The 72,089-nt window shown below is 33.9% G+C and overlaps 3 pseudogenes; all 3 read right to left on the bottom strand.

Moving 5' to 3' along the window:
* Nucleotides 1-13,815: 13,815 nt before the first annotated feature.
* On the bottom strand, nucleotides 13,816-14,594 carry LOC148270378 (agamous-like MADS-box protein AGL62 pseudogene; annotated as a pseudogene).
* A 2,135-nt stretch (nucleotides 14,595-16,729) lies between these two features.
* Nucleotides 16,730-17,355, bottom strand: LOC110818137 (agamous-like MADS-box protein AGL62 pseudogene; annotated as a pseudogene).
* A 36,579-nt stretch (nucleotides 17,356-53,934) lies between these two features.
* On the bottom strand, nucleotides 53,935-54,369 carry LOC110816139 (agamous-like MADS-box protein AGL62 pseudogene; annotated as a pseudogene).
* Between the last annotated feature and the right edge of the window lie 17,720 nt (nucleotides 54,370-72,089).

Genomic DNA, 72,089 nt, shown 5'->3' with positions numbered 1-72,089 from the left:
GTTTTAATTACTTGCTCATTTGGAGTCACAAGATTGAGCATTATCATTATACACCATCCAACATATAGCTTGAGTTAGGTGGATTTTTTGTATAAAATTTTTAACTTTAATTACGTACTCATTTGGAATCATCAGGCTATGCATTATCATTTTACACTATTCAACCTATAGTTTGAGTTAGGCAGATTTTCTATAAAAATTTCTTAAATTAATTACTTACTTATTTGGTGTTACAAGATTGACTTTATCATTTTGCACTATCCAACATATTGCTTGAGTCAGGTGAATTTTTTTTATAAATTTTTTTAACTTTAATTACTTACTCATTTGGAGTCACTAAGTTTGACATTATCATTTTGCACTATCCAATACATAATTTAATTTAGATGAATTTTCTATACAAATTTATTAGCTTTAATAACTTACTTGTTTGGAATCATCAAGTTGGAAATTATCACTTTTCACCATCCAACACAACTTGATTTAGATGAATTTTTTATATAATTTTTTTTTGGTTTTGATGACTTACTCGTTCTGAGTCACCAAGTTGGGCATTTTTATTTTATTTTGTTCAATATATAATTTGATTTAGACGAATTTTCTTTGTAAATATATCGACTTTAAAGACTTATTTGTTTGGAATGCTTTACAATCACCTCATTGAAATATATAGTAAAAAAATCTTAAAAATTGATATAATATTACCTTTAAGTTATACGAATTTACCATTTCCAAATCATCATTGCTTGTAGAATGAAATGAGATGAATATTCTTAGAAATAGTTATTAGCAGCTACATTTTCTTGCTTATCAAATTTGACAAGATAATGAAAATAGTGTCAACATCTATGCACGGATAAATAAAATTTGAAGAACACATCCCAATACACAGTATTATATAATTACCAACCTATTTCCTAATATATATATATATATATATATATCAAATTTGGGAAGATAATGAAAATATTTTTGATGTTTCTCCATACATGAATAATAAGTTAGTCAACAAAAATTACAAACTTGGTAATAAAATTATAGCGAATATTGCGAAACCACCATGAAGTTTAACATGTTATATATAAAAAGAAATTAAAATTATAAAAAAATCCCAAAGTACTGAATATCATACAATTACTAACCTACTAATTATTTTAATAACAATTTTCCTCTTTTCAACCTTAGCCATAAAAGGTTTTGATGAAGCTTCCATATAAAACTATTCCAATTTGGCTCAATTCTTCACTATGGTGAGTTGTCTTTCATAGTATGTTATCTTTCTTGATGCTTTTGATGATTGCTCATCTTCTCTATTGATCTTCTCTACATTGATTCAAAATGATATATACTCTATTTGAATTCATAGGGACTTAAAAGTGTTTCCACGAGAGATATTTTAGTCAGAATTTTAGGATTATCTAACTAAATTTTTATGTTTGCTTTTTCATTAATCTCGTCATTCTTCCCAATAAATTTGCAACAAAATGAGAGGATTTAGATAGTCATGTTTTTAATCGAATATTCTCAATTGGAATTAATATTTTCTTGAAGGAATCTGTCTTCGAGAGCTTTCCAAAGAAATTGGGGTTCCTCCCAATTTTCATCATAAGTAGTAGTTATGCTAATGAAAAAGCACAATATGTTTTATAAAAATTTTTTAAATATAGAACATGGTTGTAATTTTTCAATTAATTTTTTCAATCTGAGATATTATTTTAACAACACTCGATTATTTATAATTTATTAAAATATCATATTTTTAGTATAAACTATAACACGTTGCATAGTAAATTTATTAAGTACGCATAGATATTTTAATATAACGTGCACTTGAATCCGTATTTGCATAATGCATTTTTAATTTACTATTTATTTTTACTTTCATTGCCATGTATTTCTTAAAATTTTTTATTAAATAAGAATAAGTTAATTGTGTTTTACTTTCGAAGTTGATCTATATATATCCACTATATATCTTCTCCACAAGCTATATATTCTATTTTCCATTGGATTATTACAACCATTACGCACCATACATCTGTTTTAACAGTAGATCGGTAAATAATTAATATTTCATGGATGATTTTTCAAGAACCTGCCACCCCATATAACATCTAATAGAACATATTGGATATGTAAATACAAATTCATTTTGATTCTTTGTATCTGTTGTTTCTCTCTCTCTCTCGCTCGCTCGCTCTCTCTTTTGGGGTGAAATCTAAGCCCTAATGTGTTTTAAGCAGTGCACGTCTATATAAGATTTATAATGCATGCATAGCATATAGTACTGTAAAATTAGAGTTAAGATGAAAGCAAATAGATCTTTTATTTATAAAATATATCACTTTACATTCCATTGATAATATAACTTAAATATGAAAGTCAAACTGTATGAGCACTCTGTGACCTTACTAATCAAAACACATTCCCACAAATTTCAAATTTAGAAAAACTCCTACCCGTTTCCACCATTATTCTGAGTCATATTATATCCTGTAGCTGGCATCATGTTCACATTGTTAAGACCGTTGGTATACATCAAGTTTTAATCGTTGATCGCATCTGATGCCCCCACCATCATGTTCTGGTCATTGTTCATCATCATATGATCGGCTGGAACCAAGTTTTGATCATTGTTGATCATCAGATTTGCCGCCGGTAGCATCATGTTTGTAGGGTTACTGCTGATAGGCATGACATTAGAGACCATGTTTGGATTATTGGGAATCATGGAATTGGACAAGGGAATGTTTGGATTATTGTTGTTGAGCATGTCACGAAGTATCTTCATATAAGCTGCAGGATTAACCATGTTAGGATTAATCATGCTGGGACTAATCACGTTTGGATTAACCTTGTTTGAATTAACCCTATTCTTGTTCGGATTAACCATGTTTATGGGACAACCGATAGCATTTAGGGGATAGATTCAAATGGAAGTCCAGTTCCATTGGAAAAGCTTCCAAGAAAAAGTTGATCATCAGAATTAGGATTAATATTGTTCTCTTCAGCATCATTTTCTTTGGCGACTTTTATAACATTCTCGTATAATTCCTCAAGAGCAGCTTGAAATTGCTGAAGCTGTGAAAGGTTCATGTCATCTATGGAACCCATCCACCAGGCTTTACTTGTATTCTCCTTCATCACCTTCTTAAGCTCCACACTTCACTTCTTTTTAGCATCCAGTTGGGCATTAAGCTTTAATTATATATAATCATGTCCAAAAAAAATTCAAGAATTAGTTATAAAAATCAAATAGTATAGATATATGAAGACATTGTAGTGATTATACATCTGTTAGCTGAATGATGTTGTTCTATTGGGCCACTGAATCGATTGATCAACTTTTCCACAGAAGGACTGACAAAAAAGAACACTTTCTTAGCAGGTGAAAAAATAATCACTGCAATTTCGGCGCCACAAAGCGTACTAATTTCACTCGCCTTCTTGAAAATGCCAGCCCGGCGTTTGGCAAAGGTAACTTGGAGGTTCGTCGCCTTCTTGATCTTCACCATCTCAATCATTTGGGGGCCCTTTAACTTCTTAGGAGGCTCCATGGATAAATTTAGCACGAATTAAAAGATTAATTTATGATTTGAATGATTGAATAAGGATGAAGTAGAATGAAGTATATTTATAGACTACTCAATTTGACAGTTACAATTTTTAAGTATTCCTGCATTTAAATTAACTGTCTTAATTACTTACTCCTTTAGGATTTTGTAATAATGGAGAGAATATAATTTAACTAATTTAGAGTAGTCTAAATAAATGCACTCGAAGTTTTTAGAATCTTTCTTAAATAATCTGACATAGAGCTTCTAAGATATTCTTTTTATTTGACTAAAAATAATTGATTGAATTATCTTTTTTAATGAACATTGACTTAAATGAAATCTCTCGCGTCATTCAAATTTTATTATGTGCTTAGTATATAAATAGCAAAATGCTTATAAATTTTAACATATTATTACACATGTAATTTATTATTCCTGATTGCGATGAGTATACTATATTTTCCTTTCAGATAATAGAATTTAAAAGTATTTCGCCATAGTTAAGAGAATGATAAATCTTTAATTTACTAAGTTTTGTATGTTGAATATTATATACGTAAATAACCTATTATAATTCTTTTTGAAAATATAATAGATCCTGACGAGTTAAATAGTTCATAACCTCTTTCACATTATTTATTATTTTGAATATTAAAATTTAAAAATAATATATTTAAGAGAATGATCGATCTTTCAATCTATTGCATTTTGGATAGCTTATAATTTTTTTTAAAAAAATATATACATTATAAATTATATCTATCATATAATTTATTACATTTAACTGTAATGAGAATACTATATTGTCCTTTTGAATATCTATATTGAAACTAATATATATGAGAATGACAGATATAATTTTTCATAATAAATTATTTACATATTTTTTAATAATAACAAAAGCATTCTCATTTTAACATTCGGATATTGAGACTAAACGTCAATTGAATTATTTTACATTATATCAGTGAATTCAGAATTTTTAATACAATCACAAAATCCAAACTCATATTAAAGATTTTTAAAAACTATAATTTGAATTTGATTTAGAATCATAACTCTTTTCCAATTCAGATATATGGTATTTGTATTGTAATTTAAATTAAATACAAGTTAAAATTATACAAACTCTTAAGCATGCTACCAAATTAAATATATACCAAGGATTTATATATTTCCATATAATGGAATAGGGAAGCGAAATGAGTATGCGGAATAATCTTTTACCTTTTTTCTTCAAAGTCACAGATTTACACGTACATATATTTATATATAATGTAATAATTAACTTTCTAAAAATAATAAATTTATTACGTACTTAAAGAGCTTCAATATTTTCATATACTCAGTGTGTTGATACCAAATTCTAAACTCTTTTAAATCTCTCGAGATATAGTTTACAATAAATGCGAGATAACTGACTACTGTATATACATATATATACATATATATACATATATATACATATATATACATATACACACATATATATAAAGAGACGGAACTATCATATAAATGTACTTTATAGGGTGATTATAGAAGATTAAATATTTTTAAAAATTTGCGAAATTGTACTTAACAAGAATGTAAAATAAACAACACTCATGAAAGACACATATACTTATTACCTCGATCCAAGACTAACAACGACAACATTTATAAAGAAAAAAAAAACACACACACGCACACACACAAGAACACCACCTGAAAGTAAGCAAATACAAAACTCAAGCCAATTGAAATCCCAAATTCCCAAAGCATTATTTGAAAGACAAGACAAACAAAAACAAAAGACACGATAGTGAAAATCTTTAAACTAGCCCTTGATTCTTTTCAAGATAATCAACAAACTTAGTCATTAAAATCCTTGGCCGCTTCCTAGAACATTCCCTGCAAGAGGAGGTGGCATTGTTTTCGGATTATCACCGTTAGCCGCCTAATTTGGATTGTCCACAATGAAGTTCTCATCATCCAATGGATCCGCAAACAGCATCTCTAGAGTGAAGCCATCAAATACTGAGTGTAGATTTGAATCATCTGGCACAATACGTATCATATTTAGAGCATCAGATGTTGAACTAATTGGATCATTTGGTGTATGAGGCATAGTACTCGGATTAAAAAACTCATTAGGCCCGATATTTGGATCATTTGATAGATTAATATCCATTGTTACAATTTGGTTCCCGAAGGCATCAGACATTATGTCTGGATTATCTCCTGCATTAAGTGCTGCAATTGGATCATCTGACTCAATCATGACTAAATTATTGAAGAGATCCCTAGGCATGGCCTTCAAGTCATCAACAGGATCTAACGCCATGCATGAATCATTCAACGAGTTATTCATCATCATTATGGTTGGATTGCCAGAGTCTAGGTTACAGAATCTACTCAGGGGAGGAGTTGAATTAGTACTGCTGGGGGCATATTCATGAGTTGGGTTGCTGGGCATACTAGGCATGGGGAGAGTAATCAAGGCCTTCATTGCTGGATCTGAGTAAAACATCCCGTCATCCCTTGGAGAACCCTCAGCTGAACTCGAGTTACCTTGTTCCTTCTTTAGCTTCTTTGCAAGTTCGGAAACATCATTCCACAAGGCCTTCATACCAGCATCCAAAACTTCAAGCTCTTCCAAGCTGAATTGGTCCATTGAATGCGTATACCAAAGCTCTTTCTTCAATCCTTTTCTTCTTTGTTTGAGCTCTTTACCTCGCTTCCTTGCTGCCTCCTCCTTTTCTTGAGCCTATTATCATATATACATATTCATGTATTTGCAATATTAGATAAGCAATTAGGCTAAAGATTTGAAAGTCCAACAAAAAATTCAAAATATATGACGTTACATCATAGATTTAAGTATTATTGACTCATGACAATTTTTAGATTATCATAAATGGATATTATAAAAAAAGATAACAAATAAGTTGCTAACACCTTATTGATCCTACTGATTATTTGTTGAGTATCGTTGTCGTTGTCAGGATCTTAACTGGACGAACATCAATACTAAGAAAACGATCAATCACAATATCGATATTAGGATTGCCATAGCAGAAGGCCCTATTTCCAGGGGAGAAAACAATAAGGCAAACATCTGGTCTACAAAGAGTGCAAAGTTCACTCGCCTTCTTGAAAAGGCTACTTCGATGTTTTGAGAAAGTAACTTGGAGACTGGCTTCATTCTCCATCTTTTTTAACTCGATCTTTTGATGACCTTTACTTTTACTTGATGTCCCCTCATTTGCCATTGCTAAAACTGAAAATAACAAAAGATAACCTCGGCAAATTGAGAAGAAGATAATGGAGATTATGATGAGAAGATGTAAGTATACTATTATTGCAATTGACGATTGTAAACTACGCAAGGTATTTATAAGTTTGGAGGTACCACTTGAGGCTATCCAAGTTGAGTTAGGTGGATTTACTTAACTTTTATGCATTTACATTTCTGGCTAGAATCCTTTTTTCATTAAAATATAAGGTAAGGAATATCTTGACATAATCGAAAACTTAAATTTCTGATACTATCAAGAATTCTTTACCTTTCTTACTAGTACATAGTAAAACATTCATTTATGAATTTTGATTTGCTTACATCTCAAGGAAAAAACTTATTCTTCATTTGTCAATGATCGTATGAGCACGGCGATCTTGGAATATAAAAATAGAAAGTTTAGAGGGATTTTGAGGAAAAATGAGTCTAAGAGACTTTTGATGGATAATACCTAAGTTTAGGGGGAGTTTAAGAGATGAGATAGGAAATTGATTACATTTGCAGTTCATAGTTTTCAAATAAAAAGATTAAAAAAAAAAGTTTTACATCTTTACTTGATTGTTTGATTATATGTTGCATGCCTATCATGTAACTTGTTTCTTATACTTACTGAGCGCGTTAAAATTGTTTATCTCATTAAATTATCATCTTACCATATCAAGAGGATTTGATTGTAGATTAGGAGGATCTTACCCCTGAACTGGATCGAGAAGAAACTGTTTGAGCACCCATGATGGAAATTATATTTTGTAACCAGACGGATATCTATTTTATCTTAACTCTGTTACACGAATCTCGTGTATTGTAAATAATATTGCAATGTGGTCAAAAGATAAATTATGAATATTTTGAATCTATAAATATTTTGTTAAGTAAATTTTTATTGTATATCTAGTGTTTGACGACTATAATCATTTTAAGGGATAGCAGAGACGTCACAATCAGTCACCACTAATTCATAATATAGTTATAAAGCGGCATTTTATTACATTTTAAATGATATTTAAACTTGTAATTTTTAAATATAATACGAATATTTTAATTATTGTAAGATTTTGTTGCTATGAATGATGCTAAATAAAATTATAAAATAAAAGTTGCACTAAATGTATACAAATATTCACAACAATAATTTGTGTGTATCCTATTTGTTATAGGATAATTTTCATAGTTACTCTAATAAATTAAATGCAATTATAAACAAATGTCTTTTGTTTTATTTTATTAAAGAACAAATTTTTATTAGTAATTTATCAACCAATTGTTTTAAACAAAAATTGATAACCTAATAATCATATCAAAGGATTATTAAGTGATCATCCAATTATTGTACACTATCAAAATTTATTGTAACGGCCCAGAACTTGAAAGGAAATAAATTATAAATTTGAATGCGGAAGTGAAATAATAGCGTTAGAGTTTACATTTCTTACACAATAGGACTACAGGAATTACCCTTTTAAAAGAACAACGGAAAATTAAAGAAATAAATTGAAAAGTAAATAATTGAACATCATATTCGCAACCCTCTTGTGGATCGGGATCTGGATCTTAGTTCTCTTAATCTGAAATTGTTAATGAAAGAGTGAGCTACACCAACCTAGTAAGAATATCACGCCACTCACTCGATACAAAAAATGAAGGTTGGTAAAAATCATGAAAACTACTAATGAAGCTCTTAATTTAAGTAAATTCATTTATCATAAATAAATTATTTATTATACACCTACCGTAGTAAAATTTTTAAAAACTGACCTATAGAGGTAATGACACAAACAATCTCATAATCTCACGTACAATTAAGTAAAAATAACAATTTCGCCTTTTATCTGCCTACTGGTATCCATGGGGATTCATAGAGATGTCCCCACTATGCGTGAACCCTTATTCAATATTTTCAATTAACTGGCCGCCCCCATACCTCGTCCGATATGAGCTCCAAAAATATCATCCCTCAATATTTCATCCGATATGAGGGTGAAACGAGTTATCCCCATACCTCATCCGGTATGAGCATCAAAGTACCAATCCTCCATACCTCGTCCGATATGAGGCAATGTTCATGGTAGGATTCCCTATGTACCCGATCCATCCACCATCTCCCAGGATATCCAGTAAGATTACCATTCACTCAATCACTTAATCAAACAATTCCTCGTTTACATTTAATTTTCAGTTTCACAATTTAATTGTAAATCATGCAGAACAAGCAATACATACATCAAGAAAACACAACAAATCATCATGCCAACTTCAGTGTATTATTATGCATTTGACATTGTAAAATCAATCAAACAAGATAAACAGTGAATAATAATCTGGTTCCAGCTCCATTAATGACATGTGATTAATTATCAATATTTTTAAATTGTATAAAATACCACATTATTTATAATTAAACTTCAATTTCATAACCAGGAATAGAGTGAGGGATTCTTACTCAAATTGGTGTCCGAACATTGAACTTTTACATACACCTACTGGCGGTCCCCGGCTTCCCTGAATTTTTTTTCAAAAATTAAAATACGTTCCAAGTACCTAGAAATACCCTAAAAATTCAAAATCGGTATTAGAAACCCTTTTCGGCCAATTTTGAGATTCTGGCACGGCGGTGCTGCCATGCTTCGGTGACGGCACTTTGCCTCAGGTTGGCCATTTTTGGCCAGTTTCGGCTGATTTCGGCTAGTTTTGTGCTCATTTATGCAAGAAAATACGTTAAGGGACTTTGGTTAGCCGAAAAAAGTCAAAAAATAGAAACTTACCGACAGTGAAATTTTTCGGTGCGGTAGCTCCGCCAGCTCGCCTTAGCGGTTAGACATTTTTCTTTGATCAACTTGTGGGAAACAAGATGGTGAATATAATGATGGAAAAATTACACAAAACGGGAATCGAGAATGGCCTCATCAGAGGCAGTTTTTGATATTTTCTGCGACGGCACCGCCAAACTTTACCTGCAGTTTCTGTCTCATCTGATAGTCTATTTGCTCCGATTTAGCCATGGGAGTGTTCGAAATCAAATTTCGAGCAAATGAAAAAATCTTTACCTCTTTTGACTGTTAGAGGTAGCTCCGGCACGGCGGCGGGTGGCGGTCGGCTCCGTTCCCGGTGACTGGTTCTTCTTCTTTGGTGGGGGGTCTGGTGGCTTGGGTTAGAGTTTGGTGTGGGGTGAGGTATTTATATCTGTCTCTTTTAGTTTAGATCATCCATCGATTTGATCTGGACCGTCCGATTGCGTTTAAATAGGAAGTGAATCTAAACCATTCATCGTGATTTCATCTGGACCTTACGATCGCGTTTAAAGAAGGAACAAATCTAGACCGTCCACACGCGCAGAAACAAATCCGGACTGTCCGATCGCAGGCACGTAGATTGCAAGCGTGACCTCCCGCGTGGCACCGCGTCAGAGTGCCTTACCACGCAGTGCACTCCAGTTCGTCGCGGCTGCTGACTGGGCGTCGTATGTGGCAAATTTTTTCTAAATTCTATTTTGACCCCTAGTTTCTAATTTTTCTTTTAAAAATACTCACAGAACCCAAAATTTAACCCATTTTTCTCAAAATTATTTTCAATTCATCCTCTACCTATTTTTCTTCATTTTTACATTAAATAAAAATTTAAAAATTATATTTATACATTAATTTTAAAAATATTAAAATTAATTCCGGATATTACATTTATAATGTAAAATTAACAAAACACCAACATAAATCATATTTTTATGATAAAATAAAATAATTGAATTATATCTAAGTTAATATAAATTATTCAATTAATGGATTAAATATGTTGGTTATTGGCATTATTTTAAGGAACGTGCTATTACAATCATTAATTATAAAAATTATTTTAAATATTTTCACATAATCAACTCAATTTTAGTCTAGAAAATTAATACATAATATTTTCACATAATAAGCATTAATTACATAAAATATAATTGGTGCTAAACAAAAGAATAAATTGTCAAAATTATATATTATTATATGTATTTTTTTTAAATAGAAAAAAATATGTAATAAATTATTTAAACATTAAAAAAGATAAATGCGTGTCGTCCATTTACTGGTGATGATAAGTACGTATCATTAAAATAGGCATTGGATTTTGATGGTTGAACTTTTTTATAGATATAAACTATTGTATGACTAATGTAATAACCAACGGTGGAATCTTTAATTTAGAAAATATTAAAAGTTAAAAGTATAATCACTATTCTTTTATTATATGGTTTCTATTAATTTTTTTATCAAAAGAATTAGGTTAATGTTTTTACCCATTACAGATACTGTAATTAAAAGAAAATAAACATAATAATTTCACTAATTTAATCACTATATTTTTATTAATACACTAATTAATTTAAATATATAATTATTTATTGTTAATTATGCTTATTAAATTATTAATTTACAAAAACAATTAGTTTATAAAAAATAATTATTTATTTAACTCATGAATTAAATATTAAAAAGAAACCATTGAACGAAGTAAGACTCTCAATAAGTTATTCATGCCTATAAATTTCTTAATTTGACTCCAACAATTATGGGGGAGCCCTGCTCAACCTACTAATTTTATTATTAATAATTATTATTTTTTAAGTAAATAAAATTTTTGTAATGACTCGTGAAGTTGAAAGGAAATAAATATGAATTGAATGCGAAAACGAAATAAATAGTTAGGGTTTACACTCCTTACACAATAATTCAGATTACTCAAATAGAGTTACGGGAATGACCCTCTTAAATGAAATAATGAAAAATCAAAAAAATAAACGAAAAATAAACAACTGGACATCCTACTCGCAACATTCATGTGGATCGAGCTCTGGATCTTGGTACTCTTGATCTGAAATTGTTAATGAAAGAGTGAGCTACATTAGCGCAGTAAGAATATCACACCACTTACCCACACAGAAATAAAAGTTAGTAAAAATCATGAAAACAACTAATGGAGTTTTTGGGTGTTACATATACATACACACATATATATAAAGAGACGGAACTATTATATAAATGTACTTTATAGGGTGATTATAGAAGATTAAATATTTTTAAAGATTTGCGGAATTGTACTTAACAAGAATGTAAAATAAACAACACTCATGAAACACACATATACTTATTAACTCGATCCAAGACTAACAAGAACAACATTTATAAAGAAAAAAAAACACACACACACGCACGCACAAGAACACCACCTGAAAGTAAGCAAATATAAAACTCAAGCCAATTAAAATCCCAAATTCCCAAATCATTATTTGAAAGACAAGACAAACAAAAACAAAAGATTCGAAACTGAAACTCTTCAAACTAGCCCTTGATTCATTTCAAGATAATCAACAAACTTAGTCATTAAAATCCTTGGCCGCTTCCTAGAACATTCCCTGCAAGAAGAGGCGGCATTGTTTTCGGATTATCACCGTTAGCCGCCTCATTTGGATTGTCCACAATGAAGTTCTCATCATCCAATGGATCCGCAAACAGCATCTCTAGAGTGAAGCCATCAAATACTGAGTGTAGATTTGAATCATCTGGCACAATACATATCATATTTAGAGCATCGGATGTTGTGTTAATTGGATCATTTGGTGCATGAGGCATAGTACTCGGATTACAAAACTCATTAGGCATGATATTTGGATCATATGACAGATTAATATCCATTGTTGCAATTTGGTTCCCGAAGGCATCAAATATTATGTATGGATTATCTCTTGCATTAAGTGTTGCAATTGGATCATCTGACTCAATCATGACTAAATTATTGAAGAGATCCCTAGGCATGGCCTTCAAGTCATCAACAGGATCTAATAAGTTATATATAAAAGAAATTAAAATTTAAAGAAGAAAATCCCAAAGTACAAAATATCATACAATTACCACCCTACTAATTATTTTAAATACCATTTTCATATTTACAACCTTAGATTTAATAGGTTTTGATGAAGCTTCTCTATAGAACTATTCCGATTTGGCTCAATTCTTCAACATGGTGAGTTGTCTTTCATAGTACATTATCTTTCTTGACGCTTTCGATGATTGCTCATCTTCTCTAATCTTCTCTACATTGATTCAAAATTATTTATACTCTATTTGAATCCATAGGGACTTAAATGTGTTTCCATGAGAGATATTTTAGTCAAAATTTTAGGATTATCTAACTAAATTTTTATATTTGCTTTTTCATTAATCTCGTCATTCTTCCCAATAAATTTACAACAAAATGAAAGGATTTAGGTACTCATGTTTTTAATCGAATATTCTCAATTGGAATTCATATTTTTTTGAAGGAATCTGTCTTCGAGGGTAGGTTTTTTTTTTGGAAAAAACTCAAACCCGAAAGAGATTGGGGTTCCTCACCAGTGTCTGTCATAAGTAGCAGTTATGCTGATGAAAAAGCACAATATATTTTATAAAAATTTTGTAAATATAGAACATTGTTGTAATGTTTTCAATTAATTTTTTCAATATGAGATATTATATTCACAACACTCAATTATTTATAATATACTGAAATATCATATTTTTGATATAAAATATAACACGTTGCATAGTAAATTTATTAAATACGCATATATATTTTAAGATAACGAGCACTTGTATTCGTATTTGCATAATGCATTATATAGGTAGCAGTTAACAGTGTCACAACGGAAGATAAAAAGAAATAGTGTAGTAGAATCTTTGAGAGAGAGAGACATATATATATATAATCAAGCGCAAAGGGATTGAAGGAAGAAAATTTATATTAAGAACTAGATGCAATATCATTGAACGATTACAAAATACTTGAACAAATAATATAAAATAAGATGCCTCTTATTTTCTAGAACAAACCCTTACTCATACTAGAAGCTAAAATCCTAAAACCAAATATAATCTAAAGACTAATCCTGAGGCATTTACTGTGTTGGAAAAATTAAAAATTTGTTTTACATAAATAAAAAAAGTTCACTTAGAAGAATCCTTGGCCAAATCAATGATACTTTGGAGGCACCACGTTTGGATTGTTTAATGGAACAATGTTAGAACTGAATCCAGCAGGCTTTGTATCAAAAGGAAGACCTGTTCCACAGGAAGAACTTCCCAGAAAAAAGGATTGTTAGGATGATGATGATGAGGATGATGATGAGGAAGATGAGGATGAGGATGATGATTATTTGGGGTACGAATCACAATCTTCTCAGCATGCTTAGCCACATTCTTCTTCATCTCATCGAGAGAGGCCTTCAATTGTTGAAGTGTGTTAAGCTCATATCTTCCTTGGGAGCCATCCACCAACATTGATTCTCATTTGTCTTTTTCATATGGTTAAGCTCCTCGCCTCGCTTCTTCCCGATTTCGAGTTGGTTCAGAACCTGTACATGTAGTAGAATTAATATATATTATTTATATTGAAAATGTTTTATTAGAAAGGAAAGAAATTAAAATAACCTGAGTGAGCTGCATGTTGAGCTTATGGACGCTAGCGTTCCGATGAGCCTCAATGAGTTTCATGGTTCCAGAAGTAGCTTGTGGTGGACTACCACTAACAAAACGTTCCAACACAATCTCGACACAAGGATGACCAAAAGAAAAGACCTTTTGACCGAGTGAGAAGACGATAATAGCAATCTCAGCCCCACATAGAGTGCTCAATTCACTTGCCTTCTTGAAAAGTCCGGCTCGGCGTTTGGAGAAAGTGACTTGGAGATTGCTTTCATTATTCATCTTCACCATCTCAACCTTTTTTCGTCCCTTACTCTTTCTCGCCATACTTACAAGTATTGAATATATGCAGAGAGAAATTAAAAGAGAGATTAATGGAGAGGAATAATTGTATTGAAAGAGGGGGAAATGAGTGATATTTATAGGAGATTTAAATCAAGGTTGTGATTAATAATTTTAGGTAGACATCCTGTACATATTTTTCTGTTTTAATAACTTACATCTTTAGGGTTGCTTGAGAATCTTCTCTTTATTGAAATATACAATAGGAAAAATCTAGACAATTAAAGTTAAATTTTAGCTGTACTTTTATACAATTTGCAAAATCATCATTGTTTTAACATTTATAGATACATAGCTAGATGGATATATATGAAAATTTTACATTTTTTATGTTATATATATGTATATATATTCTCGATATTAATTTGGGATTGAGAAGTTAAGAGACCTACTTTTAATTTTATTTATTTGTTTCTTGTTACGAGACACAATGAATCAAATTGCAATGATAAAAATCCTTAGAATATTTATGTTAAAGTAATAAAAAATATAAAAATGTATTATATGATATATTAAAATTTAAAAGCTATGATGAATTCTTTATAAAATTAATTGATCATTAGTACAATGGATAATTTTAATTTATTTATAAGCATTAAGGAAGGATCTAAGTTGCAAATTATAACTATCAATTGGATCACATTTAAAATTCGAAGTTTTAAATAATTAAATTTAATTATGACAATTGATTAACCTTCATAACAATAAAGTTTTAATTCGATTGCATGTGATATTCAATTAAACTTGAAATTCATATAATTCATGTTGAGTACTTTCAAAAGGTGACTTACAATTATTTTATTTGTATAACACTTCAACTTGAGCCTGCTTAAACAAAATCCAATTTCTTTGATCCATTTGATTGAAAATTTCTATTTAATATTGTTTGGTCCTAATATAAAATCTTCCTTGTTTGCATACTTAACATTTAATGAAGATATTATCCCTACTTGGGATATATTCCCAAATATATAGATATGTTTACATACTTAGATAAGCACTCTCAATAGAATATTTCCCCTGAATATTACCTAATTTCATTATTGATATATTTTAAGATTAATTACCCACATCAAACTAATAGAATTTTCATAGCTAGCATTTATGTGTTAATAGAATTTTCTTAGCTGGAGCTTATGCATGTGGCCCATATAGGCTTAGTATTAAATTATTTATAGGACTTTAACCAAATAATTGATTTATTATGACTAAACACTTTTCATTCATCGTCATGATTTATTTATCGCATCAATAAATTGGATGAACATACATGTCACCAAGAGTGTCATCTAATAAATATATCACAACTCTTACAATGTATAAAAATTTGATCATGAAATTTAGTAATTTGTCCATGGATGCATAATTACCATATAGTTAATTCATTTTATTTATTGTATTTCATACTAACTCAAGATATGACTTATACCAACCATTATTTAACTGAAGAGTTGGTATATTTCTTCTTGTACAAGAGATTGTACTTCCTTGTATGTTTTTAATTAAATGTTATTTATATTATTTTAAAATTAATGTGTGTATATTAGTTAATTAACCAACACAGGTATTTATTCAAAAATAGACTCATAATTGTCAATGTAAAAACTAACTCGCATAAATGTGACATAATTGAAGGTATTCCCAGAGATGATCATGTTCTTATCGAAGCACGATTATGTGACTTTATATTTTCTTATATTTAGACGTTACCTTTGTCTTGACTTAATGAGTTAAAAATAAATTACTTAAAATATTTTCTCCTATTACAACTCTTAGAATAGCGGATTGATTTCAACTTGAAAATAAAAATAAATGCATAGATAAAAAAATTATGTTATTATTGCACTCTTTGAAAGTACCACAACACTACAATGAAAAGGAACATGACGAAAACCCAAATGCTAAGGCACCAGATATCTAACATAAATAAAATAAAACAAACTGCAAGCATCGTGTATACAACTCTTTTTAATTTCATCCTTCCGAGACTTTGTCAAGAAATGCACTTAGTAGAATCTTATTTTTCCCTTTCCTTGAATATACATATTGGGATTATCGTTGAACACATTAGGCATCGTGTTTGGGTCGTTTAATACACGAGGCATCATGTTTAATTTGTTCTAAATTATAATCATCTCAGCTTCTTTAGTAACTTTCTTCTCCAATTCCTCAAGAGATGTCTTTAAATGCTCAAGTTCTGAGAAAAGCATTTCCTGTTTTTGACCCATCCACCAACACTTACTCTCACATATTTTTTGTATTTCCTTAAGCTCTGCATTGCGATTTTTCTCGATTTCCAGTTGATTCATGACCTATTTTCATATGTTTTAAATAATAAGTACAATTCAGTATAAGTTTTAATCGAACAAACGGAAGATCAAATAAGTATAATAAGTTTTAAAATCTAAATATGGTCTACTCAAACCTGTGTGAGGATCATATTGAGCTCATGTATCCTGGAGTTGCAGTGAACCTCAATGAGTGTCATGGCTCCTGAAGTATCTCGTGGAGGATTACCATAAATGAAATCTTCAATCACTTTTTCAACACAAGGATGAGCAAAAGAAAAAGCCTTTTTACTAGGGGAAAAAATAATAATTGCAATGTCGACGCCACAAAGAGTGGACCATTCACTAGCTTTCTTAGAAAGACCAGCTCTTCGTTTTGTGAAAATTTCTTGGAGTTTGATTTCGTTACTCATCTTTATCATCTCAATCTTTTGACGACCCTTGCTCTTCTTATCCATCTAAAAGTGAAAGAAAAAGACGACGTGAAGACGAGATAAAAAAGTTGGCTTATAATTTACTAGGAAGTGATAGAAAATGGGTAGTATTTATAAGAGTCATCAGATTGACATTATTATTTTCCACTATGCAACATCAAAGATTATTTAAATAGATTTTCTATATAAAAATTTTAATCTTTAATTACTTACTCATTGGGATTCATCAAATTGAAAATTTTCATTTTGTACTATCCAACAAATAACTTTATTTATAAATTTATTAGCTTGAATTACTTATTCATTTAGAGTCAACAGATTAGACATTATCATTTTGCACTATCGAATATATAACTTGATTTAGATTAATTTTCTGTATAAATTTCTTAGCTTTAATTACTTATTCATTTGGAGCAGATTGCGTATTATCATTTTGCACCATCTAATATATAAACTGATTTATAAAATTTAATTACTTATTTATTAGGAATTATTAGGCTGGACATTATTATTTTGCACTATTCTATATATAACTTGATTGAGAGAGATTTTCTATATAAATTTTTTAGCTTTAATTACTTCCTCATTGGGAGTTACCAGGTTGAGGATCTTCATTTTTCACCATCAAACATATAATCTGATTTAGACGGATTTTCTATATAAATTTTTTACTTTAATTACTTACTCATTTAGAGTCATTAGGTTAGACATTATTATTTTGCACTATCTAATATATAACTTGATTTAAATGGATTTTTTGCATAAATTTCTTTGCTTTAATTACTTGCTCATTTGGAGTCACAAGATTGAGCATTATCATTATACACCATCCAACATATAGCTTGAGTTAGGTGGATTTTTTGTATAAAATTTTTAACTTTAATTACGTACTCATTTAGAATCATCAGGCTGTGCATTATCATTTTACACTATTCAACCTATAGTTTGAGTTAGGCAGATTTTCTATAAAAATTTCTTAGATTAATTACTTACTTATTTGGTGTTACCAGATTGACTTTATCATTTTGCACTATCCAACATATTGCTTGAGTCAGGTGAATTTTTTTTATAAATTTTTTAACTTTAATTACTTACTCATTTGGAGTCACTAAGTTTGACATTATCATTTTGCACTATCAAATACATAATTTAATTTAGATGAATTTTTTATACAAATTTATTAGCTTTAATAACTTACTTTTTTGGAATCATCAAGTTGGAAATTATCACTTTTCACTATCCAACACAACTTGATTTAGATGAATTTTTTATATAATTTTTTTTTTGTTTTGATGACTTACTCGTTCTTAGTCACCAAGTTGGGCATTTTAACTTTATATTGTTCAATATATAATTTGATTTAGACAAATTTTCTTTGTAAATATATCGGCTTTAAAGACTTATTTGTTTGGAATGCTTTACAATCACCTCATTGAAATATATAGTAAAAAAATCTTAAAAATTGATATAATATTACCTTTAAGTTATACGAATTTACCATTTCCAAATCATCATTGCTTGTAGAACGAAATGAGATGAATCTTCTTAGAAGTAGTTATTAGCAGCCACATTTTCTTGCTTATCAAATTTGACAAGATAATAAAAATAGTGTCAACATCTGTGCAAGGATGAATAAAATTTGAATTACACATCCCAATACACAGTATTATATAATTACTAACCTATTTCCTAATATATATATATATATATCAAATTTGGGAAGATAATGAAAATATTTTTCATGTTTCTCCATACATGAATAATAAGTTAGTCAACAAAAAATTACAAACTTGGTAATAAAATTATAGCGAATATTGCGAAACCACCATGAAGTTTAACATGATATATATAAAAAAAAAATTAAAATTATAAGAAAATCCCAAAGTACTGAATATCATACAATTACCAACCTACTAATTATTTTAATAACCATTTTCCTCTTTTTAACCTTAGCCATAAAAGGTTTTGATGAAGCTTCCATATAAAACTATTACAATTTGGCTCAATTCTTCACTATGGTGAGTTGTCTTTCATAGTATGTTATCTTTCTTGACGCTTTTGATGATTGCTCATCTTCTCTATTAATCTTCTCTACGTTGATTCAAAATGATTTATACTCTATTTGAATCCATAGGGACTTAAAAGTGTTTCCACGAGAGATATTTTAGTTAGAATTTTAGGATTATCTAACTAAATTTTTATGTTTGCTTTTTCATTAATCTCGTCATTCTTCCCAATAAATTTGCTAAAAAATGGAAGGATTTAGATAGTCATGTTTTTAATCGAATATTCTCAATTGGAATTAATATTTTGTTGAAGAAATCTGTCTTCGAGAGCTTTTTTTTTTTGGAAAAAAACTCAGACCCCAAAGAGATTAGGGTTCCTCCCAATTTCCATCATAAGTAGTAGTTATGCTAATGGAAAAGCACAATATGTTTTATAAAAATTTTTTAAATATAGAACATGGTTGTAATTTTTCAATTAATTTTTTCAATCTGAGATATTATTTTAACAACACTCGATTATTTATAATATATTGAAATATCATATTTTTAATATAAACTATAACACGTTGCATAGTAAATTTATTAAGTACGCATAGATATTTTAATATAATGTGCACTTGAATCCGTATTTGCATAATGCATTTTTAATTTACTATTTATTTTTACTTTCATTGCCATGTCTTTCTTAAAATTTTTTGTTGAATAAGAATAAGTTAATTGTGTTTTACTTTCGAAGTTGATCTATATATATCCACTATATATCTTCTCCACAAGCTATATATTCTATTTTCCATTGTATTATTACAGCCATTACGCACCATACATCTGTTTTAACAGTAGATCGGTAAATAATTAATATTTCATGGATGATTTTTCAAGAACCTGCCACCCCATATGACATCCTGCCACCCCATATGACATCTAATAGAACATATTGGATATGTATATACAAATTCATTTTGATTCTTGGTATCTATTGTCTCTCTCTCTCTCTCTCTCTCTCTCTCGCTCTCTCTCTCTCTCGCTCTCTCTCTTTTGGGGTGAAATCTAAGCCCTAATATGTATTAAACATTGCACGTCTATATAAGATTTATAATGCATGCGTAGCATATAGTACTGTAAAATTAGAGTTAAGATGAAAGCAAATAGATCTTTTATTTATAAAATATATCACTTTACATTCCATTGATAATATAACTTAAATATGAAAGTCAAACTGTATGAGCACTCTGTGACATTACTAATCAAAACACATTCCCACAAACTTCAAATTTAGAAAAACTCCTACCCGTTTCCACCATTATTCTGAGTCATATTATATCCTGTAGCTGGCATCATGTTCACATTGTTAAGACCATTGGTATACATCACGTTTTAATCCTTGATCGCATCCGATCCCCCCACCATCATGTTCTGGTCATTGTTCATCATCATATGATCGGCTGGAACCATGTTTTGATCATTGTTGATCATCAGATTTGCCACCGGTAGCATCATGTTTGTAGGGTTACTGTTGATAAGCATGACATTAGAGACCATGATTGGATTATTGGGAATCATGGAATTGGACAAGGGAATGTTTGGATTATTGTTGTTGAGCATGTCACGAAGCATCTTCATATAAGCTGCAGGATTAACCATGTTAGGATTAATCATGCTGGGCCTAATCACGTTTGGATTAACCATGTTGGAATTAACCCTATTCATGTTCGGATTAACCATTTTTCTGGGACCAACGATAGCATTTAAGGGGATAGATTCAAATGGAAGTCCAGTCCCATTGGAAGAGCTTCCAAGAAAAAGCTGATCATCAGAATTAGGATTAATATCGTCCTCTTCAGCATCTTTTTCTTTGGTGACTTTTATAACATTCTCGTATAATTCCTCAAGAGCAGCTTGAAATTGCTGAAACTGTGAAAAGTTCATGTCATCTATGGAACCCATCCACCAGGCTTTACTTGCATTCTCCTTCATCACCTTCTTAAGCTCCACACTTCACTTCTTTTTAGCATCCAGTTGGGCATTAAGCTTTAATTATATATAATCATGTCCAAAAAAAATTCAAGAATTAGTTATAAAAATCAAATAGTATAGATATATGAAGACACGGTAGTGATTATACCTTGTTTAGCTGTGAGTTGAGCCCTTGGAGACAAGCATTTCGATGAGCATCCATCATGCATCTGTTAGCTGAAAGAGGTTGTTCTATTAGGCCACTGAATCGATTGATCAACTTTTCCACAGAAGGATTGACAAAAAAAAACACTTTCTTAGCAGGTGAAAAAATAATCACTGCAATTTCAGCGCCACAAAGCGTGCTAATTTCACTCGCCTTCTTGAAAATGCCAGCCCGGCGTTTGGCAAAGGTAACTTAGAGATTCGTCGCCTTCTTGATTCTCACCATCTCAACCATTTGGCGGCCCTTTAACTTCCTAGGAGGCTCCATGGATAAATTTAGCACGAATTAAAAGATTAATTTATGATTTGAGTGGTTGAATAAGGATGAAGTAGAATGAAGTATATTTATAGACTACTCAATTTTACTTACTCCTTTAGGATTTTGTAATAATGGAGAGAATATAATTTAACTAATTTAGAGTAGTCTAAATAAATGCACTCGAAGTTTTTAGAATCTTTCTTAAATAATCTGACATAGAGCTTCTACGTTATTCTTTTTATTTGACTAAAAATAATTGATTGAATTATCTTTTTTTAATGAACATTGACTTAAATGAAATCTCTCGCGTCATTCAAATTTTATTATGTGCTTAGTATATAAATAGCAAAATGCTTATAAATTTTAACATATTATTACACATGTAATTTATTATTCCTAATTGCGATGAGTGTACTATATTTTCCTTTCAGATAATAGAATTTAAAAGTATTTCGCCATAGTTAAGAGAATGATCAATCTTTAATTTACTAAGTTTTGTATGTTGAATATTATATACGTAAATAACCTATTATAATTCTTTTTGAAAATATAATAGATCCTGACGAGTTAAATAGTTTATAACCTCTTTCACATTATTTATTATTTTGAATATTAAAATTTGAAAATAATATATTTAAGAGAATGATCGATCTTTCAATCTATTGCATTTTGGATAGCTTATAATTCTTTTTTTTAAAATATATACATTATAAATTATATCTATCATATAATTTATTACATTTAACTGTGATGAGAATACTATATTATCCTTTTGAATATCTACATTGAAACTAATATATATGAGAATGACAGATATAATATTTCATAATAAATTATTTACATATTTTTTAATAATAACAAAAGCATTCTCATTTTAACATTCGGATATTGAGACTAAACGTCAATTGAATTATTTTACATTATATCAGTGAATCCAAAATTTTTAATACTATCACAAAATCCAAACTCATATTAAAGATTTTTAAAAACTATAATTTGAATTTGATTTAGAATCATAACTCTTTTCCAATTCAGATATGTGGTACTTGTATAGTAATTTAAATTAAATACAAGTTAAAATTGTACAAACTCTTAAGCATGCTACCAAATTAAATATATACCAACAGATTTATATATTTCTATATAATGGAATAGGGAAGCGAAATGAGTATGCGGAATAATCTTTTACCTTTTTTCTTCAAAGTCACAGATATACACATACATATATTTATATATAATGTAATAATTAACTTTCTAAAAATAATAAATTTATTACGTACTTAAAGAGCTTCAATATTTTCATATGCTCGAGTGTGTTGATACCAAATTCTAAACTCTTTTAAATCTCTCGAGATATAGTTTACAATAAATGCGAGATAAGTGACTACTGTATATACATATATATACATACACATACATACACACACATATATTAAGAGACGGAACTATCATATAAATGTACTTTATAGGGTGATTATAGAAGATTAAATGTTTTTAAAGATTTGCGGAATTGTACTTAACAAGAATGTAAAATAAACAACACTCATGAAACACACATATACTTATTAACTCGATCCAAGACTAGCAACGACAACAATTATAAAGAAAAAAAAAACACGCACACACGCACACACAAAAACACCACCTGAAAGTAAGAAAATACAAAACTCAAGCCAATTGAAATCCCAAATTCCCAAATCATTATTTGAAAGACAAGACAAACAAAAACAAAAGGCACGATACTGAAACTCTTCAAACTAGCCCTTGATTCATTTCAAGATAATCAACAAACTTAGTCATTAAATTCCTTGGCCGCTTCCTAGAACATTCCCTGCAAGAGGAGGCGGCATTGTTTTCGGATTATCACCGTTAGCCACCTCATTTGGATTGTCCACAATGAAGTTCTCATCATCCAATGGATCCGCAAACAGCATCTCTAGAGTGAAGCCATCAAATATTGAGTTTAGATTTGAATCATCTGGCACAATACGTATCATATTTAGAGGATCGGATGTTGTGCTAATGGGATCATTTGGTGCATGAGGCATAGTACTCGGATTAAAAAACTCATTAGGCCCGATATTTGGATCATTTGACAGATTAATATCCATTGTTGCAATTTGGTTCCCGAAGGCATCAGACATTATGTCTGGATTATCTCCTGCATTAAGTGCTGCAATTGGATCATCTGACTCAATCATAACTAAATTATTGAAGAGATCCCTAGGCATGGCCATCAAGTCATCAACAGGATCTAACGCCATGCTTGAATCATTCAACGGGTTATCCATCATCATTATGTTGGGATTGCCAGAGTCTAGGTTACAGAAGCTACTTAGGGGAGGAGTTGAATTAGTACTGCTGGGGGCATATTCATGAGTTGGGTTGCTGGGCATACTAGGCATGGGGAGAGTAGTCAAGGTCTTCATTGCTGGATCTGAGTAAAACATCCCGTCATCCCTTGGAGAACCCTCGGCTGAACTCGAGTTACCTTGTTCCTTCTTTAGCTTCTTTGCGAGTTCGGCAACATCATTCCACAAGGCCTTCATACCAACATCCAAAACTTCAAGCTCTTCTAGGTTAAATTTGTCCATTGAACGCGTATACCAAAGCTCTTTCATCAAGCCTTTTCTTCTTTGTTTGAGCTCTTTACCTCGCTTCCTTGCTGCCTCCTCCTTGTCTTGAGCCTGTTATCATATACAAATATTCATGTATTTGCAGCATTAGATAAGCAATTAGGCTAAAGATTTGAAAGTCCAACAAAAAATTCAAAATATATCACGTAATGTCATAGATTTAAGTATTAGTGACTGACTCATGATAATTTTTGGATTATCATAAATGGATATTATAAAAAAAAGATAACAAATAAGTTGCTAACACCTCAGTGATCCTACTGATTGTTTGTTGAGTATCATTGTCGTTGTCAGGATCTCGAGTTGGACGGACATCAATACTAAGAAAACAATCAATCACAATATCGATATTAGGATTGCCATAGCAGAAGGCCCTATTTCCAGGGGAGAAAACAATAAGGCCAACATCTGGTCTACAAAGAGTGCAAAGTTCACTCGCCTTCTTAAAAAGGCTACTTCGATGTTTTGAGAAGGTAACTTGGAGACTGGCTTCATTCTCCATCTTTTTTTACTCGATCTTTTGATGACTTTTGCTTTTACTTGATGTCCCCTCATCTGCCATTGCTAAAACTGAAAATAACAAAAGATAACCTCGGCAAATTGAGAAGAAGATAATGGAGATTATGATGAGAGGATGTAAGTATGCTATTATTGCAATTGACGATTGTAAACTACGCAAGGTATTTATAAGGTTTGGAGGTACCACTTGAGGCTATCCAAGTTGAGTTAGGTGGATTTACTTAACTTTTATGCATTTACCTTTTTGGCTACAATCCTTTTTTCATTGAAATATAAGGTAAGGAATATCTTGACATAATCTAAAACTTAAATTTCTGATACTATCAAGAATTCTTTACCTTTATTACTAGTACATAGTTAAACATTCATTTATGAATTTTGATTTGCTTACATCTCAAGGGAAAAACTTATTCTTCGTCCGTCAATGATCATATGAGCGCGGTGATATTGGAATATAAAAATAGAAAGTTTACACAAGCATTTTGAACCTAAATTCTCTTTAATGTATTTTCCTTATTCATAGTTCATTTAATTATTTTCTACTAAATAAAAAAATTTGTTCTCATCACAGTCGTCAAGATGATCTTATTCAACTATTAGCATATCATTCATTTAGTATAATGCTAGAGATAAGTTAAATTTCTTTAATTATTAGTGAATTTTAATATAATTTTATCGAGATAGTTTATATGTTTATATTTTTTTTATGTTCCAGTCTTCTTACCTAGCTTCTATCACTGGATGCATTTTTGAACAAATTATTACTACTTGATTTAAACTGAGGAAGAAATTCATACTTGGCGCATTAATGATCATGACAAATACAAAAATGAAAAGTATACGTAAGCGTATAAAATCTAATTCTCTAATATTGACTAAAACAAACTAATGTTCAATAGTTATTCTTTTTCATGCATTTCACTTACTAACAATTCTTATAATTGTTTTATGTAAATCAACAAGTTAAGTTTTATCATGGTCAGTAAGGTGATCTTATCCAACAACTACTCACATTAAAGTAGTAGAATTTTCTTAGCTGGAGCTTCTGCATGTGACCCATATAGGCTTAGTATTAAATTATTTATAGGACTTTAACCAATATAATTGATTTATTATGACTAAACACTTTTGACTCATCATCATTGTAACGGCCCCAAAAATTCAAAAGAAAATACATATAATAATCTAAGTGCGGAAGCGAAATAAAAGATTAAGGTTAACATCCCTTACACAATAACTTAAAAGTCCTAAACAATATCACAGAATAAGTTCTCTAAAAGAAATACGAAAAATGAGAAAAATAAAGGAAACTATGAAGCATCTAGCATCTACTCGCCATCCTCTTGTGGATCGGGCTCGGGAACCAGGTCCTCTTGATCTAAAATGGTTAAATAAGGAATAAGCTACACTAACCCAGTAAGGACATCACACTATATCACCGTCACATAAGCAAAGGTTGGTAGAAAACCAAAAACAGCCAATGGAGCACAAATTTTAAACCAATACATTTATTTAAAATAAAACCTCTTACCATTTTTCTTACCCTTGGAGAACCTGTGAAAACAACCTACAAAGATAATAACATCATACAGATCACAATATCATGCATAATCAGTAACATAAAACATATCATGAATCTGTATTCATTAACAATAGTTGATTATCACTGTTTCTCGTTTTCACCAGCCTACTAATATCCATGGGAATCCATAGGGGTTTCCCCGCTACACATGAGCCATTCTTCTTAACAGTCTTAATTCCAGGGCCATCCTCATACCCCGTCCGATATGAGTGCTAAGACATTAAACCTCAATACCCCGTCTGGTATGAGGGTGAAGCAGGCCGTCCCCATATCTCCTCCGGTATGAGCGCCAAATGACCAAGTTTTCATACCCCGTCTGGTATGAGACGACATTCACGGTAGGGTTCCCTATGAACCCGGTCCGTCCACCATCTCCCAGGATATCTAGTGAGGCTGTCACCTTATCTGTTTTCTCTTAGTCTCCGTTACCAAGTTGAACATAATCACATAAACAATAAACATGCACCCGGTAATACAATCATATCTTAAATTCCAAAATCACACAGTGGTCAAGTAAGATAGTAACACATGCATTTAAAACTATAAAATAGATAGACCATATACCATAATGCATTTAAACTGTAAAATAAATCAAGCAAGAATCAACAGAGAATAATGTTCGATTTCGGGCTCCATTAGCAACCTTAATTAATTATGCATATCTATTAATTTACACAAAATACAGTATTATCATTTATTCAAACTTTAATTCCATGATAGGAAATAGGGTGAGGGGTCCTTACTTGATTCGACGTCAAAAACTAGATTGTCACTGCGCCTATGGGTGGTCCCTGGGTTCCCTGAATTTTTTCTCAGAAACTGAAACGCACTTACGGTACCTACACATGTCCCAAATAACCCAAAAAATTAGATCCAGGGCCTAATCGACCAATTTTGGAATTCCAGCACGGCGGCTCTGCCGTGCTCCAGCGACGACGGACGGCGACGATCTGCCTCAGGTTGGCTGTTTTTGGCCATTTTTGACAGAATTCAGCCAAACTTGCATCGGTTCCTATGAGAAAACACACTTAGGGCCCTCGGTGGGCCAAAAAACATAGAAAACTGAAACTCACTAGCGGTGGGGCTCTTCGGTGCAGTGGCTCCTCCGGCTCACGTTGCGGTTGGGTGTTTTGCTTTGGTCAACCTGTAGAGGAGGAAAGGGTGATCACAACAGTCGAAAAATCACATCGAACGGGAATCGGGAAGGGCCTCATTGGAGGCAAAAATCGAAACACCCCGCGGCGGTGCCGTTGAGCTTCGGCGGCATTTTTCGGCCAATTGGCCAGTGCTTTCGCTCCGATTTGGCCATGGGTGGGTATGGAATCAAATTCTCAGCAAAGGATAGAAGTTTTACCTCGTTTGGCAGCCAAAAATTGCTCCGGTGCGGCAGTGGGTGGCGGCAGTCGGCTCTCCAGTGGCTAGGCTGTCTTCTCCGGCGAGGGGCTCTGGCAGCTAGGGTTAGGGTTTGGGTGTGGATGGAGTTATTTATGCCCATCCGCTTTTGATCTGGCCGTCCATCGCTTTTAATCTGGACCATCCGATCGCGATTAAATAAGGAGTAAGTATGGGTGGTTCATCGCGATTCAATCTGCGTCGTCCGTGCGCAATTCAATCTGGGCCGTTTATGCGCGATGCAATCTGGGTCGCCCGTGCGCATTTTTGATTTGGGCTGTCTGTGTGCACGGGAACGGATTTCAGCTGTTCGATCGCGCGCACGCGGATCGCCCATGTGGCTCCCTCCCGCGTCAGCGTCTCTGCCGCTTAGCGCGTCCTAGTTGGTCGGGGCTGCTAATCGGGCAGCTAACATGGTGTAACTTTTTTAAATTGCATTTTAACACTTGGTTTCTGATTTTTCTTTCAAAAATACCCCTAAAACCCAAATTTTCACTCCTTTTCTCCAAAATTATTTTCAATTAAATCCCTAACCAATTTTTTTATCCCTTTTTATTATTATTATTATTATTTTCATTAAATTAAATTAATACATATTTATATTTATGTAGAATTAAATAAAAAATAAAACAAAATAACAATAATAAAAATAGTTGGGTGTTACAACTCTCCCCCCCCTTAAAAGAAATTTGGTCTCTCAAATTTATTTCTTACTCTCGATCGAACAATTAGGGGTACTAGACTCTAAAGTCTGATTCTAGCTCTCATGTAGCCTCCCTTGGTGTGTGGTTCTGCCATACGACCTTTATAAAAGATATTTCTTGGTTGCGAAATAATCTATTCTTTCGATCCGTAATGTCGACTGGTACTTCCTCGTAGAATAAGTCCTCCTGGAGTGGGAGAGGTTCGTGGGCCAAGACATGAGAGAGGTCCGGGTTGTACTTGCGTAGCATGGACACATGAAATACATTGTGGACCTTGGAAAGCTCTGGAGGTAGTGCTAGTCTGTAGGCGGCGGTACCAATCTTGTCTAAGACTTCAAATGGTCCAATAAATCGGGGGTTCAGTTTTTCTCTCCTGCCGAACCTACTAATTTTCTTGAAAGGAGTGACCTTAAAGAACACCCGGTCGCCTTTCTGAAACACTAAATCTCTCCTCTGGGTGTCCGTATAACTCTTCTGCCTGCTCTGAGTCATCTGAATGTTCTTCCTGATCTTAACTATCTTGGATGTAGTCTCCTCTACCGGCTCTGGGCCGAACAATTTTCTATCGCCCACTTCTTCCCAACAAATCAGTGATCTGCATTGGCGCCCATATAACGCCTCATACGGAGCCATGCCAATGCTCACTTAGTAGCTGTTGTTGTAGGCAAACTCTATCAGGGGTAGATGGTCATCCCAATGGCCCCCAAAGTCAAGGACACAAGCTCAGAGCATATTCTTAAGTGTACGGATTGTCCTTTCTGACTGTCCATCAGTCTGAGGGTGGAAGGCAGTACTGAGGGATAGCTTCGTTCTCATGGCTTGCTGAAAGCTACTCCAAAATCGAGAAGTGAACCTGGGGTCCCTGTCGGACACCACTGTCACTAGAACTCCATGCAATCTGACTATTTCTCTGATATACATTCTTGCTAACTTGTCTAGGGGATCGGTCATCCTGATGGTTAAGAAGTGGGAAGACTTGGTAAGCCAGTCAACAACTACCCAAATGGCATCATGTCCTGAGCATGCCTTAGGTTACCCTGTCACGAAGTCCATGGTGATATGTTCCCACTTCCACTATGGGATCGGTAAAGGCTGAAATAACACACCTGGGCTCTGATGCTCTGCCTTGACCTGCTGACATACCAAACATTTAAACACAAAGTCAGCTATGTCTCTTTTCATCCCATTCCACCAAAACTGGGGTCGCATGCTTTGGTACATTTTAGTACTTCCGGGATGCATGAAAAACTTTGAGCTATGGACCTCTGTCATGATATCTCTCTTTAACTCACAGTCACCTGGAACACACACCCTGTCCTGGAATCGGAGTAACCCATCGGCAGAGACTCAAAATTCTGAGCTAACTCCCTGTTCTGCATCGTTCTTGAGGGCTACTAGGGCAGGATCAGCTGATTGAGTTTCCCTTATTCTCTAGATTAACTTAAGCTTGACGGTCATATGGCCCAAACAAGTGACTCTCCTCAAGTCCTGAAGTCGAACCTGTTGTGTGGCCCCAATTTGCACGCATTCTGAGACCATCAAATGGGCTAAGATACCTGCATTTTTTTCTACTGAGTGCATTGGCTACCATATTGCCCTTACTCGAATGGTACAAGATGTTACAATCATAGTTCTTAAGAAGTTCTATCAACCTTCTCTAACTTGGCATTCTTCTTTGTGAGTCGGGTTAGGAGAGCAACTAGACTAGAAAATCCTTCAATGAACCGGTAGTAATAGCTCGCCATTCCCAGAAAGCTACGGATTTCTTTAACTGATGTCAATTTCTCCCAGCCGAGCACCGCTTCAACCTTTTCAGGATTCACCGATACTCCATCCTTTGATATAATGTATCCCAGGAAGGTGGTCTGCTCAAGCCAGAATCCACACTCACTCAACTTTGCATACAACTTCTTTTTTATGAGAACCTGCAAAACCTGAGCTAAATGGTGAACATGTTCTCCATGGGGTGCACCAGTCCTATTTGTGAATAAAAATGATGAGACTGAACGATTGTGTATTGACAACATGACTCTCAACCAAGTCACAGTCAAGAACAGATATCCTGTACAAAGGATGGTAATCAATCTTGCTACCATGCCAATAATGCATGTTATGGTTGTAAAAGCACTCATCACAAGATCCGTGATTGTCCAAACCACTATAGGCAACCTGTACATGCCACCCAGGGCAGGGCATATGCTCTTACAGTGCTAGATGTTGAGGCTAATCTAGAGGTTATCCAAGGTACATATCTCATCTCTAAAACACTTCCACATGTTTTAATTGATCCAGGATCCACACACTTATTCATATCATTTATTTTTGCACCACGTTTGAGTGGTACACCTGTTTAATTGGATAAGACTTTAATGGTTTCTACTGCTAAAAATAATATTTTATTTTCCCATTTTATGTATAAATCTTATATAATTGAAATAGCCGAAAAGAAATTAGCAGTAAACTTAATACTTCTAAAGACGGTCTTTGATATAATTTTAGAAATGAATTGACTAGCAGCCTACCATACAACTTCAGATTGTTACAACAAAAAGGTTGTCTTCCATTTTCTTAATCAAAAGTCATGTACGTCCTAAATTTATCTTTCATAAATAAAAGGTAATTAGTTTCTAAAAATTAAATTACAAATTTAATTATTCTCAACTAATTGTTGGAACTGATTGATAGACAAAAAGCAAAAAGAAATTCCACTACAAGAAATACTAGTGGTATAAGAATTTCTTAATATATTTCCTAAAGAGTTAACATGACTACCACCAGATTGAGAGATAGAGTTCTTTATTAAATTTTTTCTTGGCACTCAACCTATTTCTATTACTCCTTACAGAATGGGAAGAGTAGAATTAGCAAAGTTATAGAAATAACTTGAGGAACTCTTCAAAAAAGATTCTATCTGCCCTGGCATTTCTCCATGGGATGCAACAGTCCTATTTGTGAAGAAGAATGATGGGACTGAACGATTGTGTATTGACTACAAGACTCTCAACTAAGTCACAATTAAGAACATATATCTTATACAAAGGATTAAAGACCTCTTTGATCAATTGCAAGGTGTAAAAGTATTTTCAAAGATTGATTTGAGGTCTAGATATCATTAGATAAAGATCAAGGTAGAAGATATTCCCAAGACTGCTTTCAAAACCAAGTATGGTCACTATGAATTTCGGGTCTTATCCTTTGGCTTAACAAATGCTCCTGCAGTATTTATGAATCTGATGAATCGGGTATTTCGATCTTATTTGGACAAGTTTATCATTATATTCATAAATGATATCATGATCTACTCCAAGACTATTGATGAACATGTTGAACATCTAAGGTGTATTATGGGAACTCTCAGAAGAGAAAAGTTATATGCTAAACTGAGCAAATGTGAATTTTGCCTCGATAAAATCTTCTTCCTTGGTCATAAGGTTTCTAAGATGGGATAATAGTGAACTAAAAGCATCTTACTATTGTTATAGAAATCTGAAACTTCCTAGGATTGGCAGGTTATTACCGCAGATTTATCGAGAGATTTTTCAAGATTGTAGGTCCCCTTACTTTACTAGAAAATATGTAAAATTTGAATGGATAGATGATTGTGAAAATAGTTTTCAAGAAATTAAGAATTGGTTTGTTACTACTCTAGTGCTAGCTCTTCCTAGTAGTTCTGGAGGTTATCTAATGTATACAGATGCTTCATATTTGGACTTAGTTGTATTTTAATCCAGTATGGTAAGGTCATCGCTTATAGGTCATGACAATTGAAGAACTATGAGCAAAGTTATCTAACTCATGATATAAAATTGGCTGCTATTGTATTTGCTCTCAAGATGTGGCACCAGTACTTATATGGAAAGACATTTGAGATCTTTATTGACCACAAGAGTCTTAAGTATCTCTTTAAACAGAAAGAATTAGACATGTGTCAACGTCGATGGATGGATATTTTGAAGGATTTTGATAGTAACATCTCTTACCATCCAAGTAAGGATAGTGGCTGATGCATTACGTCGAAAAAGTATTTGTATGATGGCCAATGTTACATTTTTTTTATTGGAAGGATCTAGAGACAGTTTATGAACTTCAATGGAAAGATTACCATTCAGGTTATTATATGGCCAATTTAAGAATACAACTGGTACTAATTCAGAAAATCAAGAATGGACAGATGACCGACACTACCATTCAAGCCTTGAAAAAGAAAGCAAAATAGAATTTGAAGGCTGACTTCAGGGTTCATGATGATGAACTCCTTATATTCAAGAATAGATGATGGAATCCTTATATTCAAGAATAGATGATGTGTTCCTAATGATCAAAATCTGAAGAAGCAAATCTTAGAGGAAGCTGATTATTCTAAAATGTTAGTCCACCCTGGTAGCATAAAGATGTATAAGAACTTGAGATTACTGGATAGGTGTGAAAAGGACGTCAAAACTTCATTAGTAAATGTCTCACATGTCAAAGAGTTAAGACTAAGCACTAAAAACCTGGTGCTCTAACTTATCCTAATTCCAGAATAAAAATAGGAACACATCACTATAAACTTTATTACAGGGCTACCTAGAACCAGATCAATTCATGATGCAGTTGTGAACAGATTGATTTAGTCGGCTCATTTTCTGCCTAAGAAGACCACAGATTCTCTCAAAAAGCTTGTCGGGTTGTACATTAAAGAGGTAATCACACTCTATGGGATTCTTGTTTCAATAATTTCTAATAGATATACTCAGTTTACTTTTAAATTTTGCACAAGTTTTTGGCACTACACTATCCTTCAGTATAGCCTTTCACCCTTAGATGGATGGACAATTAGAAAAAATCATCTAGACTTTGGAGGATATACTTCAAGCTTATGTTCTTAATTTATGAGGGAATTGGGATGATCACATTCCACTAATCGAGTTTTATCAGTCCAATATTAGTATGGCTCTATATGAAGCTTTTTATGGCAAACCTTACAGATCTCCAGTGTTTTGAGAAGGGGTAGGAGATTGAAAATTTTATAGACTAGAAATAGAGTAATAATCAAATTCCAAAGTTGCCCTAATTAAAAAGAAAAATTCAAACTGCTTAGAATCGACAAAAGAGCTATGCAGATAACTGTAGGAAAGATCTAGAATTTCAAGTTGGTGATCATATATTCCTAATGATATCACCACTGAAATGCATCATGAGATTTCAAATGAAAGGAAAATTGAGTCCCTACTTTATTGGACTGTTTGAGATATTAGCCAATATAGGTACTTTTGTATATTAGATAGCACTTCCATCAGAGCTAGTCAAGGTTTATGATGTATTTAACGTATTTATGCTATGCAGACATCATCCAAACCCATCTCATATACTACACTATGAAACACTTTCAATTGAAGAGAACCTAACTTTGAAGAGGTACCAGTGGCCATTCTTGAATAGTAAGACTAGGTATTCAAGAACAAGACCATTCTCATGTTGAAAGTTCTTTGGCCATACCATTCCTAGAATAAAGCTATTTAAGAACATGAAGATTCTATGTGGGAAATGTACCATCACTTATTTTGAACTATGTGATTGGGGAGACCAAATTCATTTAAGGGGGGAGAATTTATAACACCACGTGGATAAATTAAGTAATTATAAATGGAAATTTTGTGTTAAATATAGTTATGCATAAATTAAAACCCAAGAAAAATTGTAAAAAATTAAAATTTATCCCTAAATATGCAAAAAAAAAAATTAGAGACTAAATTGAATAAAATTAAATTTATTTGGGTTCCTTTATAAATTTATAAATTGATTTAGGCGCTAAAATCTAAAGAAAACTCGAAATCGGGTCATTCCATAATTTTAAAAAAATAGGCCACCTGGGCTGGTGATGTGGCAGCCACCAATCAAAGAAAGTCGTGTGGCATTTGACTTGCATGTGTGGTTAGCCATGTTGGCACCCATGGTAAGCAGATTGGACGATCCTGAGTGTTATAAGATAATCAAACTGTGAAAACTGCAGTGATCAAATCCAACAGTGTGCAAATATGCTGAGAAAATGATTGGGATCCAACAATCCACATACAAGATGCCAATCAAATGGCATGCATGTGTTCTAAGGCGATCTAATGGTCCTACGCACAAATGGTTCAGATCTAAAAGAGAATCGTGATTTAGTGATTGAGGGAATAAGATGGCAAAATTACAATTTTGCCAAGGCCTATCCAATGGACTGTACGCGACCACACGTGCGATGTTTGTGCAGTCTAGATCTATTTAGTGTTGGATTTAAAAACTCATCCAAACCACTCAACCCAGCCCAATTTGGAAAGAAAGAAAAAAACAAAAAGAATAAGAAAAGAAGAAGAAGAGAATGGGAGGTCGAAGTCTGCTATTCCCAGCAAAAAAAAGATGAAAGGAGGGAAAAAGAGAGGCAAAGATCTCTGACGAAGGCCCTACCACCGAGAGAAGGTGATTTGCGACTGATTGGTGCCGAAAATCGTGAAAATCTGTTGAGTTTTCTGGTGACCTGTGAGCACAACACGTGATCAAACTGGCACTTTTGTTAGTAATTTTCTAGAGCTTTATTTATCATTTTAATTAAACAAAATGCTCTAGAGATAGCTTACATGTAATAAAACATGTTTGAAGTTCAAATTAAATCAAAATAAAGCCATGCATGCATGAAAAACTGCATGCAAATTGCAGGTTTATTACTGGCCCGAAAAAGAATTTTTCCCTACAGATTTTTTCTCAAATGATATTTTTGGAGCTTAAATCATTTCATAATGACTTCCAAATTATAAGTATAATTAATAGGTAACCCAAAGCCTACATAATATAAATATTTATTAAATTTCGTTAACCGGATAAGAAGTTATAAGTTTGCAAAGAGGGATTATTGTGTTGGGTTTAAAATTCATCTAAGAACCTATCAAGGCAGTTCAAACCGCTAGAAAAGGTCTTTAAATCATCTGTTTAGATATTTTGATATTTTTTATCATGTTTTTAAACTCTCATTTGTTTGATTGAATTAATTGAATGCATGTATGATACTTATATAATGTATATATGTATAAATTGTCTTAAAATAAAAAAAATTTAAAAAAAATATGAAAAATAGGTTGTTAAAATTAAGAAATTAAGTAGATGAAGAAAAAGAGAAGAAAATAAATTAGAAGTAAAAGAAAATTAGATTCAAGTTACTAAATGGGAAAATAAGTAATTAGATTAGAAATTAATTAGAGTAAGGATAGGATTTTAAAAAAAATACTAATTACACATAATAAGAATTAAAAAATAAAAATATCTAAAATAAAAAATAAAAAATGAATAGAACAAATTAAATAATAATAATAATAATGTAAGTAATACTAATAAAATAAAAAAACAATAATAATAATAATAATAAATACTAGCAAATATATATAATATTAACAAATAATAAAAAATTACATAAAGTAAACGAATATTAACAAAAAAAAATAAACTCAAATAATTAAATAAAATTTTAAAGTAAATTAAGAGGGAATTAGTTAGAAAATGGAAGGGAAGAGTGATAAGTGAAACTTTAATTGTGAAATAAAATAAAATAAAATATTATTTTTAACTTGAATAGAAAGAAAATAAAATAATACGAAGATTGAAAGAAGTAAAAATTTAGAGATAACCCGTTTAAAATTGGTATGGCTGAAATTTAGTAGTGTGGTGAACCCTATCCTTGAGTGAATAGAAACTCTTCCAGAGGTGGTTGGGATCTGTATTCTGTTTTGGGTCACCTGGCAATGGACTACTATAAACAATGTGAATGTCTAATTTGTGTGTGCATCCCCTTGTGATAGTGAAAATTCTGATATCATAACGTTACCAATTGGATAACGGATACATCCGTTCAATATAAAAAAAAAATTTAAAACTTTAATAACTTCAATATGGTTATTGTGATGGGACAAATTGAGAATAGAGAATACCCGCTGAGGGGTTACGAATGTCTTGAGTTGACCGAAAACTTGCAGAACATTTTTGGTGGTGATTCTGAAGGATAAAAGATGGCTTAAGAAAAACTATGGGATAAAATGGATCTAGAGGGATTTTGAGGAAAAATGAGTCTAAGAGAATTTTGATGGATAATACCTAAGTTTAGCGGAAGTTTAAGAGATGAGATAGGAAATTGATTACATTTGCATTTCATAGTTTTCAAATAAAAAGATTAAAAAAAAATTTACATCTTTACTTGATTGTTTGATTGTATGTTGCATGCATATCATGTAACTTGTTTCTTATACTTACTGAGCGCGTTGAAATTGTTTATCTCATTAAATTATCATCTTTTCATATCAAAAGGATCTGATTGTGGATTAGGAGAATCTCACCCCTGAACTGGATCAAGAAGAAACTGTTTGAGCACCCGTGATGGAAATAATATTTTGTAACCAGACGGATATCTATTTTGTCTTGACTCTGTTACACGAATCTCGTGTATTGTAAATAATATTGCAATGTGGTCAAAAGATAAATTATGAATATTTTGAATCTATAAATATTTTGTTAAGTATATTTTCATTGTATATCTAGTGTTTGACGACTATAATCATTTTAAAGGAGAGCAGAGACATCACAATCAGTCACCACTAATTCATAATATAGTTATAAAGCGGCATTTTATTACATTTTTAATGATATTCAAACTCGTAATTTTTAAATATAATACGAATATTTTAATTATTGTAAGATTTTGTTGTTTTGAATGATGCTAAATAAAACTATAAAATAAAAGTTGCACTAAATGTATACAAATATTCACAACAATAATTTGTGTGTATCCTATTTGTTATAGGATAAATTTCATAGTTACTATAATAAATTAAATGCAATTATAAACAAATGTCTTTTGTTTTATTTTATTAAAGAACGAATTTTTATTAGTAATTTATCAACCAATTGTTTTAAACAAAAATTGATAACCTAATAATCATATCAAAGGATTATTAAGTGATCATCCAATTATTGTACACTATCAAAATTTATTGTAACGGCCCAGAACTTGAAAGGAAATAAATTATAAATTTGAATGCGAAAGTGAAATAATAGCGTTAGGGTTTACACTTCTTACACAATAATTCTGAATACGCAATAGGATTACGGGAATTACCCTTCTAAAAGAACAACGAAAAATCAAAGAAATAAATTGAAAAGTAAACAATTGAACATCTTATTCGCAACCCTCTTGTGGATCGGGATCTGGATCTTGGTTCTCTCGATATGAAATTATTAATGAAAGAGTGAGCTACACTAACCCAGTAAGAATATCACACCACTCACTCGATACAAAAAATGAAGGTTGGTAAAAATCATGAAAATCACTAATGAAGCTCTTAATTTAAGTAAATTTATTTATCATAAATAAATTATTTATTATACACCTACCGTAGTGAAATTTCTAAAAACTGACCTATAGAGGCATTGGCACAAACAATCTCATAATCTCACGTACAATTAAGTAAAAATAACAACTTTCGACTTTTATCTGCCTACTGGTATCCATGGGGATTCATAGGGATGTCCTCACTATGCGTGAACCCTTATTCAATATTTTTAATTAACCGGCCATCCCCATACACCGTCCGATATGAGCACCAAAAATATCATCCCTCAATATTTCGTCCGGTATGATGATGAAACGGGTTATCCCCATATCTCGTCCGGTATGAGCGTCAAAGTACCAATCCTCCATACCTCGTCCGATATGAAGCAACGTTTACGGTAGGATTCCCTATGTACCCGATCTGTCCACCATCTCCCAAGATATCCAGTAAGATTACCATTCATTCAATCACTTAATCAAACAATTTCTCGTTTACATTTAATTTTTAGTTTCACAATTTAACTATAAATCACGCAGAACAAGCAATACATGCATCAAGGAAACACAACAAATCATCATGCCAACTTCAGTGTATTATTATGCATTTGACACTGTAAAATCAATCAAACAGGATAAACAGTGAATAATAATCCGGTTCCAGCTCCATTAGTGACACGTGATTAATTATCGATATTTTTTAAATTGTATAAAATACCACATTATTTATAATTAAATTTCAATTTCATAACCAGAAATAGGGTGAGGGATTCTTACTCGAATTGGTGTCCGAATGCTGAACTTTTACATACGCCTATTGGCAGTCCCTGGGTTCCCTAAATTTTTTTAAAAAAAATTAAAATACGTTCCAAGTACCTAGAAATACCCCAAAAATTCAAAATCGGTGTCAGAAACCCTTTTCGGCCAATTTCAAGATTCTAGCACGGCAACACTGTCATGCTCTAGTGACGGCACTTTGCCTCAGGTTAGCCATTTTCGGCTAGTTTTGGCCAATTTTGGCAAGTTTTGTGCTCATTCATGTAAGAAAATACGTTAAGAAACTTTGGTTAGCCGAAAAAAGTCAAAAAACAGAAACTTACCGGCAGCGAAATTTTTCGGTACGCTAGCTCCGCCAGCTCGCCTTAGCGGTTAGGCGTTTTTCTTTGATCAACCTGTGGGAAACAAGATGGTGAATACAATGATGGAAAAATTACAGGAAATGGGAATCAAGAAGGGCCTCATCAGAGGCAATTTTTTATTTTTTCTGCGGCGGCGCCGCCAAACTTTACCTGCGATTTCTGGCTCATCTACTAGTCTATTTGCTCCGATTTGGCCATGGGAGTGTTCAAAATCGAATTTCGAGCGAATAAGAAAATCTTTACCTCTTTTGACTGTCAGAGGTAGCTTCGGCATGGCGGCGGGTGGTGGTTGGCGATTGGCTCCCTTCCTGGCGACTGGTTCTTCTTCTCCGGTGGGGGGTCTGGTGGCTTGGGTTAGAGTTTGGTGTGGGGTGAGGTATTTATATCTGTCTCCTTTTAATTTAGGTCATCCATCAATTTGATCTGGATCGTCCGATTTCGTTTAAATAGGAAGTGAATCTAAACCATTTATCGCGATTTCATCTGGACCATATAATCGCGTTTAAAGAAGGAACAAATCCAGACCGTCCACACGCGCAGGAACAAATCCGGACAGTCCGATCGCGGGCACGCAGATTGCAAGTGTGACCTCCCGTGTGGCACCGCGTCAGAGTGCCTTACCATGCAGCGCACTCTAGTTCATCATGACTACTGACTGGGCGTCGTATGTGGTAAATTTTTTCTAAATTCTATTTTGACCCCTAGTTTCTAATTTTTCTTTTAAAAATACTTACATAACCCAAATTTTCACCTATTTTTCTCAAAATTATTTTCAATTTCATCCTCAACCTATTTTTCTTCATTTTTACATTAAATAAAAATTTAAAAATTATATTTATACATTAATTTTAAAAATATTAAAATTAATTCTGGATATTACGTTTATAATGTAAAATTAACAAAACACTAACATAAATCATATTTTTATGATAAAATAAAATAATTGAATTATATCTAAGTTAATATAAATTATTCAATTAATGGATTAAATATCTTGGTTATTGTCATTATTTTAAGGAACGTGCTATTACAATCATTAATTATAAAAATTATTTTAAATATTTTCACATAATCAACTCAATTTTAGTCCAAAAAATTAGTACATAATATTTTCACATAATAAGCATTAATTACATAAAATATAATTGGCGCTAAACAAAAGAATAAATTGTCAAAATTATATATTATTATAAGTATTTTTTTTAAATAGAAAAAAATATGTAATAAATTATTTAAACATTAAAAAAGATAAATGCGTGTCGTCCATTTATTGGTGATGATAAGTACGTATCATTAAAATAGGCATTGAATTTTGATGGTTGAATTTTTTTATAGATATAAACTATTGTATGACTAATGTAATAACCAACGGTGGAATCTTTAATTTAGGAAATATTAAAAGTTAAAAGTATAATCACTATTCTTTTATTATATGGTTTCTATTAATTTTTTTATCAAAAGAATTAGGTTAATGTTTTTGCCCATTACAGATACTGTAATTAAAAGAAAAATTTTAAATAAACATAATAATTTCACTGATTTAATCACTATATTTTTATTAATACACTAATTAATTTAAATATTATAATTATTTATTGTTAATTATGCTTATTAAATTATTAATTTACAAAAACAATTAGTTTATAAAAAATAATTATTTATTTAACTCATGAATTAAATATTAAAAAGAAACCATTGAATGAAGTAAGACTCTCAATAAGTTATTCATGCCTATAAATTTCTTAATTTGATTCCAACAATTATGGGTGAGCCCTGCTCAACCTACTAATTTTATTATTAATAATTATTATTTTTTAAGTAAATAAAATTTTTGTAACGACCCGTGAACTTGAAAGGAAATAAATAGTTAGGGTTTACACTTCTTACACAATAATTCAGATTACCCAAATAGAGTTACGGGAATGACCCTCTTAAATGAAATAATGAAAAATCAAAGAAATAAACGAAAAATAAACAACTGGACATCCTACTCGCAACATTCTTGTGGATCGGGCTCTGGATCTTGGTACTCTTGATCTGAAATGGTTAATGAAAGAGTGAGCTACATTAGCCCAATAAGAATATCACACTACTTACCCACACAGAAATAAAAGTTTGTAAAAATTATGAAAACAACTAATAGAGCTCTTAATTTAAGTAAATTCGTTTATCATAACTAAAATCATTTACAGCATACTTACCATAATGAGATTTTCGAAACCAAGCTATAGAGTCAGTAACATAAACAATATCATAATCTCATATGCAATCAGTTGGCAACAACAACTTTCTCTTTTATCAACCTACTGGTATCCATTGGGGTCCATAGATCCCAATACGCGTGAATTTTCTTTTTAATATTTTTAATTAATCGGCCATTCCCATACCCCGTCCGGTATGAGTGCTAAAATATCATCCCTCAATGTAATACCCAAATTAATTTAATTGTAATTTAAATTAATTTATAAAAATAATTTTTGAATTTTTTGAATTTTAATTTAATGAAAAAATAAAAGAAAATAGGAGGGAGATGAAATTGAAAACAATTTTGGAAAAAAATGGTGAAATTTTGCGAGTAGGATACCAATTTTATTTATTTTCCATTTATTTCCTTATTTTCTTCGTATTTCCTTCAAAGGGTAATTCTCGTATCACTATTTGGGACTTTAAGTTTTTGTGTAACAAATGTAAACATTAACTATTTATTTTGCTTCTGCACTTAATTCATAATTTATTTTCTTTAGAATTTTCAAGTTCGTTACAGTTGGTATCAGAGTCAGGTTTCTCGAACCCATTTGATATATTAATATCCCTTGTTGCAGTTCGGTTCCCGAAGGCATCAGACATTATGTAACACCCAAATTTTATTTTTTTTATTTATTTTAATTTATATTAGAATTTTAGTTTAATTTTTCAATATTTAATTTATAAGATTTTAATTTAATCTAATTTAATTTAATAAAAATAAAAATAATAATAATGATAAAATAGGGTAAAATTATTTTTGGGATTTAATTGAAATTGATTTTCAGAAAAAGGGGTGAAAATTTGGATTCTATGGGTGTTTTTGAAAAGAAAATCAGAAACCGGGGGTCAAAACGCAATTTAGGAAAGTTGTCCCACGTCAGCAGCCCAGTCAGCAGCCCCGGCCAACCAGAACACGCCGCATGGCAAGGAAGCTGATGCAGGAGGCCACGCGGGACGGAGCCACGTGGGCAATCCGCGTGCACGCAATCGAACGGTCCAGATCTCACGCGTGTGGACGGCCCAGATCTCATTCGCACGGACGGCCCAGATCTCACGCGTGCGGACGGCCCAGATTGAATCAAGCACGGACGGTCCAGATTTATTCCCATTTTAATTGCGATCGGATGGCCCAGATTAAATCGTGAAGGACGGCTGAGATTAAAAGGGAAAGGTTATAAATAACCTCACCCACACCCGACCCCAAACCCTAGCCGCTAGTACCCTCGCCGAAGAAGAAGAACCAGTCATTGGAGGAGCTGGTTGCCGCCACCCGCTGCCGCAACGGAGGGCTTTCCGACCGCCAAACGAGGTAAATTTTCTACCCTTGGCTCGTTTTTCGATGCTAAATCTGCCTATGGCCAAATGGGAGCCAAACCACCGGCCAATCGGATAGAAAATACCGCCGAAGTCCAGCGGCGCCGCCACGGCTTCCCTCAATTTTTACCTGCGATGAGGCCCTTTCCGGTTCCTGTTCCATGTAATTTTTACACCACTGTGATCACCGTCCTTTTCTCTATAGGTTGACCAAAGCAAAACATCAAATCGCGACTCGCGCCGAAGAAGCCGCCGTACCCGAGATCTCCACCGCCAGTAAGTCTCGGTTTTTCGTGATTTTTTAGCCCACCGAGGGCCCTAGGGTTGTTTTATCGCAAGAACCAATGAAAGTTTGGCTGAATTCAGCCGAAAATAGCCAACCCGAGGCGGATCGCCACCGCGGGCGGCGGTGCCGTCGCCAGAACACGGCGGAGCCGCCGTGCTGGAATTCTAATATTGGCTGAAAAGGGACTTTAGGTCTGATTTGGGTTTTTTTGGGACACGTGCAGGTACCGATAGTGTATTTTAATTTTTCAGAGAAAATTCAGGGATTTAAAGACAGCCCGTAGGCACATTGTAGAGCCGATTTAAGACCCCGAAACAAGTAAGGATTTCTCACCCTATTTCTTATCACGGTATTAAAGGTTAATAAATGATTAAACGGTATTTTATGAATTCATAAATATGTATAATTAATTAAGATTGCTAATGGGGCCCGAACCTGATGTATTTGTCGGTCTGTTTCTGTTTGATCTATTTTACAGTCTAAACGCAGCATGGTATCTGATGTATTTATTTTATGGTTTCGTATGCATGAATCACGATTTCGTCTATTCTGGTTTGAATTATTGAAAAACCGATGCTGTGTTATTTTGTTTGGTGTTCATTACTGGTTTACGGATTTGTGTATAATTGGATAATTGAGACCAAGAAAAATGGAAAAAGGTAAGTGAATTCATAAATGAATAATGGCTACAGCCTTACTCGATATCATGGGAGATGGTGGACGGACCGGGTCCATAGGGAACCCTACCGGGAACGTGGTCTCTCATATCGGACGGGGTATGGAGACTTTATATGTTTTGGCACCCATACCGGACGGGGTATGGGGACAGCCCGTTTCACCCTCATATCAGACGGAGTATTGAGGTTCATGGTTTTTAGGCGCCCGGACGGGGTATGGGGACGGTCCTGGAATTAAGTTATTAATGTTAATGATTCACGTGTAGTGGCGACCCCCTATGGATTCCCATTGATACTAGTAGGCTGATAAAAGAGGAAATTTATTGTCTGATTATTGAGGTACAAAAGTATAACATGTGTTACGTTACAAAGTGTATATGATTTTATGATGTTTATAATGTTATTGTTTTCATATGTTATTTTCACGAATCTCACCGAGTTAAGTGGACAGTAAAGGTTTTTATTATTGATAAATGAATTTATCATGAATTATGCTCCATTGGTTGTTTTTATTTTTCTACAAATCTTTACTTCTGTGATAGTGAGATAGTGTGATGTCTTTACTGGGCTAGTGTAGCTCATTCCTTATTTAACTATTTTAGATCAGGAGGATTTGGTTCCCGAGCCCATCCCGTAGGAAGACGGCAAGTAGACGTCTATGGAATTCCCAGTTTTATTTATAGCATTCATCACTAGTATTTACCTTAGTTTATTTTTTCACACGTTGAATACGTTTTTGGTTATTGTGCAAGGGATGTTTATCAGAATTTTTATTTCACTTCCGCACTTAGAACTTTTTAATACATACATTTCATTTTTATTTCCGGGGCCGTTACAGTTGGTATTAGAGCCGCGTTCCTCGGACTCATCCCTTACATAATAATGCTTAGAGAAATACCCACCGATAAATCGTTACTCAACTCTTCCTTGTGAAATGCAGGTGTAAAGAAATGAGGAGAGGAAGACCCCCACTAAACCGAGCAGCCCGAGATTATTCACTTCGGGAAGATGTGGATAGGATATTTGAGATGCTGAAAAGGATCATGGCCGCCCAGCAAGGTCGAGAGGAGAGAAGGGAGTTACCCGAACCTCCCCCACTACCACGGGTTGAGCACCGCTACAGCAAGTGGATCCCGAGCCACCCCGGCACGAGCCTGCTCCACCACAGTACCACCTGGCACCACTGTCACAGTGTGAACCGGTGCCCCAGCCATCGTACTACCCGGCACCGCCACAATACAATCCGGTGCCCCCACTATATAATTAGGTGCCACCACAGGGCCCCCCAGTCTATCCCCAACCGGGCCCAGTCCCTCTTCCACGGGACCCAACTCCTTCCTTGATCGACCCAGGCTATATAGAGAGGTACAGGAGACTGAACCCTTCCACTTTTGCATGGGGATCCTCTCTCGAAGATGCCAGTACTGGTTGGCGGAGACTGAGAGAGCTTTCAAGACCTTGGGAGTGGTTCCTGAGCAGAGAGCTGCCCTTGCTTCCTACATGCTGGTAGGGGAAGCAGGTCGTTTGTGGGAGCTCAAGCAGACCACCCTACCTACACCAGCCACTTGGGAGTAGTTCGTAGTAGCCTTCCATGCGGAGTATCTCCCTGAGCACATCCGACACCTGAAGGAGATGGAGTTTGTTCAGCTGGTCTAGGGAAACATGACGGTATCGGAATATGCTAGTATATTCCTAGAGCTGGGCTGATACTCCCCGGAGACATTGATGGATGAGGGCAGGAAGGCCAGGAGATTTTAGTGGGGCCTCCGCCCAGAGATCAAGCAACACTTATTGGTACTGGAGCTCAAGACATACTCAGCCGTTCTAGCAAAAGCATAGATTGTGGAGAGGAGTTTCAACACTCGTCCTCAGTCAGCAGGGAGTCACCGACCCTCAGCTCCACCCTGCAGACCAGCACCTACTGCGCCGGTCCAACTAAATAAGAGGCCCAGACCAGTGATCCAGGCCACTCCTCAGGCTCCAAGGGCAACACGTGAAAAGATCTGCCAGCACTGTGGCAGGGATCATGGGGACCGACCATGCTACCGCCTCAACAAAACCTGTTGCATATGTGGTAGTGCCCAGCACTATGCGAGAGAGTGTCCGAGGAACCAGAACCAAGGAAGACCTCCTTTTTAGGACAGGGTTTACAACCTCACCCAGCAGGATGCCGACGCTGACCCGGACGTGGTATAGGGTATGTACACTATCTGTGACCATATAGCTCATGTTTTATTTGACACTGGTGCATCGCATTCATTTGTTTCACATGTTTTTGCATTCAAACTTAATGTATCACCTGATAAACTTGATTCAATATTGTATGTGTCTACTGCTGGGGGTGAAACACTATTAGGGGAAGTTGTCTACAGGGTTTGTGCCGTGGAGATAGGAAATAAAAAACTGAGTGTAGACCTGATAGGGTTAGACACGGGGGATTTTGATGTAATCTTATGAATGAATTGGCTAGCGGCGCATCATGCCACCATAGATTGCTTTAAGAAGAAGGTTGTATTTAATCCTCCCAATGAGGAGCCATTTACAAATTAATAAAATTATTTAGTACTTATTCCTTGATGGCAAGTTTCCTTAATTTTCTAGTACCTTACTCTTGCTATTTTCTCTAACTAGGCAAGCCCAAGAAGGAAATTTGTATCCAAGAGATTTCGGTAGTCTGAGACTTTCCAGATGTGTTTCCGAACGAACTACCCGGACTGCCAGTGGACAGGGAAGTCGAGTTCACTATAGACCTACAGCCAGGCACCCAGCCCATTTCGGTTGCTCCTTACCACATGATCCGCATTGAGATGGAAGAGCTAAGGAAACAGATCAATGAATTGCAAGATAGTGGTTTTATTAGACACAGTGTGTCCCTTTGGGGTTCTGAAGTCACTTTTGCTAGGAAGGGAGATGGAACATTGAGACTGTGTATTGATTACAGATGATTGAACAAGGTTACAATTAAGAACAAATATCTCCTTCCTAGGATTGATGACCTCTTCGATCAGCTGCAGGGTGCACAGGTCTTCTCTAAAATAGCCCTGTGATCAGGTTACCATCAGGTAAAGATAAGAACAGAAGACATCCCCAAGACGGCCTTTCGAATTAGGTACGGACACTATGAGTTCCTGGTCATGCCATTTGGGCTAACCAACACCCCGGCAATCTTTATGGATCTGATGAACAGGGTCTTCAGAGAGTTTTTGGATCAATTTGTTATCGTGTTCATCGATGACATCTTAATCTACTCAAAAAGCAGAGAAGAACATGCTCACCATCTTGCCCAAGTTTTACAGGTCCTCAGAAACAAGAAGTTATATGCAAAGTTGAGTAAGTGTGGATTCTGACTTGAGCGGACCGCCTTCCTAGGACACATCATATCGAAGGAAGGAGTATCAGTGAATCCTGAAAAGGTTGAAGCGGTACTTGGCTGGGAGAAGTTGACATCAGTTAAAGAAATCCGGAGCTTCCTGGGGATGGCAGGTTATTACCGCAGGTTCGTTGAAGGATTCTCCACCCTAGCAGCCCCTCTAACCCGACTCACAAAGAAGAATGCCAAGTTTGAGTGGAATGAGGGCTGTGAAAGAAGTTTTTCAGAATTAAAGAAGCGGTTGACTACTGCACTCGTACTGTCTTTACCGAGTGGATCGGGGGGATATACAGTTTATAGTGATGCCTCTTATCTAGGCCTGGGTTGTGTCTTGATGCAGCTTGGGAAGGTCATAGCATATGGGTCCAGACCGTTAAAGAATCATGAGAAGAATTATCCCACCCATGACTTGGAGCTTGCCGCAATCATACATGCCTTGAAAACCTAGCGCCACTACTTATACGAAGAGACCTTTCAGATCTATACCGATCATAATTGTTTGAAACACATATTCACTCAGAAGGATCTCAACATGCGTCAGAGAAGGTGGATGGAACTCCTTAAAGACTATGATTGTGATATCTTATACCATCCGAGTAAGGGCAACATGGTAGCAGATGCTCTCAGCAGGAAAAGTACAAGTATCTTAGCCCATTTGATGGTTTCAGAATATAGGCAAATTGGGGCCACACAACAGGTTTGACTTCAGGACCTGAGAAGAGTCACATGTTTGGGCCGCCTAACAGTCCAGCCCGAGTTAATCCAGAGAATAAGAGAAGCCCAGTCAGTCGACCCTGCCCTAGTAGCCCGCAAGATTGATACAGAACAGGGAGCAAGCTCAGAATTCTGAGTATCTATAGATGGGTTACTCCGGTTCCAAGACAGAGTGTGTGTTCCAGACGACAGCGAGTTAAAGAGAGACATCATGACAGAGTCCCACAGCTCGAAGTTTTCCATACATCCTAGAAGCACCAAAATGTACCAAAGCATGCGACCCCAGTTTTGGTGGAATGGGATGAAGAGAGATATAGCCAACTTTATATCTAAATGCTTGGTATGTCAGCAGGTCAAGGCAGAGCATCAGTGCCCAGGTGGGCTACTTCAGTCTTTACGATCCCATAGTGGAAGTCGGAACACATCACCATGGACTTCGTGACGGGATTACCCAAGGCACATTTAGGACATGACGCCATCTGGGTAATTGTTGACCGACTTACCAAATCTTCCCACTTCTTGGCCATCAGGATGACCGACCGCTTGGACAAGTTAGCAAGAATGTATATCCGGAAAATAGTCAGATTGCACGGAGTTCTAGTAATAGTGGTATTCAACAAGGACCCCAGGTTCACTTCTCGGTTTTAGAGTAGCTTTCAGCAAGCCATGGGAATAAAGCTGTCTCTCAGTACTGCCTTCCATCCTCAGACTGATGGACAATCAGAAAGGACAATTCGTACACTTGAGAATATGCTCCGAGCATGTGTCCTTGACTTCGGGGGTCATTGGGACGACCATCTACCCCTGATAGAGTTTTCCTACAACAACAGCTACCAAGCAAGCATCGGCATGGCTCCATATGAGGCGTTATATGGGCGCCTGTGCATATCACCGATTTGTTGGGAAGAAGTGGGCGATAGAAGATTGTTCAACCCTAAGTTGGTAGAGGATACCACGTCTAAAATTGTTAAAATTAGAAAGAACATTCAGATGGCTCAGAGCAAGCAAAAGAGTTATGCGGACACCCGTAGGAGAGATCTAGCATTTGAGAAAGATGACCGGGTGTTCCTTAAGGTCACTCCTTTCAAGGGAATTAGTAGGTTCGGGAGGAGGGGAAAATTGAACCCCTGATTTATTGGACCTTTTGAAATCTTAGACAGGATTGGTACTGCTGCCTACAGACTAGCACGCCTCCAAAGCTCTCCAAGGTCCACAATGTGTTCCACGTATCCATGCTATGTAAGTATAACCCGGACCCCTCTCATGTCTTGGCTCATGAACCGCTTCTACTCCAAGAGAACTTATCTTATGAAGAAATACCAGTCGGTATCACGGACCGAAAGAGCAGGATACTCCGCAACCAGGAAATATCATTTGTAAAGGTCGTGTGGTAGAACCACACGCCAAGGGAGGCTACCTGGGAGCTAGAATCAGATTTTAGAGCCCAGTATCCCCATTTGTTCGACCAATAGTAAGAGTCAAATTTGGGGGACCAAATTTCTTTAAGGGGGGGAGAGTTGTAACACCCAAATTTTATTATTTTATTTTTTTAATTTATTTTAATTTATATTAGAATTTTAGTTTAATTTTTCAATATTTAATTTATAAGGTTTTAATTTAATTTAATTTAATTTAATAAAAGTAAAAATAATAATAATGATAAAATAGGGTAAAATTATTTTTGGGATTTAATTGAAATTAATTTTGGGAAAAAGGGGTAAAAATTTGGATTCTGGGGGTGTTTTTGAAAAGAAAATCAGAAATCGGGAGTCAAAACATAATTTAAGAAAGTTGTTCCACATCAGCAGCCCAGTCAGCAGCCCCGACCAACCAGAACACGCCGCGTGACAAGGAAGCTGACGCAGGAGGCCACGCGGGACGGAGCCACGTGGGCGATCCGTGTGCACGCGATCGAACAGTCCAGATCTCACGCGTGCGGATGATCCAGATTGAATCACGCACGGACAGCCCAGATCACATCGTGATGGACGGTCCATATTTATTCCCATTTTAATCGCGATCAGACGGCCCATATTAAATTGTGAAGGACGGCTGAGATTAAAAGGGAAAGGTTATAAATAACCTCACCCACACCTGACCCTAAACCCTAGCCGCTAGTACCCTCACCGGAGAAGAAGAACCAGTCACCAGAGGAGCCGGCCGCCGCCACTCGCCGCCGCACCGGAGGGTTTTTCGACCACCAAACGAGGTAAATTTTCTTGTTTTGGCTCGTTTTTCGATGCTGAATTTGCTTATGGCCAAATCGGAGCCAAACGATTAGCTAATCAGCCAGAAAATAACGTCGAAGTCCAGCAGCGCCGCTGCGGCTTCCCTCGATTTTTGCCTGCGACGAGGCCCTTTCCGATTCCTGTTCGATGCAATTTTTACACCACTGTGATCACCGTCCTTTTCTCTATAGGTTGACCAGAGCAAAACATCAAATCGTGACTCGCACCGGAGAAGCCGCCGCACTCGAGAGCTCCACCGCCGGTAAGTCTTAGTTTTTTGTGATTTTTTGGTCCACCGAGGGCCGTAGGGTTGTTTTATCACAGGAACCAATGCAAGTTTGACCGAATTCGGCTGAAAATGGCCAACCCGAGGTAGATCACCGCCGCGGGCGGCGGTGCCGTCGCTGGAGCACGGTGGAGCCGCCGTGCTGGAATTCTGATATTGGCCAAAAAGGGGCCTTGGGTCTGATTTGGGGTTTTTGGGACACGTGTAGGTACCGGTAGTGCATTTCAGTTTTCCAGAAAAAATTCAGGGAATTTAGGGACAACCCGTAGGCACATTGTAGAGCCGATTTCAGACCCCAAAACAAATAAAGATTTTTCACCCTATCTCCTATCACGACATTAAAGGTTAATAAATGATTAAATGGTATTTTATGAATTCATAAATATGTATAATTAATTAAGATTGCTAATGGGGCCCGAACCTGATGTATTTGTCGGTCTGTTTCTGTTTGATCTATTTTACAGTCTAAACGCAGCATGGTATCTGATGTATTTATTTTATAGTTTCGTATGCATGAATCACGGTTTCATCTATTATGGTTTGAATTATTGGGAACCCGATGTTGTGTTGTTTTGTTTGGTGTTCATTACTAGTTTACGGGTTTGTGTATAGTTGGATAATTGAGACAAAAAAAAATGGAAAAAGGTATGTGAATTCATAAATGGATAATGGCTACAGCCTTACTAGATATCCTGGGAGATGGTGGACGGACCGGGTCCATAGGGAACCCTACCGGGAACGTGGTCTCTCATATCGGACGGGGTATGGAGACTTTATATATTTTGGCGCCCATACCGGATGAGGTATGGGGACGGCCTGTTTCACCCTCATACCAGACGGGGTATTGAGGTTCATGGTTTTTAGGCGCCCATACCGGACGGGGTATGGGGACGGCCCTGGAATTAAGTTATTAATGTTAATGGTTCACGTGTAATGCAGACCCCCTATGGATCCCCATGTATACTAGTAGGCCGATAAAAAAAGAAATTTATTATATGATTATTGAGGTACAAAAGTATAACATGTGTTACGTTACAAAGTGTATATGATTTTATGATGGTTATAATGTTATTGTTTGCATATGTTATTTTCACGAATCTCACCGAGGTAAGTGGACAGTAAAGATTTTTATTATTGATAAATGAATTTATCATGAATTATGCTCCATTGGTTGTTTTTATTGTTTTACAAACTTTTACTTCTGTGACAGTGAGATAGTGTGATGTCTTTACTGGGCTAGTGTAGCTCATTCCTTATTTAACCATTTCAGATAAGGAGGATTTGGTTTCCGAGCCCGTCCCGTAGGAAGACGGCGAGTAGACGTCTAGGGAATTCACAGTTTTATTTATAGCATTCATTACTAGTATTTACCTTAATTAGTTTTTTCTTTCACACGTTGAATAAGTTTTTGGTTATTGTGTAAGGGATGTTTATCAGAATTTTTATTTCACTTCCGCACTTAGAACTTTTTAATACATACATTTCATTTTTATTTCCGGAGCCGTTACACATTATGTCTGGATTATCTCCTATATTAGGTGCTGCAACTGGATCATCTAACTCAATCATGGCTAAATTGTTGAAGAGATCGCCAGGCATGGCCTCTGAGTCATCAACAGGATCTAACGCCATCGCTAAATCATTCGATGGGTTATCCATCATTATTATGTTGGGATTGGAAGAGTCTAGGTTACAGAAGCTATTCAGGGGAGGAGTTGAATTAATATTGCTGGAGGCATATTCATGAGTTGGGTTACTGGGCATACTAGGCATGGGGAGAGTCGTCAAGGCCTTCATTGCTGGATGTGAGTAAAACATTCCGTCATCCCTTGGATAACCCTCAGCGAACTCGAGTTACCTTGTTCCTTCTTTAGCTTCTTTGCAATTAAGCAACATCATTCCACAAGCATATTGAACCTAAATTCCCTTTAATGTATTTTTCTTATTCATAGTTCATTTAATTATTTTCTACTAAATAAAAAATTTTGTTCTTATCATTGTCGTCAATATGATCTTATTCAACTATTAATATGTCATTCATTTAGTATAATGCTAGAGATAAGTTCAATTTTTTAATCATTAGTGAATTTTAATTAATTCCATCGATATAATTTATATGTTTATATATTTTTCATGTTCCAGTCTTCTTATTTAGCTTCTATCATTGGATGCATTTGTGAACAAATTACTACTTCTACTTGATTTAACCTGAGGAAGAAATTCATCCTTGGTGCATTAATGATCATGACAAATACAAAAATGAAAAGTATATGTAAGCGTATAAAACCTAATTCTCTAATATTGACTAAAACAAACTAGTGTTTAATAGTTAATTCTTTTTTACGCATTTCACTTACAACAATTCATATAATTATTTTTAAGTAAATCAACAAGTTAAGCTTTATCATGGTCAGTGAGGTGATCTTATCCAACGACTAATATGTCGTTCATTTTGTATAACGCTAAGGGAAAGTTAAAAAATTTTTTACCCTGAATAAATTTGATAGACTCATCGATATGATCTATTTTTTTTTTCAGTTTTTTTGTTCGGTTTCTATTATTAGATGTATTTATGAATAAATTAATGCATCAAGTTTGGTTCAATCTCAAAGAAGAAATTTATTATTGGCATGGAAATGATCATAATAGCCATGATCTTGGAACATAAAATGGAAAGTTTATGAAGATTATATATAACCTAATGCTCTTACATCATGCACAAATTAACTAAAGTGAAATAGTTCAAGAGTTTTTGCCTTCTATGCATTTCCCCTATTAACATATCATTTAGTTGTTCTCAAGTAACTCAGAAGGTTCAATTTTATCATGGTCAGAAAGATGATTTTATCTGATAATGAATATGTCATGCACTCGGTATAACGCAAGAGAGAAGTTAAATTTTATCATCATTATTGAATTTGACATAATCTCATTGATATAAAAAATGTGTCTATATATTTTTTATATTCCAGTCTTCTTGTTCTATTTTTGTCCTTGAACACAATCTGTTCTTCATGCATATCTGTTTGTGTTTCATAAGGCTTCAAAATGTAAACAATATATCATAATAGTATTGCCATGTTAATGCATCATTCAGCAACCCCTTCCTATTTCTCTTTCACTTTTTTTCTTTTATTTAATTTTAAATCTATTAGCATGTTTTTCTTTATCAGCATCCTTTGTTGCTCTCAAGATTAATTTTGCTCTCAAAGTTGAAAACAATTTAGTTTTAGTGTACAAAATTAGTCTAAAAATATCTTAATAGTAAATATTTTTAAATAAAATTTTAAAACTGATTATCACGCTTATATGCTTTGACTAAGCATCTGGTAAGAAATATGTTTTCTTTAGGAGAAAAATGTCATTCTTTGTTATAAGTTTTTTAAAAAGTAGTAAGTGAAGTATACAAAAATAAGATCATCATTAATCAAAATTGAATGGGTCACATGAACTGGGAAGTAGAGTCAAATTCTCCCATATAAATATCTATTGGAAACTCTAGTTTAGAAATATGTTCAGACTGAAAACAGGAGAGATTATTGGTTTTGGATTGAAAGATCTTTTAGCTTCTGTGGATCGACTTCTGATGGTGCTCGGGTGAATCTTCTCAGCATGCTTATCCACATTCTTCTTCAGCTCATCGAGAGAGGCCTTCAATTGTTGAAGTGTGTTAAGCTCATATCTTCTTTGGGAGCCATCCACCAACATTGATTCTCATTTGTCTTTTTCATATGATTAAGCTCCTCGCCTTGCTTCTTCTCGATTTCGAGTTGGTTCAGAACCTGTACATGTAGTAGAATTAATATATATTATTTATATTGAAAACGTTTTATTAGAAAGGAAAGAAATTAAAATAACCGGAGTGTTGAGCTTACAGACACTAGCGTTCCAATGAGCCTCAATGAGTTTCATGGTTCCAGAAGTAGCTTGTGGTGGATTACCACTAACAACACGTTCCAACACAGTCTCGACACAAGGATGACCAAAAGAAAAGATCTTTCGACCGGGTGAGAAGACGATAATAGCAATCTCAACCCCACATAGAGTGCTCAATTCACTCGCCTTCTTGAAAAGTCCGGCTCGGTGTTTGGAGAAAGTGACTTGGAGATTGGTTTCATTATTCATCTTCACCATCTCAACCTTTTGTCGTCCCTTACTCTTTCTCGCCATGGTTACAAGTATTGAATATGTGCAGAGAGAAATTAAAAGAGAGACTAATGGAGAGAAATAATTGTATTGAAAGAGGGGGAAATGAGTGATATTTATAGGAGATTTAAATCAAGGTTGTGAATTAATAAATTTTAGGTAGACATCCTGTACATATTTTCCTGTATTAATAAGTTACATCTTTAGAGTTACTTGAGAATCTCCTCTTTATTGAAATATATGGTAGGAAAAATCTGGACAATTAAGGTTAAATTTTAGCTGTACTTTTATACAATTTGCAAAATCATCATTGTTTTAACATTTATAGATACATAACTAGATTGATATATATGAAAATTGAACCTTCTTGAAAATTTTACATTTTTTATGTTATATATATGTATATATATTCTCGATATTAATTTGGGATTGAGAAGGTAAGAGAGCTACTTTTAATTTTATTTATTTGTCTCTTGTTAGGAGACACAATGAATCAAATTGCAATGATAAAAATCCTTAGATTATTTATGTTAAAGTAATAAAAAATATAAAAATGTATTATAGGATATATTAAAATTTAAAAACTATGATGAATTCTTTATAAAATTAATTGATCATTAGTACAATGGATAATTTTAATTTATTTATAAGCATTAAGGAAGGATCTAAGTTGCAAATTATAACTATCAATTGGATCACATTTAAAATTCAAAGTTTTAAATAATTAAATTTAATTATGACAATCGATTAACCTTCATAACAATAAAGTTTTAATTCAATTGCATGTGATATTCAATTAAACTTGAAATTCATATAATTCATGTTGAGTACTTTCAAAAGGTGACTTACAATTATTTTATTTGTATAACACTTCAACTTGAGCCTGCTTAAACAAAATGCAATTTCTTTGATCCATTTGATTGAAAATTTCTATTTAATATTGTTTGGTCCTAATATAAAATCTTCCTTGTTTATATACTTAACATTTAATGAAGATATTATCCCTACTTGGGATATATATTCCCAAATATATAGATATGTTTACATACTTAGATAAGCACTGTCAATAGAATATTTTCCCTGAATATTACCTAATTTCATTATTGATTTATTTTAAGATTAATTACCCACATCAAACTAGTAGAATTTTCTTAGCTAGCATTTATGTGTTGATAGAATTTTCTTAGCTGGAGCTTATGCATGTGACCCATATAGGCTTAGTATTAAATTATTTATAGGACTTTAACCAATATAATTGATTTATTATGACTAAACACTTTTCATTCATCATCATGATTTATTTATTGCATCAATAAATTGGATGAACATACATGTCACCAAGAGTGTCATCTAATAAATATATCACAACTCTTACAATGTATAAAAATTTGATCATGAAATTTAGTAGTTTGTCCATGGATGCATAATTACCATATAGTTAATTCATTTCATTTATTGTATTTCAGATTAACTCAAGATATGACTTATACCAACCATTATTTAATTGAATAGTTGGTATATTTCTTCTTGTACAAGAGATTGTACTTCCTTGTATGTTTTTAATTAAATGTTATTTATATTATTTTAAAATTAATGTGTGTATATTAGTTAATTAACCAACACAAGTATTTATTCAAAAATAGACTCATAATTGTCAATGTAAAAACTAACTCGCATAAATATGACATAATTGAAGGTATTCCCAAAGATGATCATGTTCTTATCAAAGCACAATTATGTGACTTTAATATCTTATTTTCTTACATTTAGATGTTACCTTTGTCTTGAGTTAATGAGTTAAAAATAAATTACTTAAAATATTTTCTCCTATTACAACTCTTAGAATAGCAGGTTGATTTCAACTTGAAAATAAAAATAAATGCATAGATAAAAAAATTATGTTATTATTGCACTCTTTAAAAGTACCACAACCCTACAATGAAAAGGAACATGACGAAAACCCAAATGCTAAGGCACCAGATATCTAACATAAATAAAATAAAATAAACTGCAAGTATTGTGTTTACAACTCTTTTTAATTTCATCCTTCCGAGACTTAGTCAAGAAATGAACCTAGTAGAATGTTATTTATCCATTTCCTTGAATATATATATTATATCTAACATAAATAAAATAAAACAAACTGCAAGTATTGTGTTTACAACTCTTTTTAATTTCATCCTTCCGAGACTTAGTCAAGAAATGAACCTAGTAGAATCTTATTTATCCATTTCCTTGAATATATATATTGGGATTATTGTTGAACACATTAGGTATCGTGTTTGGATCGTTTAATACATGAGGCATCATGTTTAATTTGTTATGAATTATAATCATCTTAGCTTCTTTAGTAACTTTCTTCTTCAATTCCTCAAGAGATGTCTTTAAATGCTCAAGTTGTGAGAAACGCATTTCCTGTTTTGGACCCATCCACCAACACTTACTCTCACATATTTTTTGTATTTCCTTAAGCTCTGCATTGCGATTTTTCTCGATTTCCAGTTGATTCATGACCTATTTTCATATGTTTCAAATAATAAGTACAATTCAGTATAAGTTTTAATCGAACAAAAGGAAGATCAAATAAGTATAATAAGTTTTAAAATCTAAATATGGTCTACTCAAACTTGTGTGAGGATCATATTGAGCTCATGTATCCTTGAGTTGCGGTGAACCTCAATGAGTGTCATGGCTCTTGAAGTATCTCGTGGAGGATTACCACAAATGAAATCTTCAATCACTTTTTCAACACAAGGATGACTAAAAGAAAAAGCCTTTTTACTGGGGGGAAAAATAATAATTGCAATGTTGATGCCACGAAGAGTGGACCATTCACTAGCTTTCTTAGAAAAACTAGCTCTTCGTTTTGAGAAAGTTATTTGGAGGTTGATTTCGTTACTCATCTTTATCATCTCAATCTTTTGACGACCCTTGCTCTTCCTATCCATCTAAAAGTGAAAGAAAAAGATGATGTGAGAAGGAGATAAAAAAGTTGGCTTATAATTTACTAGGAAGTGATAAAAAATGGGTAGTATTTATAAGAGTTATCAGACTGACATTATTATTTTCCACAATGCAACATCAAACATTATTTAAATGGATTTTCTATATAAAATTTTTTAATCTTTAATTACTTACTCATTGGGATTCATCAAATTGGAAAATTTTATTTTGTACTATCCAACAAATAATTTTATTTATAAATTTATTAGCTTTAATTACTTATTCATTTGGAGTCAACAGATTAGACATTATCATTTTGCACTATCGAATATATAACTTGATTTAGATCAATTTTCTATATAAATTTCTTAGCTTTAATTACTTATTTATTTAGAGCAGATTGCATATTATCATTTTGCACCATCTAATATATAGACTGATTTATAAATTTCTTAACTTTAATTACTTATTTATTGAGAATTATTAGGATGGACATTATTATTTTGCACTATTCAATATATAACTTAATTGAGAGAGATTTTCTATATAAATTTCTTAGCTTTAATTACTTTCTCATTTGGAGTTACTAGGTTGGGGATCTTCATCTTTCACCATCAAACATATAATCTGATTTAGATGGATTTTCTATATAAATTTTTTAATTTAATTACTTACTCATTTAGAGTCATTAAGTTAGACATTATTATTTTGCACTATCTAATATATAACTTGATTTAGGTGAATTTTCTGTATAAAATTTTTAACTTTAATTACATACTCATTTGGAATCATCAGGTGGTGCATTATCATTTTACACTATTCAACCTATAGTTTGAGTTAGGTAGATTTTTTATAAAAATTTCATAGATTTAATTACTTACTCATTTGGTGTTACCAGATTGACTTTATCATTTTGCACTATCCAACATATTGCTTGAGTCAGGTGAATTTTTTTTTAATTTTTTTTAACTTTAATTACTTACTCATTTGGAGTCACTAAGTTTGATATTATCATTTTGCACTATCCAATACATAATTTAATTTAGATGAATGTTCTATACAAATTTATTAACTTTAATAACTTACTCGTTTGGAATCATCAAGTTGGACATTATCACTTTTCACTATCCAACACAACTTGATTTAGGCATTTTTATTTTATATTGTTCAATATATAATTTGATTTAGACAAATTTTCTTTGTAAATATATCGACTTTAAAAACTTATTTGTTTGGAATGCTTTACAATCACCTCATTGAAATATATAGTAAAAAAATCTTGAAGATTGATATAATATTACCTTTAAGTTATACGAATTTACCATTTCCAAATCATCATTGCTTGTAGAACGAAATGAGATGAATTTTCTTAGAAATAGTTATTAGTAGCCACATTTTCTTGCTTATCAAATTTGACAAGATAATGAAAATAGTGTCAACATCTATGCACAGATAAATAAAATTTGAATAACACATCCCAATACACAGTATTATATAATTACCAACCTATTTCCTAATATATATATATATATATATATATATCAAATTTGGGAAGATAATGAAAATATTTTTCATGTTTCTCCAGACATTAATAATAAGTTAGTCAACAAAAAATTACAAACTTGGTAATAAAATTATTGCGAATATTGCGAAACCGCCATGAAGTTTAACATGTTATATATAAAAATAAATTAAAATTATAAGAAAATCCCAAAGTACTGAATATTATACAATTACCAACCTACTAATTATTTTAATAACCATTGTCCTCTTTTCAACCTTAGCCATAAAAGGTTTTAATGAAGCTTCCATATAAAACTATTCTGATTTGGCTCAATTCTTCACTATGGTGAGTTGTCTTTCATAGTATGTTATCTTTCTTGACGCTTTTGATGATTGCTCATCTTCTCTATTAATTTTCTCTACATTGATTCAAAATTATTTATACTCTATTTGAATCCATAGGGACTTAAAAGTGTTTCTATGAGAGATATTTTAGTTAGAATTTTAGGATTATCTAACTAAATTTTATGTTTGCTTTTTCATTAATCTCGTCATTCTTCCCAATAAATTTGCAACAAAATGGAAGGATTTAGATAGTCATGTTTTTAATCGAATATTCTCAATTGGAATTAATATTTTCTTGAAGGAATCTGTCTTCGAGAGCTTTTTTTTTTGGAAAAAAACTCAGACCCCAAAGAGATTGGGGTTCCTCCCAATTTCCATCATAAGTAGTAGTTATGCTAATGAAAAAGCACAATATGTTTTATAAAATTTTTGTAAATATAGAACATGGTTGTAATTTTTCAATTAATTTTTTCAATCTGAGATATTATTTTAACAACACTCAATTATTTATAATATATTGAAATATCATATTTTTAATATAAACTATAACACGTTGCATAGTAAATTTATTAAGTACACATAGATATTTTAATATAACGTGCACTTGAATCCGTATTTGCATAATGCATTTTTAATTTACTATTTATTTTTACTTTCATTGCCATGTCTTTCTTAAAATTTTTTGTTAAATAAGAATAAGTTAATTGTGTTTTACTTTCGAAGTTGATCTATATATATCCACTATATATCTTCTCCACAAGCTATATTGTAGCGCCCGTGGAAATTTATGAAGAAGGAAAAAAAAAAAAAAAAAAACGCGCATGCCATGTCAGCAGTCCTGGCCAACCAGGACCTGCCACGTGGCAAAACCACGTCGACCGGGGACGGGCCACGTTGGTGATCCGCGTGCGCGCGATCGGACGGCCCAGATCAATCGCGCGCACGGACGGCCCAGATTTAATCAAAAACGGACGGCCCAGATTAAATCAAAATGGACGGCTGAGATCAAAAGGAAAAAGGGTATAAATAAGACCCCCACACCAGACCCCAAACCCTAACCGCCTGCCCTCGCCGGAGAAGACAAACCAGAAGCCGGCCGCCGCCACCCGCCGCCGCACCGGAGGGATTTTTGACTGTCGATCGAGGTAAATTTCATACCCCCGACTCGTTTTTCCATGCTGATTTCCCCAGTGGCCAAATCGGAGCCAAAATCCCGGCCAAACGGCTGAAAAACACGGCCAAAAGCCAGTGGCGCCGCTGCGCCCCTCCTCGGTTTTTGCCTCCGATGAGGCCCTTCCCGGCCTCCGTTTAATGCAATTTTTATACCACCGTGATCACCATTCTTTTCTTTACAGGTTGATCAGAGCCGAATCACCAAAACACGAACTTCACCGGAGAGCCGCCGCACCCGAGAGCACCGCTGCCGGTAAGCTTCGGTTTTCTATAAATTTTCGGCCCCCCGAGGGCCGTAGGGTTGTTTTATCACAGGAACCAATGCGAGTGTGGCCGAATTCGGCCGGAAACGGCCGAAAATAGCCAACCCGAGGCGAACCACCGCCGCAAGCGGTGGCGCCGTTGCCGGAGCACGGCGGAGCCGCCGTGCCAGAGTTGCGATATTGGCCGAAAGGGGCCCTAGGCCTAATTTGGGATTTTTTTGGAACACGTGCAGGTACCTGTAGTGCGTTTCAGTTCCCTGGGAAAAATTCAGGGAAAATTAGGGACAGCCTGCAAGCGCACTGTGAAACCGTGTTCAGATCCCGAAACGAGTAAGGACCCCTCACCCTATTTCCTATCACGGTTTTAAAGTTCAATAAATGATAAAACGGTATTTCATGAATCAACGAATGTGTGAAATTGCTTAAGGTCGCTAATGGAGCCTGAGTCTAGTGTGTTTGTCGGTTAACTGTTATTTGGCCTGTTTTACAGTTTTAAATGCAACATGAGGTTTGATGTTTTCATTTTATAGTTTCGTGTGCATATTTTACTGTTTTATTGATTATGGATTGAATGACCGGGATATTGATGCTGTATGTTGTCTATTTGGCATAAATTATCGTTTTGCTTGTTTGTATATGATTGATAATGTTGACTGAGGAAAAAGGAGAATGAAAGATTATGTAAATGGGAATTGTATAATGTGGTCATCCTGACTAGATATCCTGGGAGATGGTGGACGGACCGGGTCCGTAGGGAACCCTACCGGGATTGTGGTCTCCCATACCGGACAGGGTATGGAGATCTTACGTGTTTTGGCGCCCATACCGGACGGGGTATGGGGACGGCCCGTTTCACCCTCATACTGGACGGGGTAATGAGGTCTATGGTTTGGCGCCCATACCGGACGGGGTATGGGGACGGCCCTGGAATATGATTTCAAGTGTTAAGGGTTAACGGGTAGCGGGACCCCTATGGATCCCCATGGATACTAGTGGGCTGGTAAATGAGGAAAATATGTTGTGTAACGATTGAATTACGAAAAGCTTGATAGGTATTATGTTATACAGTTTATATATATGGTTTCATGATGATGATGATGTTATTGCTTTCGTATATTGTTTTATGGATTTCACCGAGGTAAGTGAATGGTAAAGGTTTTATTATTAATAAAAGGATTTGTTGTAAATTATGCTCCATTGGTCTTTTTGGTGTTTTCTACCCACCTTTACCTCCGTGACGGTGAGATATCGTGATGTCTTTACTGGGCTAGTGTATTTCATTCCTTATTTAATCATTTCAGATCAAGAAGACATCGTTCCCGAGCCGGTTCCGCATGAGGACGACGAAGGGGACGCCTAAAGACTCCATAGTCATATTCGTAGCTTTTACTTTCAAGTTTCTCCTTTAGGTAGTTTGATCTTTTATATTTTGTGAGCACATTTTTGGTTTTAGTGTAAGGGATGTTATTCAAATTTTGACTTCGCTTCCGCATTTGATATTTTTAATATACATTTCATTATGAATTTCCGGGGCTATTACATATATATTCTATTTTCCATTGGATTATTACAGCCATTATGCACCATACATCTGTTTTAACAGTAGATCAGTAAATAATTAATATTTCATGGATGATTTTTCAAGAACCTGCCACCCCATATGACATCCTGCCACCCCATATGACATCTAATAGAACATATTGGATATGTAAATACAATATGTTAAATAAGGGGCTCGGGAACATATTGGATATGTAACGTCTTTCTGATCTGAAATGGTTAAATAAGGGATGAGCTACACCAGTCCCGTAAAGACATCACACTATCTCACCGCCACGGAAGTAAAGGTTGGTAGAAAACAAAAATGACCAATGGAGCATAATTTATAACGAACTAGTTTATTAACATAAAAATTTTTACTGTCCACTTACCTCGGTGAGATCTATGAAAACAACATATGAAAACAATAACCTTATAATATCATGAAATCATACACACTTTATAACATAACACATATCATACCTTTACATTTCAATCATCAGAAAACAGATTTCCTCTTTTACCAGCCTGCTAGTATCCATGGGGATCCATAGGGGGACCCCGCTACACATGAACCATTAACATTTACAACCTGATTCCAGGGCCGTCCCCATACTCCGTCCAGTATGGGCGCCAAAACCATGAACCTCAATACCCCGTCCTGTATGAGGGTGAAATGGGCCGTCCCCATACCCCGTCCGGTATGGGTGCCAAAACCATGAACCTCAATACCCCGTTCGGTATGAGGGTGAAACGGGCCGTCCCCATACCCCGTCCGGTATGGGCGCCAAAACACATAAGGTCTCCATACCCCGTCCGGTATGAGAGACCACGTTTCCGGTAGGGTTCCCTACGGACTCGGTCTGTCCACCATCTCCTAGGATATCTAGTCAGGCTGTCCACATTTTCCACTCATCAATTCACATAACCTTTTTGCCATTTTCCTTGGTCTCACTCATCCAACCATACACAAATATGTAAACCACTCATCGACACCAAACAAGACAATACAGTACCAGGTTCACCATAATACAAACCATAATGAAAGAAACCATGATTCATGCATACGAGATCATAACATAATTACATCAAACATCATACTGCATTTAATACTGAAAATTAGATCAAACAACAACAGACCAACACTGTATTAGACTCGGGCTCCATTGGCAACCTTACTCAATTATACATCTATAAAGTCACAAGGTACAGTTTAATTATTTATTTAGCTTTAATACCGTGATAGGAAATAGGGTGAGGGGTCTTTACTTGTTTTGGGGTCTAAATTTGACTCTACAGTGTGCCTACAGGCTGTCCCTAATTTCTCTGAATTTTTTCTGAAAAACTGAAACGCACTACCGGTACCTGCACGTGTCCCAAAAAATCTCAAATCAGACCTAGGGCCCCTTTCGGCCAATATTGAAATTCTGGCACAGCGGCTCCGCCGTGCTCCGGCGACGGCACCAACGCAAGCAGCAGTGATTCGCCTCGGGTTGGCCGTTTTCGGCCGAATTCGGCCACACTTGCATCGGTCCCTGTGATAAAACAACCCTAGGGCCCTTGGTGGGCCAAAAAATCACAAAAAACAGAAACTTACCAGCAGCGGTGCTCTTGGGTGCGGTGGCTCCTCCAGCGTGAGTCGTGTTTTGATGTTTGGCTCATATCAACCTGTAGAGAAAAGAACAATGATCACAGTGGTATAAAATTTGCATCGAACGGAGGCCGGGAAGGGCCTCATCGGAGGCAAAAATAGAGGGGGGGCGCGGTGGCGCCGCTGGACTTCAGCTAGATTTTCTGGCCGTTTGGCCGATGTTTTGGCTCCGATTTGGCCATAGGTGGACTCAGCATCGAAAAAGGAGCCAGGAGGACAAAATTTACCTCGCTTGGCGGTCGAAAACTTCCCCGGTGCGGCGTCGGGTGGCGGTGGCCGGCTCCTCCGGCGAGGCACTGCGCCTAGGGTTTTGTGGTCAGGTGTGGGTGGGGTTATTTATACCCTTTGCCTTTTAATCTCAACCGTCCATCAAGATTAAATCTAGACCGTTCGATCATAATTTAATTGGGATTAAATCTGGACCGTCCATCGCGATGCAATCTGGGTCGTCCGTGCCTGATTGAATCTGGGCCATCCGTGCGCGCGGGAATGGAACTGGGCCGTCTGATCGCACGCACGCGGATCGCCCACGTGACCCGTCCCCTGGTCAGCATTTTCTTGCCACGTGGCGTGTCCTGGTTGGCCGGGGCTGCTGACCGGGCCGCTGACGTGGCTGCTGACGTGGCACAACTTTTTTAAATTGTGTTTTGACCCCCGATTTCTTATTTTCTTTTCAAAAACACACCCATAATCTAAATTTTCACCCCTTTTTCCCAAAATCAATTTCAATTAAATTCAAATAATATTTTTACCCAATTTTATCATTATTATTATTTTTATTTTCATTAAATTAAATTAAATTAAATCAAATTAAATTAATTAAAAATCTAAAAAATTCAAATAAATAAAAATAAAAATAGTAAGATAAAAATTAAATTACTTGGGTGTTACACTCTCTCTCTCTCTCTCTCTCTTTTGGGGTGAAATCTAGGCTCTAATATGTATTAAACAATGCACGTCTATATAAGATTTATAATGCATGCATAGCATATAGTACTATAAAATTAGAGTTAAGATGAAAGCTAATAGATCCTTTATTTATAAAATATATCACTTTACATTCCATTGATAATATAGCTTAAATATGAAAGTCAAGCTGTATGAGCACTCTGTGACCTTACTAATCAAAACACATTCCCATAAACTTCAAATTTTGAAAAACTCCTACCCGTTTCCACCATTATTCTGAGTCATATTATATCCTGTAGCTGGCATCATGTTCACATTGTTAAGACCATTGGTATACATAAAGTTTTAATCGTTAATCGCATCCGATCCCCCCACCATCATGTTCTGGTCATTGTTCATCATCATATGATCGACTGGAACCATGTTTTGATAATTGTTGATCATCAGATTTGCCGCCGATAGCATCATGTTTGTAGGGTTACTGTTGATAGGCATGACATTAGAGACCATGTTTGGATTATTGGGAATCATGGAATTGGACAAGGGAATGTTTGGATTATTGTTGTTGAGCATGTCACGAAGCATCTTCATATAAGCTGCAGGATTAACATGTTAGGATTAATCATGCTGGGGCTAATCACGTTTGGATTAACCATGTTGGAATTAACCCTATTCATGTTCGGATTAACCATGTTTTTGGGACCAACGATAGCATTTAAGGGGATAGATTCAAATGGAAGTCCAGTTCTATTGGAAGAGCTTCCAAGAAAAAGCTGATCATCAGAATTAGGATTAATATTGTCCTCTTCAGCATCTTTTTCTTTGGCAACTTTTATAACATTCTCGTATAATTCCTCAAGAGCAGCTTGAAATTGCTGAAGCTGTGAAAGGTTCATGTCATCTATGGAACCCATCCACCAGGCTTTACTTGCATTCTCCTTCATCACCTTCTTAAGCTCCACACTTCACTTCTTTTTAGCATCCAGTTGGGCATTAAGCTTTAATTATATATAATCATGTCCAAAAAAAATTCAAGGATTAGTTATAAAAATCAAATAGTATAGATATGGTAGTGATTATACCTTATTTAGCTGTGAGTTGAGCCCTTGGAGATAAGCATTTCGATGAGCATCCATCATACATCTGTTAGCTGAAGGAGGTTGTTCTATTAGGCCACTGAATCGATTGATCAACTTTTCCATAGAAGGACTGACAAAAAAGAACACTTTCTTGGCAGGTGAAAAAATAATCACTGCAAATTCAGCGCCACAAAGTGTGCTAATTTCACTCGCCTTCTTGAAAATGCTAGCCGGTCGTTTGGCAAAGGTAACTTGGAGATTCGTCGCCTTCTTGATCTTCACCATCTCAATCATTTGGCGGCCCTTTAACTTCCAAGGAGGCTCCATGGATAAATTTAGCACGAATAAAAAGATTAATTTATGATTTGAATGATTGAATAAGGATGAAGTAGAATGAAGTATATTTATAGACTACTCAATTTGACAATTACAATTTTTAAGTATTCCTGCATTTAAATTAACTGTGTCTAAATTACTTACTCCTTTAGGATTTTGTAATAATGGAGAGAATATAATTTAACTAATTTAGACTAGTCTAAATAAATGCACTTGAAGTTTTTAGAATCTTTCCTAAATAATCTGACATAGAGCTTCTAAGATATTCTTTTTATTTGACTAAAAATAATTGATTGAATTATCTTTTTTAATGAACATTGACTTAAATGAAATCTCTCGCGTCATTCAAATTTTATTATGTGCTTAGTATATAAATAGCAAAATGCTTATAAATTTTAACATGTTATTACACATGTAATTTATTATTACTAATTGCGATGAGTATACTATATTTTCTTTTCAGATAATAAAATTTAAAAGTATTTCGCCATAGTTAAGAAAATGATCAATCTTTAATTTACTAAGTTTTGTATGTTGAATATTATATATGTAAATAACTATTATAATTCTTTTTGAAAATATAATAGATCCTGACGAATTAAATAGTTTATAACCTCTTTCACATTATTTATTATTTTGAATATTAAAATTTGAAAATAATATATTTAAGAGAATGATCGATCTTTCAATCTATTGCATTTTGGATAGATTATAATTTTAAAAAAATATATATATACATTATAAATTATATCTATCATATAATTTATTACATTTAACTGTGATGAGAATATTATATTGTCCTTTTGAATATCTATATTGAAACTAATATATATGAGAATGACATATATAATTTTTCATAATAAATTATTTACATATTTTTTAATAATAACAAAAGCATTCTCATTTTAACATTCGGATATTGAGACTAAACGTCAATTGAATTATTTTACATTATATCAGTGAATCCAGAATTTTTAATACAATCACAAAATCCAAACTCATATTAAAGATTTTTAAAAACTATAATTTGAATTTGATTTAGAATCATAACTCTTTTCCAATTTAGATATGTGGTATTTGTATTGTAATTTAAATTAAATACAAGTTAAAATTATACAAACTCTTAAGCATGCTACCAAATTAAATATATACCAACGATTTATATATTTCCATATAATGGAATAGGGAAGCGAAATGAGTATGTGGAATAATCTTTTACCTTTTTTCTTCAAAGTCACAGATTTACACGTACATATATTTATATATAATGTAATAATTAACTTTCTAAAAATAATAAATTTATTACGTACTTAAAGAGCTTCAATATTTTCATATACTCGTGTGTTGATACCAAATTCTAAAATTTTTTAAATCTCTCGAGATATAGTTTACAATAAATGCGAGATAACTGACTACTGTATATACATATACATACATACATATACATACACACACATATATATAAAGAGATGGAACTATCATATAAATGTACTTTATAGGGTGATTATAGAAGATTAAATATTTTTAAAGATTTGCGGAATTGTACTTAACAAGAATGTAAAATAAACAACACTCATGAAACACACATATACTTATTAACTCGATCCAAGACTAACAACGACAACATTTATAAAGAAAAAAAAAACACACACACGCACACACAAGAACACCACCTGAAAGTAAGCAAATACAAAACTCAAGCCAATTGAAATCCCAAATTCCCAAAGCATTATTTGAAAGACAAGACAAACAAAAACAAAAGACACGATAGTGAAACTCTTCAAACTAGCCCTTGATTCTTTTCAAGATAATCAACAAACTTAGTCATTAAAATCCTTGGCCGCTTCCTAGAATATTCCCTGCAAGAGGAGGCGGCATTGTTTTCGAATTATCACTGTTAGCCGCCTCATTTGGATTGTCCACAATGAAGTTCTCATCATCCAATGGATCCGTAAACAGCATCTCTAGAGTGAAGCCATCAAATACTGAGTCTAGATTTGAATCATCTGGCACAATACGTATCATATTTAGAGCATCGGATGTTATGCTAATTGGATCATTTGGTGCATGAGGTATAGTACTCGGATTAAAAAACTCATTAGGCCCAATATTTGGATCATTTGACAGATTAATATCCATTGTTGCAATTTGGTTCCCGAAGGCATCAGACATTATGTCTGGATTATCTCTTGCATTAAGTGCTGCAATTGGATCATCTGACTCAATCATGACTAAATTATTGAAGAGATCCCTAGGCATGGCCTTCAAGTCATCAACAGGATCTAACGCCATGCTTGAATCATTCAACGGGTTATTCATCATCATTATGGTTGCATTGCCAGAGTCTAGGTTACAGAAGCTACTCAGGGGAGGAGTTGAATTAGTACTGCTTGGGGTATATTCATGAGTTGGGTTGCTGGGCATACTATGCATGGGGAGAGAAATCAAGGCCTTCATTGCTGGATCTAAGTAAAACATCCCGTCATCCCTTGGAGAACCCTCAGCTGAACTCGAGTTACCTTGTTCCTTCTTTAGCTTCTTTGCAAGTTCGGCAACATCATTCCACAAGGCCTTCATACCAGCATCCAAAACTTCAAGCTCTTCCAAGCTGAATTTGTCCATTGAATGCGTATACCAAAGCTCTTTCATCTAGCCTTTTCTTCTTTGTTTGAGCTCTTTACCTTGCTTCCTTGCTGCCTCCTCCTTGTCTTGAGCCTGTTATCATATACACATATTCATGTATTTGCAGTATTAGATAAGCAATTAGGCTAAAGATTTGAAAGTCCAACAAAAAATTCAAAATATATCACGTAACATCATAGATTTAAGTATTAGTGACTCATGATAATTTTTAGATTATCATAAATGGATATTATAAAAAAAAGATTACAAATAAGTTGCTAACACCTCATTGATCCTACTGATTGTTTGTTGAGTATCATTGTCATTGTCAGTATCTTAGCTGGACGAACATCAATACTAAGAAAATGATCAATCACAATATCGATATTAGGATTGCCATAGCAGAAGGCCCTATTTCTAGGGAAGAAAACAATAAGGCCAACATCTGGTCTACAAAGAGTGCAAAGTTCACTCGCCTTCTTGAAAAGGCTACTTCGATGTTTTGAGAAGGTAACTTGGAGACTGGCTTCATTCTCCATCTTTATTAACTCGATCTTTTGATGACCTTTACTTTTACTTGATGTCCCCTCATCTGCCATTGCTAAAACTGAAAATAACAAAAGATAACCTTGGCAAATTGAGAAGAAGATAATGGAGATTATGATGAGAAGATGTGAGTATACTATTATTGCAATTGACGATTGTAAACTACGCAAGGTATTTATAAGGTTTGGAGGTACCACTTGAGGCTATTCAAGTTGAGTTAGGTGGATTTACTTAACTTTTATGCATTTACATTTCTGGCTAGAATCCTTTTTTCATTAAAATATAAGGTAAGGAATATCTTGACATAATCCAAAACTTAAATTTCTGATACTATCAAGAATTCTTTACCTTTCTTACTAGTACATTGTAAAACATTCATTTATGAATTTTGATTTGCTTACATCTTAAGGGAAAAACTTATTCTTCGTTTGTCAATGATCGTATGAGCACGGCGATCTTGGATAGTCTCATCGATATGATCTATCTATTTGTTTTTTATTTATTTATTTCAGTTTTTTTGTTTGGTTTTTATTATTAGATGCATTCATGAATAAATTGTTGCATCAAGTTTGGTTCAATCTCAAAGAAGAAATTTATTAATGGCATGGAAATGATCATAATGCCACGATCTTCGAACACAAAATATAAAGTTTATGAAGATTTATATAACTTAATGCTCTTACATCATGCATAAATTAACTAAAGTGAAATAGTTCAAGAGTTTTTGCCTTTTATGCATTTCTCGTATTAACATATCATTTAGTTGTTCTCAAGTAACTCAGAAGGCTCGATTTTATCATGGTCAAAAAGATGATCTTATCTGATAATGAATATGTCATGCACTCGGTATAACGCAAGAGAAAAGTTAAATTCTATCGTTATTATTGAATTTGACATAATCTCATTGATATAAACGTGTCTATATATATTTTATATTCCAGTCTTCTTGTTCTGTTTTTGTCCTTGAACGCAATATGTTCTTCATGCATATCTGTTTGTGTTTCATAAGGCTTCAAAATGTAAACAATATATCATAATAGTATTGCCATGTTAATGCATCATTCAGCAGCCCTTCCTATTTCTCTTTCTTTTTTTTTTCTATTTAATCTTAAATCTATTAGCATGTTTTTCCTTATCGGCCTCCTTTATTGCTCTCAAGATTAATTTTGCTCTCAAAATTGAAAGATATTTAATTTCAGTGTACAAAATTAGTCTGAAAATATGTTTAACAATAAATCTTTTGAAATAAAATTTTAAGACTGAATATCACACTTATATGCATTGATTAAGCATCTGGTAAGAAATATGTTTTCCTTAGCGAAAAAATTTCATTCTTTGTTACGAGTTTTTTAAAAAATAGTAAGATAAGTATACAAAAATAAGACCCTCGTTAATCAAAATTGAATGGATCATATGAACCGGGAAGCAGAGTCAAAGTCTCCCGTATAAATATATGTTTGAAACTCTGGTTTAGAAATATGTTCAGACTAAAAACAGAAGAGATTATTGGTTTTAGATTGAAAGATCTTTTAGCTGCTGTGGATCGACTTCAGATGGTGCTCGGGTGAGAGCACACTGTACGATAGTTTTCTTCAAGAAAGCTATGACATCTCTTATTTACTAGCTCCTGCTAACAATATAACCAATCTATCCAATCCATATGCAGTCTCCCCTGCATTTCAGAAGCATTGCCAGTAAATTTTTTATTACAAAATTTAGTAGCTGTCTTCACATAATAGCTACAATATGATCAATATTTGATACCTACACCGAACTTAGAGCAGAGAAGGATGTCTTCATGGGAAAAAGATATAAATTGTAGACATACACGAGTTGTAGATCCAGTGTAAAAATATAGAAAATAGAAATTCAAATGGAATAGAAATAAAAAAAAATTGAGAAAGAGAATAATATGCTGAGTAGATTTATGATTCCAACATAGCTCCAAATTCGATATAGGAGTGTAATAGCCAGATTTATGATTAAATACGTATATACATTTCAATAAAACGCGCACTTATATCTGTACATGCATCATCTTTTTAATGCACAATTTATTTTTATTTTCCCTATCATGTCGTTCTTACAAATTTTTTGTTAAATAAGAATAAATTAACTATATTATACTTTTAAAGTTGATCTATATATAGATCTACTACTTACCTTCTCTACAACCTATATGTTCTATTTTTATTTGGATTCATACAGTCATTTAGTATCATACATACGTTTAAATTTTACATAAGAAAATAGTAGACTATAATTTTTACATAATTTAATTCTTGTGCATGCTAATTATTCCATAAATTTACCCGAATAACAAAAACTCATGCTTGTGTAATCTAATATCTATCTCTAACCTGAAAGCTTTTGATATTGAAAATTTCTAGTATGCTTACCTCAAGCTCTAAACTTTCCTCAATCTCTCGAGGTATGGTGTACAATAAATAAAAGATAATAGATCACTGTATATATACACACACACACACATATATATATATAATATAGGCTAAACTCTTGTATATATGTGTTCTACATTTTGTATGGTGAATATAAATGAGTAAATATTTTGATAATAATTGTTTATATATTAAAATAATACATATTACGATATGTTATATAGGTAGCAGTTGATAGTGTCACAACGCATGACAAAAAAAAAAGTGTAGTAGAATGTTTGAGATATATACATATATATATATAATCAAGCGCAAAGGGTTTTAAGGAAGAAAACTTATATTAAGAACTAGATGCAGTATCACTGAACGATTACAAAGTTCTTAAACAAATAACATAAAATAAGATGCCTCTTATTTTCCAGAACAAACCCTTACT

The sequence above is a fragment of the Carica papaya genome, chromosome 1 (assembly GCF_054855325.1).
Source record: "Carica papaya isolate Zhongbai chromosome 1, ASM5485532v1, whole genome shotgun sequence".
NCBI lineage: Eukaryota > Viridiplantae > Streptophyta > Magnoliopsida > Brassicales > Caricaceae > Carica > Carica papaya.
The sequence above is the reverse complement of the archived record's forward strand: the minus strand, read 5'-3'. Positions and strand labels throughout refer to the sequence as shown.